This window comes from Pristis pectinata, chromosome 10 (assembly GCF_009764475.1).
Source record: "Pristis pectinata isolate sPriPec2 chromosome 10, sPriPec2.1.pri, whole genome shotgun sequence".
NCBI lineage: Eukaryota > Metazoa > Chordata > Chondrichthyes > Rhinopristiformes > Pristidae > Pristis > Pristis pectinata.
The window spans coordinates 18,226,478-18,298,566 of NC_067414.1; positions in this window are offsets into that span (position 1 = coordinate 18,226,478).

A 72,089-nucleotide genomic window follows, 5' to 3' on the forward strand; every position below is an offset into this window, starting at 1 on the left:
CATCAGGGGAAAAAAGAAGAAAGAGAAGTTTGAGTTAATTAAGTAGAATCAGCAGCCAAATTTTTAAAAGGCATATTGAGTTTAATAAAACCGAATTCAATTTTTCGATGAGGCAGCAGAGAAAGTTGATAGAAGGAATGGAGTGGATGTTGTTGATGTAGAGTTAAATAAAGGTTGGTTAACAAAACTGCTTCTCATGGAACAGGAGGGTCAAAATTAGTTTGTGTAAAAATTGTTTAAGGACAAAAAAGACAAAGTAGTGATAAATACAGGTCCTCAAAGTGGAGGACAGAGTCTCCTCGAGGCTCGGCACTGGGACCACTGCACTTGAAAGAGGTAACTTGAACATTAAAACACAGAATAAAGTTCCCTGAAGATACAAAGCCTGGAGGTGTGGCAAAGAGTGAGATGATACTATAGCCATAGATGGACCAACTGAGTGGGCAGGCAAATGGTAGTTGGAATTCAATACAGAGAAGTGTGCAGTGATGCAGAAGGTTTGGGGAGATGCAGTGTAGAGAATGCCATTTATAAAACTGTGGTTAGGCCACATCTGGAGGATTGCATTCAGTTCTGGAGTATTGCATTGCAGTCACCCCATTATAGGAAAGATGTGGAGGTTTTTGAGAGGGTGCAGAAGAAGTTTACCAGGATGCTGCCTGGATTAGAAAGCATGTGTTCTAAGGAGAAGTTGGACAAACTAGAGTTGTTTTCTCTAGAATGGCAAAAGCTGAGGGGAGACCTGATAGAAGTTCATAAGTTTATGAGAGGCATGGATAGCGTAGACAGCTGGTATCTTTATCCCAGGGCTGAAATGTCTAATACTAGAGGGCTTTCATTTAAGGTGAGAGGGGGTAAGTTCAACGGAGATGTGCAGGGCAAGTTTTTTATGCAGAGAATAGTGGGTGCCTGGAATGTGCTGCCAGGAGCATAAGTGGAGGTAAATATAATAGAGGCATTTAGGAGGCTCTTAGATAGACACATGAATGTGCAGAGAATGGAGGGATATGGACGTTGTGTGGGCAGAAGGGATTTGTTTAGTTAGGCATTTAATTAATTCGGCACAACATCTTGGGCCAAAGGGCCTGTTCCTGTGCTGTACTGTTCTATGTTCTCATGTGCAGGGTCAGAGGGACCTAATGGTTTATGTCATATTTCATATTTCCTTATGACACAGAAGAAGATCATTCAGCCCATACAGTCTATGCAATCTCTCAACCAACATTGCCATTCTCCCACTTATCTTGCTCCAACCTATTTTCTCTCCCATGGACAAACCATGGATCATGTGCAGAGACCTGTAAATAGAGCCCAGACAGATTGAGAGAGCAGTTAGCAAAGTATATGGGATCTTGGGCTTCATAGATAAAGATATTGTTCAACAAAAGCAGGGAAGTTAGGCTGAACCCTTGTAAAGGTCCGGCTAGAGCTGGAGTACTGCATCAGTTCTGGTCACCACACTTTCAAAAAGGTATGAAAGTCCTTGAGGGGGTGCAGAGGAGATTAACTAAAATGTCCAAGGATGAGGGATTTTAATGACAAGATTAGGATGGAGAAAATGGGTTTGTTCTCCTTGCAACAAAGGAGATTGAGGGGAGACTTTACAGAGGTGTACAAGATAATGGCAGATTCAGGTTAAGTAAACAAAAAAAAGCTGCTCCTGTTGTGTACACTGATTTAAAGTTTTGGGCAGGAGATATAGAAGGATGTGAGAAAAGACTTTTTTTTACATAGCAAGTGGCAATGACCTGGAACACTGCTTACAAGGCTGATAGAGGTGAAAACATAGTCATTTCAAAAGGAAATCAGATCAGCGTTTGAGGAAATAAGCATGCAGGGCCACAGGGACAGAGCATGGGAATAAGTGCTGGAATGGACTCAATGGGCAGAATGGCCTCCTATTATGTTGTCATGACTATGTAATAATGATTCTATAATATTGAAACTATCTTGACTTTGAAAACTAATTCTACACCCCAATGAAAACAATCCTAATCTCCTGGCTTTCTCCTCATTAAAAACTGTATTCCATTCTTGACCTTAACCTGGTGAACCTACACAGTGCATCGTCCTTGGCTTTCCTGACCATTCCATAGTGGAGTTTTAAAGTCCATGCACTGTATAATCAATACATATTTACAGATGTGTCATTACTTTATTACTCTTACAGTCCACCTTGATATTTGTCAAACTCAATTACTATTGGAGACCTTTATATGTTCCTCAATGTGTGTTTTTAAGCTGAGGTTTGCTGGAAACACTCTCTGCTCTGAATTGAAAGCATGTGGGTTTAGGACCCACTCCGGAGACTTGAGGTCAAAATATGAGCTGACATTTTGGTAATTCTCATTGAGTCATAGAGAGATAGAGCACAGAAATAGGCCCTTTGGCCCACTTGAGTCCAGACCAACCGTCAAGCACTCATTTTTTTACAAATCCGATCCCAACTGATTTTATTCTCCCCACATTCTCATCAACTTCCACCTAAATTCTAACATTCATCTACACACTAAGGGCAATTTACTCCTGTCAATTTACGTACTGACCAGATGACAATAATTGCTCTGCTTTATCCCAGCCTACAAGGCTCACATTTTGGTGAAACATAATTCTCTGTTATTGGCAGTGTATACTACCTCCTGCATCGCAAATTTTGAGCTGTCAGATCTATTCTGCATCCATTGTATTTAGCACGTTGATAATGTATAACAGAGAATGTCATGAGTGTCGTTGCCTCTCTAAGGACTGTGCAGCATTCATTCTGACGACGCAATGGACAAATGACTCTGAGACAGAATTTCTGGACACATATCTTTCCGACTGATTCCATCCTATTTCACTGGCCAATCGGAATCAGGCAAAGTGAATCAGGTTATGTGCAAGCTCACCATCCTGACTTAATTGATAGCTGGCCATCTTTTGTCTACATCTGCTGCTAAACCTTCCATCCAGGCTGTTGTTGCCTTCCTAAAACCATAGAACCATAGAACAATACAACACAATACAGGCCCTTCGGTCCACCATGTTGTGCCGACCTTTAAACCACACCTAAGACTATCTAACCCCTTCCTCCCACATATCCCCCTATTTTAAATTCCTCCATATGCTTATCTAACAATCTCTTGAACTTGATCAATGTATCTGCCTCCACCACCACCCCAGGCAGCGCATTCGATGCACCAACCACTCTCTGGGTGAAAAACATCCCTCTGATATCTCCCTTGAACTTCCCACCCATTACTTTAAAGCTATGCCCTCTTGTATTGAGCATTGGTGCCCTGGGAAAGAGGAGCTGGCTGTCTGCTCTATCTATTCCTCTTAATATTTTGTATACCTCTATTATCTCTCCCCTCATCCTCCTTTTCTCCAAAGTGTAAAGCACTAGCTCCCTTAGTATCTCCTCATAATCCATACCCTCCAATCCAGGCAGCATCCTGGTAAATCTCCTCTGCACCCTTTCCAACACTTCCATTTCCTTCCTATAATGAGGGACCAGAACTGGACACAGTACTCCAAATGTGGTCTAACCAGAGTCTTGTAGAGCTGCATCATTACCTCGCGGCTCTTAAATTCAATCCCACAATTTATGAAAGCTAACATCCCATTAGCTTTCTTAACTACCCTATCTACCTGTGAGGTAACTTTCATTCATCTGTGGATATGAACCCCCAGATCCCTCTGCTCCTCCACACTTCCCAGAATCCTGCCATTAACCTTGTACTCTGCCTTGGAGTTTGTCCTTCCAAAGCGTACCACCTCACACTTCACCGGATTGAACTCCATCTGCCACTTCTCAGCCCAGGTCTGCATCCTATCAATATCCCTCGGCAAGCTTCGACAGTCCTCCACACTATCCACAACACACTGACCTTTGTGTCATCTGCAAACTTGCTAACCCGCCCTTCTACCCCCTCATCTAAGTCATTAATAAATATCACGAAAAGTAGAGGTCCCAGGACTGATCCCTGTGGGACACCACTAGTCACAGCCTTCCAATCTGAATGCACTCCTTCCACCACAACCCTCTGCTTTCTACAGGCAAGCCAGTTCTGAATCCACACGGCCAAGCCTCCTGCATCCCATGTCCTCTGACCTTCAGAAGAAGCCTACCATGTGGAAGCTTGTCAAACGCCTTACTAAAATCCATGTAGACCACATCTACTGCACTACCGTCATCAATCTTCCTGGTCACCTCCTCAAAGAACCCTATCAGGCTTGTGAGACAAGATCTTCCCTTCACAAAGCCATGCTGACTGTCCCGAATCAGTGCATGATTCTCTAAATGCTCATAGACCCTACCTCTTAGAATCCTTTCCAGCAGCTTGCCCACCACAGATGTAAGGATCACTGGTTTGTAATTCCCTGGACTCCCCCAGTACCTTGTTTGAATAAGAGGACAACATTTGCCACTCTCCAATCCTCCGGTACCTTTCCCATGGACAACGAGGACTCAAAGATCTTAGTCAATGGTTCAGCAATCTCCTCCCTCGCCTCGCGGAGCAGTCTGGGGAATATTCTGTCAGCCTCCGGAGATTTATCTGTCCTAATATTTTCTAAGAGCTCCAATACATCCTCTCTCTTGATATCTACCTGCTCTAGAGCATAAACCTTACCAACACTGTCCTCAGCATCATCAAGGCCCCTCTCTTTGGTGAATACTGAAGAGAAGTAGTTGTTGAGAACCTCACCCACTTCCACAGCTTCCAGGCACAGCTTCCCACCTTTGTCTCTAATCTGTCCTACCTTTACTCTCGTCATCCTTCTGCTCTTCGCGTACGTGAAAAAAACCTTGGGATTCTCCTTAACCCTACTTGCAAAAGCCTTTTCATGTCCCCTTCTTGCTCTCCTCAGCTTGTTCTTAAGTTCCCTCCTTGCTACTCCATATTCCTCACGAGCCTTGTCTGATCCTTGCTGCTTACACCTTATGTATGCTGCCTTCTTCTTCCTAAATAGTTTTTCCACCTCCCTTGTCACCCATGGTTCCTTCACCCTGCCGTTCCTTCTCTGCCTCACTGGGACAAATTTATCCCTAACATCCTGCAAGAAATCCCTGAACAATGACCACATCTCCATAGTACATTTCCCTTCAAAAATGTCATCCCAATTTACACTCTCAAGTTCTTGCCTTATAGCCTCATAATTTGCCTTTCCCCAATTAAATATCTTCCAGTCCTCTTTTCTCCTATCCTTGTCCATGACAATGCTAAAGGTTATGGAGCGGTGGTCACTTTCCCCCAAATGCTCACCCACCGAGAGATCTGTCACCTGACCCAGTTCATTACCTAATACTAGATCTAATATGGCATTCCCTCTCGTCGGCCTGTCAACATACTGTGACAGGAATCCATCCTGGACACACTTAACAAACTCTGCCCCATCAAAACCTTTGGCACTAAGCAGGTGCCAATCAATATTTGGTTCCTTTGCTTCCCATCCTCTATATTCCATAAGCATCAGTTCACTTAAAACTTTGCTGCCTTTGACCTTCCCCACATCAATTCCTACTCAGCCCTTACATCGCTCTAAGGTCTCAGTGTCCCAATCATTTTTTTTAAAAATGTATATCCACGCACATGGTCCTTACTGGCATGTCCTTTATTTATTGTACTTCACTAACTGTCCTTGAAAAGTGGTTCTGAGTGGCCTTGTTGAACTGCAGCAGTCGGCAATTAATTTCAAGTCAGGATGGTGTGTGACGCGGAGTGGACTTATGGTGGTGGTGTTCCCTTGCACAAGCTACTCTTATCCTTCTTAGCAGTGGGGTTTGGGAGTTTCTGATCAAGAATCTATTGAATCATAGAAGGAGGCCATTTGGTTCTTGTGCCATGTCAATCAAAAAAGAGATACCCAACATAATCCCACCTTCCAGCGTTGGGTCCACAGCCCAGGAAGTCACAGCTCTTCACGTACACATGTAGGTATTGTTTACATGTAATGACAGTTTCTGCCTCTCCCACCCTCTCAGTTATGAGTTCCTGACCCCCACCATTTCCTCATCTCCCCTTAGTCCTTCTACCCATTCCTTTAAATCTGTCGCTCCTGATTTTTGATCCCTCTGTCAGGGGAAAGAGGTCCTTTCTATTTGCTCTGTTTAGGGTCCTCATAATTTCACACACTTCAGTGAGTGTCCCCTCAGCCTCCTCTGTTTCAGAGGTGAGGGTGAGCTGGGATGGTGCATTGGTAAGAAAGTGACTGATGCAATCAGTACAAATGGGTTAACTCACCAATGTGACCTTTCCGGTAAGAAATTTAAGTTAAATAGCTAATCTAATCAAAGAACCTTGCTGACTTGCTGCAGTGCACTTTGTAGACATACAGTATATAATACAGCCACAGAGCATCAACATTTTCTAAAAAAATTATATATTACAATATGTCAGGGCCTGGAGCATGCACATAGGAATTACCTGAAAATCTTGTAAGAGAAGTTGGAAAAAATCTTGCTTACTACCTTCACATGGAAGTGCAGATACAGTACAATTTCCATGAATAAAGCAATATGGGGAAGATGAATGTGGATTTTACAACACATACAAATAGCTCTGTGCTGTGTTATTACTGCACTTGCAGCAAAGTGGAAGTAGTAAAGTGAATTTGTTCCCATAAACTTGAATCTGGTGACTGAAGATGACAGACAATAAAAAGTGAGACGACTAACACATTCAGTAATAGACTGACAGAGCAAACATTCAGACTTCTGACGCCAAAGGAAACCAGAAGAATAAAGTCCATGGTGGGCAGATGAAGATGGTAGGCATGATGCCATGATTTGCTGATCCACATCATCGAATGGAGGCTGTTGCAAAGTAAGTGGCAACAACAACAGTCACAGCTCCTGTAAGATCTCAGAACCATTGCTTGCTCATTTTGTATGTCACGTTTCCCAGTTGCTTACATTCCACAAAAGTTAGCTGCAGTCACCTTTGCTAAGTTATCTTTCATGACAGATTTCCCAAACAAGATTCTATCAGGATCTTCAGCCTCTAACAATATTATTTTTGTTTTGAACTATTTACCATTCAGCTACGCTGTTGGCAAATTTCTCTTTAGGAAGGGTCAGCTGCCCCTCTTCAGATAAATATTCACTGAAGTACAAGAAGTGAGAAATAAAATGTTACTGCAAAGTTATGTAGACTGCTTCCATGTAAAGAAATAACTGGAATAAAAGGATGTCCGAAAAAACTTTGCAGTTAATGAAGCACTTGTAAAATGTTGTCACTTTTGGAAAATGGGAAACACAGGAGCTAAGGTCACAGAAACAGCAACAAAAAAACATTGGCCAACACAACTTGCTTAACTGATGTAACTGAGATGTGACCTTTCTGGTAAGAAATTTAAGCTAAATAATTTATCCAATCAAAGAACCTTGCTGAGTTCCTGCAGTGCATCTTGTAGACGTAAACAACATAGCCACGGTATAGCAACATCCCATGCAACTTCATGCAAACACTGTATTGACCAGAAGGAATTAAAATCTGCAAATCAGTGAACTGGAATGATCCAAGGACAGTGGAAGCAGACAAACCAAACGTCTTTGTTCTTGCCATGTGGTTGAAGGAATGAAGGCTGCCATTTTGTGAGACTGCTCTCGCAGCCACCATTTTGTGAACTGTTTTGTGAACTGGTCCTTGCTCAGGGATGGTTTGATCAGAGCAATTGAAAGTGGCACAGTGAGGTCCCGGCCGATGATCTGCCAAACCTGAGATCACTTCCAAATGAGAAGCTGTTTATTTGGTTAGATAGAAACAGCAGGATTGTGGAAAGAACAGACTGTGACCTGCAGTACCTGAGCCCAGGGTTTGGCTGACCTGGCTAAACTGGTTTGAACTGGTCTGAATCAGAAAGAACAAAGCAAGTCACCGGAGGCACAAGTCTGGGGGAAGAATAATAAAGAAATATAGTTTGTAGCCTTGGGCTAACACAAGGCTGGTCAGATCAGCTTGAGCCAATGACGCAGGTTGGAGGAACAACATCTCATATTCCGCCTTGGGACTCTCCAACCTGATGGTCTCAACATCGATTTCTATAACTTCCGGTAACCCCTCCCCTTCTTTTTCTTCCCCCCCACCCCCGCTCCTTTGTCTTCCCTTATTCCCGTGAATCCCTTCCCCTGCCTTGATGACCTGCCCATCTCCCCACCCCCATCCTTTATTCCATGGTCCACTGTCCTCTCCTACCAAATTCCTTCCTCTTCAGCCCTTTGCCTCTTCTACCTATCACCTCTCAGCTTATTACATCTTCTCCCCCAACCTCCACCCACTACCTTCCTGCTCTCACTTGAACTCACCTATCACCTGCCTGCGTGTGCTCCTCCCCTCCCCCCACCTTCTTATTCAGGCTTCTGCCTCTTCCCTTCCAGTCCTGATGAAGGGTCTCGGTCCGAAATGTCGACTGTCTGTTTCCCTCCATAGATGCTGCCTGTCCTGATGAGTTCCTCCAGCACTTTTTGTGTATTGCTCCAGATTCCAGCATCTACAGAATTTCTTGTGCCTCTGAAATCAAAACACAGCAGTTCAATCTGATAAGGAAGAGGATAAGAATGGAGGATTTCAGGAGTAGAAGCAGCAAAAACTCTGGAGGCCAACCATCGCGGAAGGGGATGACCCCACATCGGAAACATGGAGATTATATCGGGATCAAGAGGAACGCCTGGCTGGCATAAACTCCTATTCCCGGGCTATGACCTTTTCTATTCTTTGACTGTTCAGGGAAGGCCAGAGAAACCCAGTGGGTATGTACACAGATATTTAATTTGCATGACATGTTGTTAACTGAACCAATGAAGGTATTTGCCAGTTAATACAGATCCTCTCTGTGCCTAACCGATCATTATTGTTGAGGGTAGTTACAAACAACAACTGACAGAACAGACTTATCCAAGGGATGTGAAGCCATTATTCAATAATGCACAGCATTGTGCTGCCTGTCTGGTTTTTATAGTGTAGGGGCAGGCACAGTAGTATAGCAGTTAGCATAACGCTATTACAGCACCAGCGACCCAGGTTCAATTCCTGCCACTGTCTGTAAGGAGCTTGTACATTCTCCTCGTGTCTGCGTGGGTTTCCTCCAGGTGCTCCGGTTTCCTCCCACATTCCAAGACATATGGGTTAGGAAGTTGTGGGCATGCTATGTTGGTGCTGGAAGAGTGGCAACACTTGCGGGCTGCCCTCAGGACATTCTACGCAAAAGATGCATTTCACTGTGTGTTTCGATGTACATGTGACTAATAAAGAAATCTTATCTTATACCCAAACACTGGAGTAGGGTTTGAACTGTTTATCTTCAGATATTATACAAAATAAGTGCTCTCAAGGTTGGGGGTAAGAGATGGTAGCTTAAAGGCCAGGGAACAGAGAAGAAACAAAACATAAAATGGAAAGGAAATATCTGTGATAGAGTAAGGCCAGGGTTGCCATAGAGATAAATTGTAGAAGTCCTCCAGTCAAATAAGTAAATCGGGGCAGTTGGAGAGTAAAGTGTCAGGTCTTACAAAGAGCAGGGTTTTAGGTCATGTGCAGCATGTCAGGCTGTGCAAATGAAAAGAGAAAAACTGAGAGGATGTGTGTCTCTGGTGGGCAGGCTGGTGGGATGCCACAGGGATCAGTCCTTGGCTGTCAGCTGCTCACCATTTATAATCATGAGTTCAGTGGCAAAACAGAATTTAATGTCTTTAAATTTGTTGCTGATACAAAACTCTGGATAAGTAGACAGTGAAGAGAATGCAGAGAGTATGTGAAGGGATTCAGTTAAGTTGACTGGGTCGACAAGAAATGTGGCAATGGAGTGTAATGTGGGGCAGGGTGAGGCAAGAGCAGCAGACAAAGCCAAACTCCTTTGAGGGTGAAAAATGATGGTGACCTTAGAGGCTAGCTCAGGAGATTCAAGAAGTAACCATATAAGCTCAGCAAGCAATGATGAATTCAAATGGCTTGTTGGCCTTCATGGCATGAGGGTTGGTGTACAAAAGTAAAGAAGCCACTGCCATGGTAAAAGGATTTAATGATACCACATTTGGGTAGGGATTACCCATAGATCCCTGTACATTTGCCACAAAGGCCAACATGTTAAGTGCCGTTTTGGAGCTAGAAATTCTTTGACTTTCTTTTAATTCCACTCAAACAATACTGACATCATTGGTGAGTGGAGATTTGCAAACACAGGTTCACAAAACAAGTTTGCTGGGTTTCCTGGGTAAAATGCCACACCGAAACTTAAACTGTGCAGTGCAGTGCTCCATACTGAGGTGTTGCAAGTTGTTGAAGCCCCAGTCTTTGTTGTCGTTTCTCAAGGTGATACAAGCAACACTCTTGTAGCTTTAGAGTCTTGTTATTGAGTTGCATTGGTGGGAGTGTGAGGAACGGGAGAGAATTCCCCATGTGTTCAGAAGGGTCTGGACAAACTGATGAAGAGCAGTGCTCACAGGCATTATGTTCCTTGTGCAAGGGGACCATGAAGACCCCCAAGGTTCATAGCCAGATACTCCTGGCAGGAGTGTGAAATCTCTGACTGATTGCACTTTGGGGCAGCCTGCAGTACAGGTAAACTGCCTGTTCATGTGGGCTAAAGGCAAAGTAAGTGAAGGCTCTTGTCCTTGTTGGTTATCTGAATTGTTCAATTCATTGTTGAGCCTGGAAATCCGTAATGTGCCCCTCCGGAAGATGAAGTGCTGGTCCATGAGCTTATGCTGAGCGTCATTACTTCAATGGAGGAGCTGATGAAGTTCAACATTTGAGGATCAGCACTTTACCTTCTGACTGGGCAGGTTACCTAGCAACAGTAGCCAGGTGTCTGGCACTGGGACCGGTCCTGCTGCTCAGAAGGGAAGGGAGGAGAAGAGAAAGGCAGCAGTGATAGGGGACTCGATAGTCAGGGAAACAGATATGATGTTCTGTGGCAGTGAGCATGAATCTCGGATGGTATGTTGCCTCCCAGGTGCCAGGGTCCGGGATGTCTCTAATTGGGCCCACAGTATTCTTGAGAGGGAGGGAGAACAGCCAGAAGTCGTGGTTCATGTTGGTAGCAATGACATAGGTAGGAAGAGGGATGAGGTCCTGAAAAGTGAGTTCAGGGAGCTAGGCAGAAGGCTGAAGAACAGGACCTCAAGGGTAGCAATCTTGGCATTGCTGCCAGTGCCACGTGATAGTGAAGATAAGAATAGGAGGAGATGGCAAATAAATGCGTGGCAGAGAAGTCGGTGCAGGAGGGAAGGTTTTAGATTTTTGGATCATTGGGATCTCTTCAGGGGAAGATGGGACCTGGGCAGAGAGGACGGGTTACACCTGAACCTGAGGGGGGCCAATATCCTTGCAGCCAGGTTTGCTAGGGTGGTTCAGGAAGGTTTAAACTAGTTTGCGAGGGGGATGGGAACCGGAGGAGTAGGTCAGAGGAAGAAGGGGATGGGGAAAGGTCAGATCTAACGGGTAGAGAGGTTTTGAGGAAGGAGAAGCAGAGTACAGGCTATAAAAGTAGTAAGGCGGATGGGCTAAAGTACATTTACTTAAATGCAAGAAGCATCAGGAATGAGAGAGATGAACTGAGAGCTTGGATAAGTATATGGGACTACAATATTGAGGCTATCACAGAGACATGGCCGACATCAGGGCAGGAATGGATATTGAATATTCCTGGTTTTCAGTGTTTTAGAAGGGATAGGGAGGGGGGGAGAAGAGGAGGAGGGGTGGCGATACTGGTCAGGGACAATATTACAGCTGCAGAAAGGGTGGATAATGCAGAAGGATTCTCTTCAGAGTCAATATGGGTGGAAGTTAGAAATAAGAAAGGAGCAGTTACTCTACTGGGAGTATTCTATAGGCCCCCCGGTAGCAGCAGGGATACTGAGGAGCAGATTGGGAGGCAGATTTTGAAAAGATGCAAAAATAACCAGGTTATTATAGTGGGAGACTTCAACTTCCCAAATATTGATTGGCACCTTCTTAATGCCAAAGGTTTAGACGGCGCGGAGTTTGTTAAGTGTGCCCAGGATGGATTCCTGTCACAGTATGTTGACAGGCTGACTAGATGGGATGCCATATTAGATCTAGTTTTAGGTAATGAACTGGGTCAGGTGACAGATCTATCGGTGGATGAGCATTTGGGGGACAGTGACCACTGCTCCACAACCTTTAGAATTGTCATGGACAGGGATAGGAGCAAAGAGGAGGGGAAGATATTTAATTGGGGAAAGGTGAATTATGAGACTGGGATGACATTTTTGAAGGGAAATGTACTATAGAGGTGTGGTCGATGTTCAGGGATCTCTTGCAGGATGTTAAGGATAAATTTGTCCCTGTGAGGCAGAGAAGGAATGGCAGGGTGAAGGAACCATGGGTGACAAGAGAGGTGGAAAAACTAGTTAGGAAGAAGAAGGCAGCATACATAAGGTGTAAGCAGCAAGGATCAGACAGGGCTTGTGAGGAATATAGAGTAGCAAGGAGGAAACTTAAGAAGAGGCTGAGGAGAGTGAGAAGGGGACATGAGGGGCTTTGGCGAGTACGGTTAAGGAGAATCCCAAGGCTTTTTACTCATATACGTGAAGAGCAGAAGGATGGGTAGAGTAAAGGTAGGTCCGATTAAAGACAAAGGTGGGAAGCTGTGCCTGGAAGCTGTGGAAGTGGGTGAGGTTCTCAATGAATACTTCTCTTCAGTATTCACCAAGGAGAGGGGTCTTGATGATGCTGAGGACAGTGTTGGTAAGGGTAATGTTCTAGAGTATGTAGATATCAAGAGAGAGGATGTGTTGGAGCTGTTAGAAAATATTAGGACGGATAAGTCCCCGGGGCCTGACGGAATATTCCCCAGGCTGCTTCGTGTAGCGAGGGAGCAGATTGCTGAACCATTGGCTAGGATCTTTGAACCCTCATTGGCCACGGGAATGGTACCGGAGGATTGGAGGGTGGCGAATGTTGTGCCCTTATTCAAGAAAGGTAGTAGGGATAGTCCAGGGAATTACAGAGATAGGATCTATGAGCATTTAGAGAATCATGGACTGATTAGGGACAGCCAGCATGGATTTGTGAAGGGAAGATCTTGCCTCACAAGCCTGATAGGGTTCTTTGAGGAGGTGACCAGGAAAATTGATGAAGGTAGTGCAGTAGATGTGGTCTACATGGATTTTAGTAAGGCGTTTGACAAGGTTCCTCATGGTAGGCTTCTTCAGAAGGTCAGAGGCCAAGGGATCCAGGGAAGCTTGGCCGTGTGGATTCAGAATTGGCTTGCCTGTAGAAAGCAGAGGCTTGTGGTGGAGGGATTGCATTCGGATTGGAGGGCTGTGACTAGTGGTGTCCCACAAGGATCGGTTCTGGGACCGCTACTTTTTGTGATATTTATTAATGACTTAGATGAGGGGGTGGAAGGGTGGGTTAGCAAGGTTGCAGATGACACAAAGATTGGTGGTGTTGTGGATAGTGTGGAGGGCTGTCGAAGCTTACAGTAGGATATTGATAGGATGCAGAGCTGGGCTGACAAGTGGCAGATGGAGTTCAAGCCAGAGAAGTGTGAAGTGGTACACTTTGGGAGGACAAACTCCAAGGCGGAATACAAGGTAAATGGCAGGAGTTTGGGCAGTGTGGAGGAGCAGAGGGATCTGGGGATTCATATCCACAGATCACTGAAAGTCACCTCACAGGTGGATAGGGTAGTCAAGAAAGCTTATGGGGTGTTAGCTTTCATAAGTCGTGGGATCGAGTTTAAGAGCCACGAAGTAATGATACAGCTTTACAAAACTCTGGTTAGACCACACTTAGAGTACTGTGTCCAGTTCTGGTCACCTCATTATAGGAAGGATGTGGAGGCGTTGGAGAGGGTGCAGAGGAGATTTACCAGGATGCTGCCTGGATTAGAGAGTATGGATTATGAGTAGAGACTAAAGGAGCTAGGACTTTACTCGTTGGAGAGAAGGAGGATGAGGGGAGACATGATAGAGGTATACAAAATATTAAGAGGATTCATTACAGTGGACAGCCAGCACCTCTTTCCCAGGGCACCAATGCTCAGTACAAGAGGGCATGGCTTTAAGGTAATGGGTGGGAAGTTCAAGGGAGATGTCAGAGGGAGGTTTTTCACCCAGAGAGTGGTTTGTGCATCGAATGCGCTGCCAGGGGTGGTGGTGGAGGCTGATACGTTGGTCAAGTTCAAGAGATTGTTAGATAAGCATATGGAGGAATTTAAGATAGAAGGATACGTGGGAGGAAGGAGTTAGTTAGTCTTAGGAGTGTTTTGAAGGTCGGCACAACATGGTGGGCCGAAGGGCCTGTATTGTGCTGTATTGTTCTATGGTTTTATGGCTACAGCCTTCCAGGATCAACATTAAAACAATAATTCAGATGAGGAAACAGTTTCAACATCTTCTGCTTTTATTTCAAACTTCCAACTGTCAGTACTTTTATTTGATGATTTCAGACAATGATTCAATGATTCACACCTTCTCTGATTCACACCTGCTCCAGGCCAACCTTTAATTTCTTTACCCATTACCACCCTCTTTCTCCTTGCACTGCCATCCCTTTTGCTGTTTAATCTCTCTTGTTTACCACCCCATCACAGACCTACCCTTATGTTGGCTTCTCCCATCATCCTTACCATCATAATATCTGCTTAACTGCCTTTCTCAAGTTCTGATGAAAAACTACCATCCTGATGTCTTAAATATTTTTCTCTCTGCAGATGTTGCCACCGTGTTGATTATTTCCAGCACTTTATGTGTTATTGCAAGGTATATGGTGATCAGTTAAGAACATGGATCCCAGATACAGGTTTAGCCAGCACATCACGGAAACCAGCCTCCCCTCCATGGACTCTGTCTGTACTTCTTGCTGCCTTGGTGAAGCAGCCAGCATAATCAAAGACCCCACCCACCCAGTACATTCTCTCTTCTCTCCTCTCCCATCAGGCAGAAGATACAGGAGCCTGAGGGCACATACAACCAGGCTCAAGGACAGCTTCTATCCCACTGTGTTAAGACTATTGAACGGTTCCCTTATACAATGAGATGGACTCTTGACCTCACAATCTACCTGGTTATGACCTTGCACCTTACTTTCTACCTGCAATGCACTTCCCTGTAGCCATGACACTTTACTATGTACTCTGTTATTGTTTTTACCCTGTATTCCCTCAGTGAACTGTGTAATGAATTGTTCTGAACGAACGGTTTGCAAGACAAGTTTTTCACTGTACCTCTGTACAAGTGACAATAATAAACCAATACCAATACCAATCTCATGGAATAGCAGATTAGGCTTGAGGGGCTGAATGTCCTTCCCATGGTTCTATTTGTTAATCTGTTTTGTTCTTCTTACTCAGGTAAAGTTGCTACAACTGAGCTAGAACTGCCACCTAATGACAAGAAAATCCCACATATAAGTGAACCCAATTTTCTATTTTACATCAGTGAGATGAATACTTGGTAATGAGTTAGACATCAGACTGTTATTGAGTTTTTGTGGCTTCTGGTACATTCATTTCAATGGAGCTAAATCTTGTGAGATGAAGGTAATATTATTTTGGGCAAGAGCCTTATAATACATTGTTGAGTTAAACACTGAACATGCTACTGACAAGGGCAATGTTCCAGCCTGGGTCTAATAATGGCTCTCAGCATGACCAGTTTTCTACTTTCAAAGAACCCAGTGGCATTTGTGTTGCACATATGGTGAAAATCCAAAATAATTTCAGCACATTAGTGCAAAGGTTTTGGATTTACATATATTTGAACTTGAAACAAAGGATCCCAAGTGTACCTAATTCATTAAGGACCAATTATCTGAGCAATGGAAATTAAACTTAAAAAATGATTAAAACCCATGGAAGCTTTGTTACAAGTCACCGAGGGGAGAAGAACATTTTCACTGGGCGGGGGGCCAGGCAAACAAACAGATGGGGGGAAGTAAAACTTGAATTATCCTGCACCAGGCACTAAATGTTACAGCTGATCATTTAAATGTCATTAAAGTATAACCATAGTATTGCATTCACAAATGGTTAGGGCCTGGAACATAGTCTCATGGGCTAAATGAAAGTCACATTTGTCCCTAAATCAGAAGTCAAAAATCCATGCCATGTAGTCACAGCGTACTTAAGTATACTGAGTGCTCCATCTATTCCCTGCATATGATTCCTGTCTACCCAGGGTAAAATAAAATCAATGCCAGCATGAGCTAAATGAAGAAAATAATTTTAAAAGTCTTTATTCTATACTAGTCCCCATTATGTTTAATGTGCTACAATTACCATGGCTTTATAACCTTATTTATTAGTGAATGCAAAGGTAGCAATGTTATATCTTAGTCCAGGACAGAATGTTAAGAAACATCATTTTCTGTGGGCCCTCATTATTGTAAGTTGAAAAATAACGGCCCGTAGACATTAACCTTTTTAAGATTCTCCAACAAAGGTCCCCATCAGATGAAGGTCCACAAAGGAAGTGAAATCTCCTGGTGGATCTGCTCTCCCCTCCTCCCCCGCACTTGCCTTCACTTTCCCTTACCTGCATCTACCTATCATCACCTTGTGCCCACCCCACCTCCCCCCTTTTGTCCACCTAACACTGCTCTGTTTTTCCATCCTATATATTGGGCTTCCCCTTTTCCTATCTTCAGTCCTGAAGAAGGGCCCTGTCCTGAAACGTTGACCGCCTGCTTTGCTCCATGGATGCTTCCTGGCCTGCTGAGTTCCTCCAGCATCATTGTGTTTCTCATCTAGATTCTGCAGTCCTTTGTTTCTCTGAAATCTCCCAACATGCACCCAAGACGTTTTCATTTAAGAACATATTTGTTTCCAAAAATAGACAATGATCATCTCATTCATGGAGCCATGGTTCAGTTGGCAAAACTGTTACCTTGAGAATGAGTTCAAATTACACCCAAAAACTTGAGGGCATATTCTTGGCCAATTCTGTTGTAGTGGTAAAGTGTACTGTCAGAGTTGCTGTCTATACAAGACATTGATGAGGCTGCACTTGGAGTATCGTGTACAGTTTTGGTCGCCCTGTTATAGGAAAGTCATCACTAATCTGGAAAGAGTGCAAAGAAGATTTACAAGAGTATTGCCAGGACACTAGGGCCTGAGTTATAGGGAGAGGTTGGGCAAGCTCGGACTTTATTCTTTGGAACATAGGAAGCTGAGGGGTGACCTTATAGAGATGTATAAAACCATGACGGTCATAGAGAGGGTGAATGCACTCTGTCTTATTCCCAGGGAAAGGGAACCAAAAACTAGAGGGCATAGGTTTAAGGTGAGAGGGGAAGGATTTAAAGGGGACCTGAGAAGCAACTTCTTCATGCAGCAGGTAGTGCGTTTTCTGGAACAAGCTGACAGAGAAAGTTCCTGAGGCATTTAAAGGACATTTGTTTAAGTATATGGATAGAAATGGTTTAGAGGGTTACTGGCCAAATGCAGGGAAATGGGACGAGCTTAGGTGGACACCTTGGCTGGCCTGGAGTAGTTGGGCCGAAGGGCCTGTTTCCATGCTGTATGACTCGATGACTGTGTGGACAATGTTAACCCTTGGCCCAACAGTCCTCTCAAATATTATTTCATGGAAGAGCAGGGGAGTTCTTAGTGGATCACAAGGCAGAGAGAGGAAAAGATTCAAGGATGTGCTCAAAGCCTTCATGAAGAAATTCAAAATCAGAATCAAGTTCATTACTACTGGCGTATGTCATGAAAGTTCTTGTTTTGCCGCAGCAGTACAGTGCAATACATAAAAATCACTATAAGTCACAAAAATAAATAAATAGTGTAAAAGAGGAATAACAAGGCAGTGTTCATGGGTTCATGGACTGTTCAGAAATCTGATGGCAGAGGGGAAGAAACTGTTTCTGAAACATTGAGTGTGGGTCTTCAGGCTCCTGTACCTCCTGAAGTGGGCATGTCCCAGCTGCTGAGTGTCCATAATGATGAATACCACCTCTTGAAGATGTCCTCAATGGCGGGGAGGTTTGTGCCCATGATGGAGCTACTGCTGGGAATCCCTGGAAAAAGTGGGATGTTCAGTTTCTTCATGGAGGCTATGACCACATCCTTGAGCAGTATTCAGGATGGTATTGAGAAACTTGAGTCCATGCATCAGGAGCACACAGAGGCCCTGCATAAGCAACAGAAGTGCACCATCTCACAAACTTCATGTACATTTGCCTATCTTAAACTTAGTGGTGGACTGAAGAGAGTTTGCCAAAGCTCTGATCTGTGGAAGTGGACAATGCGTGCCCGTTCTGTGATGAGAAGGTCAATGGCCAATGACACACATCCTGGAAAAGGCATACAAGAATGTGGAGGTCAACTACACAGCTGATTTGGATGTTTTGACACTTGAACCAACCAACTGGTCCTCAGCTAGCACCTGCAAGTCAATGTCCTAGTGGACAGCAAGTGCAAGTTAAAGCTTCACTAGTTCATGTTGAAAATAATAACTTTACTAATAGGCACATCCAAACATTTACCATCTCTCACTGATATCTGTAACCAGGCCAATTGATGTGCCTGTTGTAGAGGTATATTATTTTCCAGTTATGTCAATTCCGAGATTTTTAAATTACATTTTTCTCCATCCAGTTTTGAATTGTCCTGTCCTGGAGGCATTAAATCACAGCAGATGCAGTTTCAATGGAACCAACCCAACTTGTAATATCAATCCTGAAGAGTGAAGCTGATGAATAAAAGATATTTCAGCCCAGCCTAATTCTCTCCACATCAAATGCCACAAACACCCTCTTGTCTGTTTTATTTCCTTCCTATTTCCACCCCAACAAATTAAGCACAACCTACAGAGCTCGAAGACCTTTCTGTTCTGTTAAGCTCAGTTCTGTTTCTGGAATTACATTTGTGTAATCCTTCTTTGGTTTCACACTATTGTATTTGGAGGGTTTATAGAGGATACTTGACGTTGCTATTGCAAACCGTGGGAAAATAAGTTAAAATGGGCAAAATAGCAATGAGACAAGAAGATTTTACATCCCATAGATTGAACGATCCAAACCAACACCACCATCATCTTGAGACACTATAGACTGCAGATGCTGGAATGTGGAGCAAATAATAACTGCTGGAGGAACTCAGCAGATCAAGTGCCATTTGTGGAGGCAAAGGGATAGTTAATGTTTCAGGTTGAGACCCTACATCAGTCCTGATGCAGGGTCTTGACCTTAAACATTAACTATCCCTTGGTCTCCATAGTTGCTGCTTGACCCGCTGAGTTCCTCCAGCCATTGGTTTATCTGCACCATCATCATCTCTCTTCTTCCTCCCTTCCTCTTTTGGCCCACTTCCTATTCTCATTCCCCTCTTTCTTCCTTGCTTCTTGCTGTCTTCACAGGTATGTGTGAAAAGAAAAACGTGGAGACTTAATTTGTTAAATAAAGAAGATGAGATGATGTCTTTGTTTCAATGTTCAATTTATTTGACCCAAGAATTGCCATGAGATCGTCATATAAAAATATACCAGCACAATGGCAAATATTTCATTTCATTAATTATTGAGGTTTAAATGAATCTATGAGCTTAAAATTCCAAATGCCTATGAGTGAAGCAAATGAATATGCCTTGAAGTACCAATGTAAGCTCAAAAAAGTTTATTAATATTAAATGCTATTTAATGCAGCTTTATTTCAATAAATGCCAACTGCAATTATTGAGGATTGGTAACTCAAAATCCTTCAAAGCTTCAATTTAAACATTAAACCAGACTCTAATGCCACATGGTCTGACAATAACTTTATATTCTACCGTTGGAGGACTCAGTATATCCTTTGGAGGCAATTAATGATTCATTCTGTAAAATGTCTTTACCCCTTCCCCAGGCTATCTCACTGCAATCCCACTGAGGTTTGGACTCAAACTCATTTATCGCCAAGTACAAAATCTACCATGAACTGGCATAAGCAGTGTATGAAAAAACATGTTTTTTTTAAAGAATGAAAATTATATTGCTTTTAAATTTTTCCTTGATATAGTTAATTAAGGTAAATGACAGAAGATTTACTTTATTACACCTGAAAATTGGCTACCACAAACGATTGCTTTAAGCAAATTGCTATTCCACCAGCTGTGCCTAATCCAATTTCAAATGGCTCCAACAAAACACATAAGTAATTTCTCATTATATCAAACTATAGATGGGAGAGTGGCCAAAGATATCCTGGTGAATTTATGTGTCAGTAGAAAAAGCAGTAAGGCAGTATATTTAAAAGGCGTTGGATTGGGAATTGTTGATGTGAAAGGAAACACAGATGTTCTTGTACACCCATCAGTGAAAGCAAACAAGTCAAATGTCATGGTTACATTTTTTTAATGACATTTCCTATGGCCCTGTTAATTGATCAAATGAGGGGGGCATAATTTTAAGGTGATTGGGGGAAGGTATGGGGGGATGTCAGAGGTAAGCTTTTTTACACAGTGAGTGGTGGGTGTGTGAAACGCACTGCCGGCAGAGGTTGTGGAGGAAGATACATCAGGGACACTTAAAATGTCAGCACAACTTCGTGGGCCAAAGAGTCAGTACTGTGCTGTAATGTCATATCAGCGATAGTGTGGGAGGGGGAGTTGAAGTGACTGGCAACAGGGAGATGCAGGTCATGGTTACAGACAGAGTGCAGGTGTTCTGCAAAACGGTCATCTAGTCTGCATGTGGTCTCACCAATGTAGAGGAGGCCACACTTGGAGCACCTAATGCAGTAGATGATATTAAGGGAGGTGCAGGTGAATCTCTGTCTCACCTGAAAGGACTGTGCAGTTCTTTGTTTCTCTGTGCTGTAATGTTCTATGTTCTGTGTTATACTCTGCACGATGTTTAATCACCAATGTCCACACATCTCTTAATAATCAAGAATCCCATACACAACCCAAACTCTTTTCAACAAGGTAATTTTCACACCAATCCACCACTATGTGGAAGGAAATATAGGGGGGATGTCTTCTAATTTTCCATCTCTCTTAAAGTTTATTAATTTTGCCCCTTGTACATCACTGTGGTTGGCACTGCTGTCTCACAAATCCAAAGACTCAGTCCTGACCTTGGGTGATGTCTGCATGGAGTTTGCACATTCTGCCTGTGACGACATGGGTTTTCCTGGATGCTCCAGTTCCCACCCCCCAACTGGCTACTGTAAGTTACCTCTACTGTGTAAGTGAGTGATGGGAGAACTGGGAGGAGTTGATGTGATTGTGAGAGAGGATATGTAGCCCCTGACTGCTCATATCGCCACAGTACTCATGTTGCTGGTCCTGTATGGTTAGTGCTGACCTACAGCTTGTTGATGTTGGGGAATTCAGAGATAGTAATGTCACTGATTGTCAAGGAAGGTAAATTTCCCACGTTCGAGGTTCCTAGCTATTTGCTCTTCATCAGTCCAAGTTTGAATATTTTCCAGGTCTTTTTCCAGGAATATTTTCCAGCTCCACTGGGCGGCACAGTGGTACAGCTAGCAGAGCCATTGCCTCGCAGTGCCAGAGATCCAGATTCAATCCTGAGCTCGGGTGCCCTCTGTGTGGAGTTTATACATTCTCCCTGTGACCACATGGATTTCCTCCAGGTGCTCCGGTTTCTTCCCACATCCCAAAGATCTGCGGGTTGGTAAGTTAATTGGCTGCTGTAGATTGCTGCTTGTGTGTAGGTAAGTGGTAGAATCTGTGGGAGTTGATGGGGATGTGGGAAGAACAAAAAAAAATGGGATTAATGTAGGATCAGTGTAAATGGGTGATTGATGGTTGGCACAGACTCAATGGGCCAAAAGGCCTGTGTCCATTCGGTATTTTTAAATGAATCTATGACTCTTGGTCTTTGGAAGCACAAGTTACTCCAAGATTGAAAGAGTTGCAGTGGGACTGTGCAAACAGCACCACTTCTCACCCAGTGATGGAGCAAAGGTCATTGCAGAAGCAGCTGGAAATGGCTGAACCTGGGAAATCGCTCTGAGTGACTCCCGTAAGTGTTGTCCTTGGGCTGAAACAATTGTCACAAAATAACCACAATTATCTTTTCCTTTATTCTAAATTGGACCCAAATAGTGGGACGTTTTTCTCCTGATTCCAGTTCAGTTTTACTAGGGGTCTGTGCTGTCACATTGAAGGAAATATGACCTTGAGGTCAAGGGAAGTCATTCACACATTTCTGGTCATTTTCCATGTTTGGACTAAGACTGCAATGAGCTCTGGAACAGAGTGATCTTGCCAAAACTCAAACAGAGCATAAATGAGGAAATTACTGGCGAGTTACTGCGTTAAATAGTAACGTTGATGACACCTTCTATTACTTTGCTGATGATTGAGAGAAGATTAATGGTGAAAATGCCAGAAAGAATTTGTCCTACCTTTTGTGTGCAAGATATACCTGGACATTTTCCCAGCCTGACAGACTGGTGCCAATACTACAGCTGTGCTGTAATCTACAACTACTTGGCTAGAGGTGTCAGTAGTTCTGAAAATGACTTCAGAATGTAGCTGGGAGGTTTTCAGTGTGACTATTGCACTCAGCTATTCCTTTACATTATGTAGAATGAATCAAGTTAACTGAAAACTGGTTTCTTTACTGGTGAGGTGTTCAGGAGGAGGAAAATTTGGATCAATCACTCAGTACCTCTGGCTGAAGATAGTTTGAAGTATTATCCTTACCTTTAGCAAAAAATGAGCTGCTGGAGGAACTCAGCAGGTCAGGCTGCATCTGTGGAAGGAAATGGATAGTCCACGTTTCAGGTCGAGACCCTTCATCTGAGTCCATTCACATCTTCTGCAAGATTGTTTCTGATATCTCTGTTACATTATATTGCATTTTACAACAACCACCTTTCCACAATCTACCACCACACAACCAACTTGTAACCTTCACCTTCAACCAAACTCCCTGGGAATGCTGAAGTTTCACAACTGTACACTGCATCAAGCACCAGTACTTGCTCAGAAGTTATTATCTTTGTGTGAAGCATGATAATGAGAGGCAGCTACAGGATGCACAATAGCTAAGTCCAGTCCTGCCCATTACAGATATCCTCATAAATTAGGGCTACTGTATAATGATCAAAAGTAACTAACTTGGCAAATGTGATGGCATCAAATTTCTGCCTTTAACTAACCCTGACTCTTCCAGTGCGAGAAGCTTTTTGAGTTTCCTCTCTCTCTATCCCTTCTTGTTTCTTCATCCCCATCCCTCAGTGCTTCTTGTGCATCTACTGCCGTAACAACTCAGTGAACTGTCTCCCTTCTCCTGACGTGTTGTCTTATGCTGTCTCTTTGTGCACTTTCAGCATTATCTTTTCTGTCACACTTCAGCCTCAATCTTCTTCAGGACTTCACTGTGAGATGGAAGGATTGCTGCAAGAGATGCCTCACATGCATCAGCCTGCTGATCCAAGTTGCTTCAGTTAAGGCGATTTTTACAGATCAATAATAAGATGCAGGACAGGGTCCTGTGTAACAGCCTCTCAAATACTTCAAGGGTACATTGTTTAAGGTGGAACCATCAGTGGCAATGACAAATTATAAGAAAAAAATTGAATTGATAGAAAAATAAATCTAGAGGAAGATGTGCCCTGACTGGATTTACTGTCTATATTATGAATAAGTATATTTTTGGAAAAAATGCAACAAAATAAACCCATCTGGAATAGTGACTAATTCCCAGCTGATTCACAAAAGAGCTTCCTTCCTCAAATCATGCATATGCATTCAAGCCTTTTAGCAGTAAATACAAATTAAAACATTCAATTGATTTCAGTTCTTGCTGCACACTGGAAGAAAGAGAAGAATTTAAATTTCCATTGTGCCCCCATAACCTCAAGGTGTCTCAAAACAGTAATTGAAGTAACCTTGAAACGTCGTCACTTTTGTAATGCGGGAAATACAGTCGCTAATTTCTGCTGGAAGGTCATCAACTCGGTGAAAGACGCTCTTTGGTCTGCCCGAAACTTTTTGGTCTTCCAGCACTGCGAGATGTCCGTAGGGGAATGCTGCCGGCTGGCACATTCCAGGCTGCAGGAGTACGTGCTGAAGGATGCACTGAGGCTGGGCGCAGCCAACACAAAGGCTTGTTGGGGAAGAGCTATGGTTTAGGGTTCTTCTGCCACTGGAGAGGGAGGGGTGGGGGCAGGGAGAAAGCCCCTAAATATTGTAAATACGGGACCGGGTAGCTTCCAGGGAGCCACACGTGTGGCATCGGTGCTGTTTTCTATATAAAAAGTTAACACTAATGAATGATCTGTACAAGAATGTAAAGGTTTGCACTGTTTTGTAATTGTATATAGTTTGTCTTTTATTATGAATAAAGTTTATTTTGTAAAAAAAAAGACAAGATGCTACTAACCACACGGAAGTAACACGAAAAGCTCTGGAGGAACTCAGCGGGTTAGGCAGCATCTGTGGAGGGAAATGGACAGTCGATGTTTCAGGTTGAGACCCTTCTCCTGGACTGGAAAGAAAGAGGGGAGATGGCCAGTATAAAAAGGTGGAGGGAAGGGTGTAGCAAGAGCTGGTGGGTGATTGGTGAGGGGGTGATAGGCAGATGAGGGGTGGGAGTGGGAATGATGTCGGAAGTTGGGAAGTGATGGGTGGAAGTGACAGGGCTGAAGACGATGGAATCTGACAGGAGGGGATGGTGGAGCGTGGAATAAAGGGAGGGAGGTGGGGAGGGGAACTGGTGGGAGGAGTGTGTGGGTGATGGGCAGATGGACAGGGAGATGAAGAGGGGGAGGGAGACGGAAAGGGAGGGAGAGGATGAGGGAGGTGATGGGGGCCAGTTGGATCAAGAGGAGAGAGAAAAAAGAACAAATAGGGGAAAAGGGACAGTGGGGGAACAGTTAACGGATGTTTGAGATTTCGATGTTCATGCCTCCAGTTTGGAGACTGCCCAGGCTGAATATGAGGTGCTGTTCCTCTAATTTTCGTTTGGCCTCGACCTGGCAGTGGAGGAGGCTGAGCACAGACATGTTGGTGTGGGAATGGGAAGTGGAGTCGAAATGCCTGGCCACTCGGAAGTCCTGTCTGGCACGGTGGATGGAGTGGAGGTGCTGAAGTAACGACCAGATAACTTATTTCAGTGCTACTTCTTGCCTTTGAGAATATCGTGGGTATCTACCTTCATCAGTTGCTCCAGCTCAGTTTGCCTACCGTCACAACAGGGTCAACAGCAGATGCAATATCTCTGGCTCTTCACTCTGCTCTGGATAATCTGGACAACAGTAACTCATACGTCAGGCTGCTGTTCATCCACTACAGCTCAGTGTTCAATACAATCATCCCATCATCAAGCTTCTGTACCTCCCTCTGCGACTGGATCCTCGACTTTCTCATCAGCAGACGTCAATCAGTGAGGATTGGTAACAACATCTCCTCCTTGCTGACCACCAACACAGGTGTACCTCAAGGCTGCGTGCTTAGCGCCCCCCCCCCCCCCCCATCCACTCTACTCTCTATACACACATGACTGTGTGGCTAAGCACAGCTCCAATGCCATCTTCAAATTCGCCAATGACACTACTGTTGTTGGTCGAATCGCAGATGGTGATGAGTGTACAGGAACAAGATGGGACACTTGGTTGAGTGGTGCCACAACAACAACCTCTCGCTCAATATCAGAACAGATTATTGACTTCAGGAAGGGGAACGAGGGCGAACATTCACCAGTCTACATTGATGGATCAGTGGTGGAGAGAGCCAGCAGCTTTAAATTCCTGGGTATTAACATATCGGAAGACCTGTCCTGGACCCAGCACATAGATACAATCATAAGAAAAGCATGCCAGGGTCTTTACTTTCTTGGAAGGTTAAGGAGGTTCAGCATGTCACTGAACACACTAACAAACTTCTATAGATGCACTGTTGTAAGTATCCTGACTGGTTGCATCATGGTCTGGTACGGCAATCTGAATGCACAGGAATGCAAGAAGCTGCAGAGAGTAGTGGACTCTGCCCAATGCATCACAGGCACATCCCTCCCCACCATCAGTAGTGTCTACAGGAGGCGCTACCACAAGAAGGCAACATCTATCAACAAAGATTCCCACCATCCGGTTCATGCCATTTTTTCACAGCCCCCATGGGGCAGGAGGTACAGAAGCCTGAAGTCCAGCACCACCAGGTTCAAGAACAGTTACTTCCCTTCAACCATTCAGTTCTTGAACCAACCTGCACAACCCTAATCACTACCTCAGTATAGCAACACTATGACCACTTGGCACTGCAATGGACTTTTTTTTTTGTTCTGGTTGTGTTCTTTCTTGTAAAAATTGTGATAATTTATGTTTAATTTATGTTTTTCTTGTGAATATTGTGTATCTGATGCTAAGTGCCTGTGATGCTGCTGCAAGTAAGTTTTTCATTGCATCTGTGCATAGGTGTACTTGTGCATATGGCTATAAACTCAACTTTGACTTTTTGACTTTTGACTCACATGGTGGGAGTGCTGTTCGATATATTTCCAAATGTTCTGCTCAAATTATTGAACGCAGTAGTCCATTTCTACAACCTGTCTCCTTGATCACTGACATGCAAGTAATCAATATGCCGAGAAGAAGAATCCAGTAAGGGGTACGCCAATGCATTAAATTCCTAGCTGGGCAAGAAGACCTGCCTGCATTGAATTAGCTTGTTTGTAATTGGCATCAATTTCATAATTGGGGGATTGAAGTCATATGTGGGCCACACTGGCTATGAATGTCTTTGGTGAAATAGTTGGATCACAGTAATGATCCAACAGTTTTAATGGCTGTTTACCAATGCAAACTGGTGAATGACCTGGATTTCAAAGAAAAAATATACATGTTTGCAAAGTTAGTTTTGAATTTAAGACTACTGAGTTTTAGTTCCAGTATCTTAGCCACTTAACCACTCTTTAACATTTTACTGGTCATCTTCAAAGGACAAATTAACTTACATTAATTCAGCACCTTTCACTTAGTTCACATATCCTAAAGTACTTTTGGATTGTAATCATTGCTGTAATAAATACATGAGTCGGTTTGTATACAGCAAGATTGCACAAACTTCTTTTAGGCAGTTGCTTGGGATTGAGGATGATTTGCTGCACGACCAAATTTATAGGTTCTGAAGTGGCTGGGAACCATAAGTTCTTGGTGTAGTTTGTGAGGTAATCTGCTCCTTCCTCCACTTACATTGGGATCTTATGTGCTCTTGTGCATGGATTTGAGGTTCTTAATACCATCCCAAAGGCTTCTTCCCCAGTATGAGTGGTCACAGGCTAGGGATCCCCAGGAATCAGTAGGGATGTTACATTTCTTCAAGGAGGCTTTGAGAAAATCCTTGAATCATTTCCTCTATATCCTTGGTAATCTCTTTCCATAACAGAACTTGGAATAGAAGGTCTGTTTTGGGAGACTGGTGTCAGGCATGCAAATATCATGGGGGTAACTAGAGCCCAAAACTGGATTTGAGCAAAGATACCACAGGTTAAAGGCCTTTTCTTAGTTTCCTATCTCTCCACAATACATCATAAAAACATTGTAGAATTTGTTCCCATTCTGCTGTCAACAGAATCTGCTAAAGTCCATTCCCTGAGGTGAAACTACTGCCTCCTTCACTCTGCATCGTCTGTTGATTTTTCCTGGCTTTCACAATTTATATAGCAGTTGAACATGGGTCCCTCGATGGAAGTTGAATGATGCCCAGATGTAGAGAAATTGTTTCTTTTGCAGGGACTTGGTGATTCCTTGAATGGTGGCATTACTCACAAACACATTGGTCAGAGAGTCACACAGCACAGAAACAGGACCTTTGACTCACCAAGTTTATGCTGGCCATCAAACATTTATTTGCACTAATCCCATTTTATTTTCCCCAAATTCCCATCAACTCCCCCACACTCCACCATTCACCCACACTCTGGGGGCAATTTATGATGGTCAATTAACCCATCAACCTACACATGTTTGGATACTGCAGGGACTCCATTGATTTGAGCTGCAGTTTGTGTGGCAAAATGATTAAGATTGTAGCAATGGCATGCTACTTATGTACAGAAAACACCAAAACAATTCTATCCTACCCTTGGGGGCAACATTAAAATCCACACCCATCTTTGGTGCAGAGGCAAAGACTATTGGATGAAGGATGGCGGGATGTTTACATGCTGTGGAGCTACCTTTTGATGGGCTCAGTTTGCACTGGATGTTCTGGAGAACAATATGCTCCTTCGTGGGAAGATCTGACACAAGCACAACGAGTAAAGATTGTCAGTCAGTTGCTAGAAGGACATCAGATCCAATGTTGGTGGACTGGTTGACCAAACTCAGCCAAGCACTTCTCATGCTGCACCTTGAACCCAGTGCTGCAGGCATTCTTAGTGGATCACTGCAAGATCACAGTCTGAAGAGATCCTCTGGTGGATCACAGTCTGGAAAGATCCTTCAGCTGGTCACAGCAGGATCATGGTCTGTAGAGATTTTCCAGTAGATCACTGCAGGATCAGAGTTTGGAGAGATCCTTCAGATGATCACTGCAGGAATGCTGTCTGGAGAGATACTTTCACTGCATGAACCATAGGCACAGTGGCACCATCAGTGTGTTGGAAATTCCCCACCAGTCTTCCAGGATCAGTGCCATGGTTTTGAGCTTCCATGCATTGTTTATGAGCACCTGTCAGGAGATTCCACTGAAACAGATGATCTAACCATTAGCACATTGTTGTCAGTGGGATCCTACAGTAGAGAAATTAGCTGCTGTATTTCAATTGCATTACAACAGGAAGCGCATTTGAAAAGAATTTGACAACAAAGCCCTCAGGGATATCCTGAGGTCACACAGAAGGCACAGTAGAATTGAAAGTTCTTTCTTAGTTTCAGAGTATATACTTGCTCGATCTCAAGTGCTCAAGTACAGAAAATAATCACAAACACTTCGGCAACCCACGTTAAGAGTTAAAGAAATTGCTTGGTACATTTGAGTGTTTGAAAAATATTATGATTGATTGACCATTGTGTTCTCATTGAACATCTAAGTTTTGATAAAACAGAACAAGTAATTGTTAAAATCTCCTTCATATCACTGGGATTACTTGAGGTGAAGCTCCACCAACAGTAATTGATTTTGAGAGTCGTGTTATGAAAGGACAACCGCCAGCAATCTGCCAAAATGGGCTGTCAAGAATTAGTTCCAACAACTCACTGTTTCTCCCGATAATCAGGGCTAACAAACTGAAATGTGGAGGAATTTAAAATAGAGGGATATGTGGGAGGAAGGGGTTAGATAGTCTTAGGCGAGGTTATAACATTGTGGGCCAAAGGGCCTGTATTGTGTTGTACTGTTCTATGATTCTATGATTCTATGGTTAATTCCTTAGCAAAATCTGTCCCAGAGTATCGGAAGGTGGTAAATTAAGGAAAAACAAAACTTCAAGGAAAAAGCTGTATGATGTAGGAAGCACAAAAAAAATCCTACGAAGTTCAAGTTCATCATTGTGTGGAGATTGCGACACCCAACTTCCTGCTGGTTCTGGAAAATCACCTGAACAGACCTCAAAGGCAATTCCATTTCTCCACTAACTGGCAGCTGGGCTGTCTGCCATCTGGGGCTCAACCTCATCTGCACTGAGCAACACACAAAGCGTGGAGGAACTCAGCAGGTCAGGCAGCAGCTATGGAGGGAAATGAACAGTTGACTTTCATCAGACCCTTCATCAGGACTGTAAAGAAAGAGGGGAGGTAGCCAGTATAAAAGGGTGGGGGGAGGGGGTGGAGCAAGAACTAGAGGTGAACCTAGGTGGATCTGGTGAAGGGGGGTGATAGGCAGATGAGGGAGTGTGGAGAGTGGGAATGACGTCAGGAGCTGGGTGGTGATCGGTGGAAGTGACAAAGGGCTGAAGATGATGGAATCTGATAGGAGAGGAAGCTGAAGCATGAAATAAAGGGAGGGAGGTGGGGAGGGGAACCAGTGGGAGGTGTGTGTGGGTGATGGGCAGAGGGAGAGGGTGGGGCAGCGTGCCACCAGGTTAGAGACCGCCCAGGCAGAATATGAGATGCTGTTCCTCTAGTTTGCATTTAGCCTCGATTTGGTGGTGGGAGAGGCCAAGGACAGACACGTCAGTGTGGGAATGGGAAGTAGAATTAAAATGCCTGGCCACTGGGAGATCCAGGCTGGCACAGTGGATGGAGCGAAGACGCTCAGTGACGCAGTCACCCAATCTGCATCCGGTCTCACCAATGTAGAGGAGGCCCCAACAGGAACACTGGATGCAAAAAAGTAACACCGGGTGATTTGCATGTGAAAGACTGCCTCACCTGGGAGGGCTGTTTAGGGCCCTGGATGGTGGTGAGTGGGGAGGTGTAGGGGCAGATGTTACACCTCTTGCGGTTATAAGGGAGAGTGCCTGGGGATGGAGGGGGATGGGTGGGGAGGGATGAGTGACAAGGGAGTCACGGAGAGAGTGATTCCTGTGGAAAGCAGAGAGGAAAGGGGAGGGGAAGATATGGCTGTTGGTGGGATATAGTTGCAGTGGGCAAAAGTTGCAAAGAATGATATATTAGATGCACAGGCTGGTGGGGTAGTAGGTAAGGACCAGGGGAAATCTCTCCCTCTTCTAGAGAAACAAAGGACTGTAGATACTGCAATCAAGAAACGTGACTACCTGCTTTTCTCCACGGATGCTGCCTGGCCTGCTGAGTTCCTCCAGCATCATAGTGTTTTTCATCTCTCCCTCTTCTGCCTGTGGGGGGGAGGGGGTAATGGGGTAATGACAGAAGTGTGGGAAGTGCAGGAAGGAGAAGCAGGTGAGGGCTCCATCAATAGCAGTGGGGGGGGGGAATGCCATTTTCTGAAGAAGTAGGGCATCTCGGATGTCCTGGAGTGGAAGGGCTCACCACAAGAATGGATACGACAGAGGCAGAGGAACTGAGAAGAGAGAATGGCATCCTTGCAAGTGACAGGGAGGGAGGAGGTGTAGTCAAGGTAGCTGTGGGAGTCAGTGGGTTTGTAGTAGTCGCCAGTGGATAACCTGTCTCCTGAAATGGAGATGGAGAGATCAAGAAAGGGGAGAGAGGTGTCGGAGATGGACCAAGTGAACTCGAGGGCAGGGTGGAAGTCGGTGGCGAAGTTGATGAAATTGACAAGCTCTGCACGGGTGCAGGAAGCTGCACCAGTGCAGTCGTCAATGTCGCAGAGAAAGAGTTGAGGAGTAGTGCCAGGGTAGGTTTAGAACATGGATTGTTCCATGTAGCCAACAAAAAGGCGGCAATCCTGAACCCTTCTACTCCACACTCCTTCTTTAGAATGCCCATTATAATGTTTTTATTCCTCAAAGCTTTCCTCACCTGTCCTATGAGCTCAGAAGTTCACCAGTTCTGATGAATCACCATTGAGCTGAAACATTAACTCTGTTCCTCTCTTTGCAGATGCTGCCTGGCCTGCTGTGTGTTTCCAGCACTCTGTTTTGTTTCCCTTCACTCAGAACTAAAGATAAATGCCCACAAGTTTGGGAATTTGATGTGCATACATCAGAAGGTGGAAGTCCTGAAGTTGTTGTAAGATTCCAGTTGGTGAGTCTGTCACGGGGATCCATGTGGAACACAGGCCTGTTGGAATTCCCCAGCACTGATACTGGGACACTCTGCTCACAGACCCAGCGCCCAGTTAGACTTGATGCAGCATTCACCACCCGATTATTTCAGCTGTGTGGAAGAAGGGCAAGGATAAGGTAGGTGACACTTCTTTAATTATTTGCATTTGCTGCAATATTTTTAATTATTTAAAAGTATCTTTTAATGTTTTTAATAAATTTTCAATGTTTTTAATTGTTTATTTGATTTTTAACGGTTGTTGAATTCATTGTAATGCCTCAGGGGACACTTGTGTCATTAAAAATACATGACACCTATGATATCCAGCAAAGCAGAAAGCAAGACTTTTCCATCTGTTGAAGGCTTTCTCAACTGTTTTGAGGGTGGGGCTTGTTCTTGCCCACATGACTGCAGTTTCACACACAAGGCTCTCTGCCTTTTCTTTACTTTTACAATATTTTTATTAAATCCACGAAAAAAAATACAGAGTACATGCATCAAAAAAGAGAGTAAAAATACTACTGAATACATTGTATTATATCATACTTATGATCACAATACTCTAAATTAATAATCACATGTAATAGTTAATAAAGGAAAAATTGGAATATTTTATTATAAAAAAATCTACTCCCACTACCAAAAACTGAAGCTGTTTAATAAAAAAACACAAGGAAAAACCCTTGAAACGTAACAATGTCAGCCAATGTCCGTATTTTAGTGACCAAATCAAAGGTTTTGAAAATAATTCAAAAAAGGTCCCCACAGGGTTTGAAAGTCTAAGTTAGATACAAGAATTGAGCAACGGATCTTCTCTAGATTCAGGAATGACATATCATCCCATAACCATTGAGCATGAGTAGGTGGAGTGACTTCCTTCCATTTAAGCAACACAGCTCTCCTGGCTATAAGAGAAATAAAAGCCAGAATGTGTAGATCAGAAGCCTTCAAAGTTATATCTTTTTCTCCAACGATCCCCAAATAATGCAGTCAAAGGATTAAGTTTAAAATTTATTTTAAAAAGTACAGAAAAAGTTTGAAACACCTCTGTCCAATATTTTTTTAAGACTCTGACACATCCAGAACATGTGAATTAAAGAAGCCTCTCTGTTATTGCATTTGTCACAGTAAGGAGGTTTATCGGAATAAAAACGGAATAGTTTATCTTTAGACAAATGAGCTCTATGGAACACGTTAAATTGAAGGAGAGAATGACGGGCGCATAATGACGAAGTATTAACCAATTTAAAAATTTCTTTCCAGTTTCCTTAGAAATTGACATCCACAAATCTTGTTCCCGAGTGTTTTTAATTTTATCTAGTGGCATCTTACTCATTCCTAGTAACCTGTCATAAATATTAGGTATTGAGCCATCGTGAAAAAGTTTCAAATTAAAGATTACATCTAATAAATTTTTATCAGGACTCATAGGAAAATAATGTAATTGAGATCGAAGAAAATCTCTAATTTGTAAGTATCGGAAAAAATGAGTTTTTGGTAAATTATACTTGATAGACAATTGTTCAAATGAAAAAAGGTTTCCTCCAACAAACAGATCTTGAAAACAAGTAATACCTAACTTGCCCCACTCTTTAAAAACTACATCAGTCATAGAAGGTTTAAAAAAACAATTAGAGAAAATGGGACTGGTCTCAAGGCTCTCTGCCTGTGCAGGGCAGAGAAATTTAGGGTCTCAGCATTTCAGTAGGTTCACTCTTTGAGGTATAAATCAGGTTAGTGCACAATGAATGGCAAAACCAAAATCTAGGCCAACATCTCTTCACATGGCTTGGTGGAAGGTAACCTTTCTGTGAATGTTAACCAGTTGAAAGTTGCCCTATATATGAAAGTTGTTGTCGGAATGATGCAGGAGACTACAGATAGGGATAGAAACCATTTGAATTTTGTCCATTTCATTGAGAGAGCAACATTCTCTTATATACTTTCTTATGGCTTATATGGGTGGAAACTTTGAGATTATTCAATTTCAGAAGACAATTTGCTTAGAATAGTACATACTTATGTACTGCAGCCTGTCTGACTGCAGCCAGGAATAAACAACAAAATCTTAAGGCTGTTCATTGAGTTGAATGATTTCCCCCTGAGTGAACAAACAGAATTCCATAAAGCTGGATGTAAAAGAAATGGCAGAATAGTAATTCTTTGGATATATCATTGCTGAACACTGTATGGGCCTCAACACGTTTATGATCACCTCAGTGATTAAATGGAATACTTTACATTTATGTATGAAAAAAAACTGAGGCAGATGACTTGTTGAAGGTCTTCATGATTATGAATGGGGTTGATAAAGTGGAAATAGATAAATCTCCATTTAATGGAAAATTCAAAACTATGTCATAAATATAAGATAGTCCTGAATAAATCTCAAGAGTTCAGAAGAAGCCTCCATATATAGACAGTAGTGAAAGCATAAGGTTTGCTATTACATGGAACAACTGTGGTAAATAGCACAGATATATTTAACAAGGAGTCAGATGACGCTAGAAGGAAGAAGGGACAGAAGCAAGTGGTGATAGGAGGAGGATCATGTGGAGATAATCCCTGAAGTAGATCATTGGGCCGAATGCCCTATTTCTGTGCTGTACAGTTGATGTGACTACATCAGGATACATTCTATATGAGGATTGGGAAATTCTTTTTCTTATTCAGCCAATAAGCAACTCAGGATGTAGGATTAAAGAACAGGCAGGGTAATCTTCCAAAAATCCTTAGATTCTGGAATAGTCTCAGCAGATTAGAAAGTAGTAAATGCAGCACCATTACTTATGAAAGGAAGGAGAACAATACACCAGTTTTCCCAGCATCAGTGCTCAGAAAGATATTGGAATCCATCCATCATACGGTAACTGGGCACTCAGAAAATTATAAGATGATTAGACAGTATCAGCATGCTTTATGAGTGGCAAAGTTAATGAGCCAGATCTTGTAGATCTGGTCTTCTATACAATGCTATTTTCCAGCACTGTCCCATGCCGATTGATTCCCTTCATGTTCAGAAATATTTCCATCTGTATTTTAAATGAAAACAACTACTGAGCCTCCTCAGTTCTCCAGGCTAGAGAATTCCAAAGCTTCACCAACCTTTGAATGAAGAAATTTCTCATCTTTGTCCTAAATGGTCCACCCCTACTCCTGAAATCTTCAGCTGAGGGAACACACTGCCTGCATTTGCCTTGCCAAGTCCTTTAAGAATTTTGTAAATTTCGATGAGATCACCTTTCATTCTTCTAAACTCGGAGAATAAAGTACCAGTCCACTCAACCTTAATGAAGCAAACTCACCATCCCTGGAACTAGTCAAGGGAACCTACACTGCACTTCCTGTCATGGTAAGTAAAGCCAAGATGCCCCATCCAAGCTAGTCCCATTTGCCAGCGTTTGGGCCATAACCTTCTAAATCTTTCCAATCCATGTACCTGTGCAACTGTCTGATAAAACTTGTCATTGTACCTGCCTTACCCACTTCCTCTGGCAGTTTATTCCACATACATACCACCCTTTGTGTAAAAAAGTTGCCTCTCAAGTTCCTATTAAATCTTTCCCCTCTCACCTTGAACCTATGCCCTCTAGTTCTTGATTCCCCAACTCTGGGGAAAAAGACTGTGTGCATTCACCCTCTCAATGCCTCTCATGATTTTATACAGCTCTGTAAGATCACCTCTCAGTTTCTTACACTCTAAGGAATAAAGTCCCTGTCTGTTCAACCTCTCCCTAGAACTCATTCCCTCAAGTCCTGGCAACATCCTTGTAGATCCTTTCTGCACTCTTTCCTGTTTAATAACATCTTTCCTATAGCAGGGCGACCAAAACTGAACACAATACTCCAAGTGCAGCCTCACCAGCGTCCTGTACAACCACATCATGACATCCTAACTTTTATACTCAATGGCCTAACTTATGAAGGCCAGCATGCCAAAAGCCTTCTTCACCACCCTGTCTACCTGGATTTAACTTTCCAAAGTGCAACACCTCGTACTTATCCACATTAAACTCCATTTTCCTTACCTCAGCCCACTTACTCAGCTGATCAAGATCCCCCGATAAATTTTGATAACATTCTTCATTGTCCACCATGCCACCTATTTTAGTGTCATGTGCAAATTTACTATCCATGCCTTGTACATTCTTATCCAAGTTGTTAATATAGATAACAAATAACAATGGGTCTAGCACTGAGCTCTGAGGCACACCACTAGTCACGGACCTCCAGTCTGAGAAACAACCTTCCGCCATCACCCTCTTCTTTCTACCATTTAAGCCAATTGTGTATCCAATTAGCTAGCACTCCCTGGATTCCATGTGATCCAACCTTCCAGAGCAGCCTACAATGTGGAACCTTATCAAAGGCCTTACTGAAGTCCAAATATCCACATCTACTGCCCAGTCCTCATCGATTTTCTTGGTCACATCATCAAAAAACTCAATCAAGTTCATAAGATGTGATTTTCCATGCACAAAGCCATGCTGACTGCCCCTAATCGATCCCTATCTTTCCAGATGTATGTATACCTTATCCCTCAGAATCCTCTCCAGTAACTTACCTACCTACAGATGTTAGACTTACGGATCTGCTGTTCCTAGGGTTTTCTTTGCCGCACTTCTTAAATTAAGGCACAACATTTGCTACCCTCCTGTCTACTGGCACCTCACCCGTGGTCAACGATGATGCAAATATCTCATCTAGGAGTCCTACAATTTCTTCTCTAGCCTCCCACAGTGTCCTTGGATAAACCTGGCCAGGCCCTGGAGATATGTCTACTTTCATACCTTTTAAGGTATCCAGCACCTCCTCTACTGTAATGCATATTATCTCTAAGACCTTCCCATTTACTTTTCCTACTTCCAAAGTCTTCATGTATTTCTCCACGGTAAAAACAGAAGAGAAATATTCATTAAGGACCTTGCCCATTTCCTGCTGCTCCACACTCCTCTTTGGCCTTTGAGGGGCCCTATTCTCTCTCTGGTTATTCTTTTCTCCTTAATATACTTATAAAATCCCTTTAGACTTTCCTTAATCTTCTCTGCCAAAGTTATCCCATGTCCCCTTTTGGCCCTCTTGATTTCCTTCTTGACTACACTCCTGCATCCCCTATACTCCTCCAGGGATTCACTTGATCCCTGCTGCCTGTACCTGACCCATGCCTCCTTTTTCCTTGCTAGAGCCTCAATAACCCTCGTCATCCAGGGTTCCCTACTCCTATCAGCCTTGCCCTTCACTCTAACAGGAGCATGCAGATCTTGAGCTCTCACTAACTCAACTTTAAAAGCTTCCCCCTTACCTGTGATCTTTTTGCCCACAAACAACCTACTTCAATCAACCTTTGCAAGCTCTCGTCTCACACCGTCAAAATTTGCTTTGCCCCAATACAGAACCTGAACACGTGGACCAGTTCTGTCCCTTTCCATAACTAGTTTAAAACTGGTAGAACTATGGTCACTGGTCCCAAAGTGCTCACCCACTGTCACTTCAGTCAACTGCCCCGCCCTATTACCCAAGAGTAGGTTGAACATGTCCCTAGTAAGGCCATCTATATATTGCCCAAGGAAACTTTCCTGAAAGCACTTAACAAATTCCACCCCATCTAAGCCCTTAACAGTATGGCAGTCCCAGTCTATGTTAGGAAAGTTAAAATTATTCTTACAACCCTGTACAATCTCCCTGCATATTTGTTCTTCTAATTCCTGTTAACTATTTGGGGACCTATGTGATCATCCCCTTCTTATTTCTCAGCTCCACTCATAAAGCTTCACTGGATGATCCTTCAGTAATTCCATCTGTGACCACTGCTGTGATACTCCCCTTAATCAAAAATGCAACTCGCCCTCCTCTCTTTTCTCCACCTCTATCCTGCCTAAAACACCTGTACCCCGGAACATTAAGCTGCCAGTCCTGTCCCTCAATTAGCCAACCAATAATGGCTATATGTCCCAGTCCCATGTAGCTATCCAAGTCCTTAGTTCATCCGCCTTACCTGTCAGACCTCTTGCATTGAAATAAACGCAACTTGATCCAATAGGCTTTCCCTGTCATTCTCCTACCTGTCATTGCCTATTCAACTCGCTGTCACTGACTTCTGCATCACTTTCCAGCCTCTCATTTGCCTCCCTGATGCTTGGGATCCCGCCCCCCTACCAGTCCAGTTTAAACTCACTATCAAATCAGCCTGCTAGATATTGGTCCCCCTCCAGTTCAGGTGTAATCCATCCCTCTTGTACAAATCATCTCTGCCCCAGAATAGATCCCAATAATCCAAAATTCTGAATCCCTGCCCCCGACACCAACTTTTCAGCCACGCAGCATGTCAGAGGTAGTCCTGTCAAAGGTAATCTGAACAATTACGTGAAAGAATTCAAAAGTTCAGATGTGAGCTTCAATCTCAAGCTCAGTGTACATTGCTTCTCTCTCATTTCATCTAACATGGATTTATTCATTCCCTTTTCAATATCCCAATATATACCAAGATACCAAAAATGAAAGGAAATATCTTTGAAAATTCTTCTGGGACTTTACAGGCTGAATGCGAGGAAGATGACTCCACTGGCTGTGGTGTCTGGAACCTGAGTCACAGTGTCAAAATAAGGGGTCAGCCCCTCAGGGCAGAGATAAAAGAAACCTTTTCATCCAGAGGACAGTGAATCTTTGGAATTGTCTACCGAACAGAATGTGGAGATTCAGTCACTGAGTAGATGCAAGATGTTCGTCTCTGTCATCCTGATCTCACAGGCATTTTGGAGTAAGTGGGTGACCTTCTCTCCTGCTCATTTTACCCTCTCCCCTGCTCGTGATGGTGGTATCAGATGCTTCATACTGTTCATTCATTACATTACAGAGTACACCATTCACACACAAACCCAACATTATGGCTGGTTAGTGTGCACAAGCTTGGCAAAGATTCCAGGTTGTGTCACTGACATATGTTAAGCCTTGCAAGAAAGTGTGCTGATGAAAAGGTTTTAGTGATCACATCAGGTGATCCCTCACCTTCACATATGTTTTCAGGCTCAGTTGAATCTCTATACAACAATATTGGCTATATCTCTTGCTGATCCTGAAGACGGTGTCACTGGATCTTTTGCATTCACCTGATGGAGCTTCAGATTAACAACATAGGAACAGACCCTTCAGCCCACGATGTTGTGCTGAACCAATTAAATTAGTAATTAAATGACTAACTAAACTAATCCTTTCTGCCTACACAAGGTCCATATTCCTCCATTCTTTGCACATTCATGTGCCTCTCTAAGGGCCTCTTAAGTGCCTCTATCATCAATGCCTCCACCACCTCCCTTGGCAGCGCATTCCAGGCACCCACCACTCTCTGTGTAAAAAAACTTGCCCTGCAAATCTTCTTTAAATTTACCCCCTCTCACCTTAAATGCATGCCCTCTAATATTAGAATTTTCGACCCTGGGAAAAACATACCAGCTGTCCGCTCTATCCATGCCTCTCATAATTTTATAAACTTCTATCGGGTCTCCCTTCAGCATCCACCGCTCTAGCAAAAACAACCTAAGTTTGTCCAACCTCTCCTTATAGCACATGCCCTCTGATCCAGGCAGCCTCCTGGTAAACTTCTTCTGCACCCTCTCCAAAGCCTCCACATCCTTCTTATAATGAATTGAATGCAATACTCCAGATGAGGCCTAACCAGAGTTTTATAAAGCTGCAACATAACTTCCTGAGTCTTGAGCTCAATGCCTTGACTAATAAAGGCAAGCAAGCCATATGCCTTCTTCACCACCCTATCAACCTGTGTAGCCACTTTCAGGGAGCTATGGACTTGGACCCCCAGATCCCTCTGTACATCAACACTGTTAATAGAAAGATGCTTAACGGTGTACTGTCCTTTTACATCTGATCTCCCAAAGTGCAACACCTCACACTTGGCCGGATTAAACTCCATCTGCCATTTCTCTGCCCATAGCTGCAACTGATCTATATCCCCTTGTATCATTTGGCAATCTTCTACACCATCCACAGTGCAACTAACCTCTGTATTGTTGAACTTACTAACCCACTCATCCACATTTTCATCTAGGTCATTTACGTATATGTATCACAAACAGCAGAGAGCCCAGTACGGATCCCTGCGGAACACCACTGGCCACAGACCTCCAGCCAGAATAAGTCCCATCGACCACTACCCTTTGTCTTCTATGGACAAGCCAATTCTAAATCCAAAGGGCCAATTCACCATGGACTCCATGCATCTTAATCTTCTGGATGAGCCTCCCATGATGGACCTTGTCAAAAGCTTCACTAAAATCCTTGTGGACAACATCCACACCTTTACCTTCATCAATCATCGGCTCCTTGAAAAACTCAATCAAGTTAGTAAGACACGACTTGCCCTGCACAAAGCCATGCTCACTGTCCCTATTAAGGCCATGGTTTTCCAAATGCTCATAAATCCTATCCCTAAAAATCCTCTCTAATAGCTTCCCTACCACTGACGTGAGACTCACTGGTCTATAGTTTCCAGGATTACCCCTATTTCCCTTCTTCAATAATGGAACAACATTAGCTACTCACCAGTCCTCCCAGACCTCACCTGTGGCTAGAGAGGACCTGAAGATCTTAGTCAAGGCCCCAGCAATCTCATCTCTTGCCTCTCTCAATAACTTGGGGTATATTCCATCAGGCCCTGGGGACTTATCTGCCTTAACGTTCCTCAAGAGACCCAACACTACTGCTTTCTTTATCTCAAAATGCCCTTGGGTATTAGCACACGCCACACTGATCTCACGATCCTCCAAGTCCTTCTCCTTGTTAAATACCACGCAAAATACTCATTTAAGATTGAGGTAGATTAAGATATCTTTATTAGTCACATGTACATCGAAACACACAGTGAAATGCATCTTTGCGTAGAGTGTTCCGGGAGCAGCCTGCAAGGGTTGCCACACTTCCAGCGCCAACATAGCATGCCCACAACATCCTAACTTGTACATCTTTGGAATGTGAGAGGAAATAGGAGCACCTGGATGAAACCCATGCAGTCACAGGGAGAACGTACAAACTCCTTACAGACAGCAGCCGGAATTGAACCTGGGTCGCTAGCGCTGTAATAGCGTTACGCTAACTACTACACTACTGTGCGGACCTTGCCCACAACCTCCACCTCCAAGCACACGTTTCCTCCTTTATCCTTGAGTGGTCCTACCCTCTCCCCAGTTATCCTCTTGCTTAATATATGTAGAAAACGCCTTGGGATTCTCTTTAATCCTACTTGTCAATGACTTTTCATGACCCCTCCTGGCTCTCCTAAAGTGTCATCCAATGGACTTCAGTTATACAAGTGGGAGTGAAATCTCGTTGTTGGAATTCCAGTGCAAGCTTTGTCTTGAATGTAATTGCAAAGAGTGGCAGAGAAGATTCATTCAAACTAACAGCACAGTAGGAAGCCACCTGAGACTACTTAGAAGAGCCATTTAGTTACCCCTACTCCTCCTGCTCTTTCCCAATGGCCCTTTAAAGGTTTTGTTTACAACTGATCAACCATTTCATTACTTTTAAAAGCAGTGAATGCTAGATTATGAACTCACTTCATTCTGCTCATCTCCTTCCCCTCCCTGGGTTCTTCTGCCAAGCACTTTAAAACTGCCTCAAAACCGAAATGCTCTGGGAGCTGGAAATCTAAATAAAAGCTGAAATACTCAGAAGTTTTGGCTGCTTCAGTAGACAGAGTAGTTTTGGTCCCATTTTACAAATTAAAGATCTCCTTTTGGAATATGGTGATCAGAAAAGAGAACCTTAGTTTTACCGAGATCCTACCCCAATTTACTGACTTTCATTTGAATCCAAAGCCTGTATGAATGAATCTCAGTGGCTTTTTTTTGGTCCTGTTGACAAATGTAGTTATTCAGCTTTGGGGCATCACCTGCTTCCAGCTCACTCATCAACAGACGAATGAGCTGGAACTCATCTATGCTTTTGTAATTGGTAGACAACAATCAAAGTAACTCCTTGACCTGCTTCTGACTTCATACCCCCAAGGCCTTCTAAAGTCTGCTGCCCGTGTTCAAATTTGGATCAATTCAGGGTTTTCTAATGCCCACCTGCACTGATAATACCTTGATTTTAAACCCCTTTGTAACACTGTCCTACCCGATCACTGTACTTTCCTCCAGCCCTGCAAACTTTCTCCAATTTGGACCTCTTGTGCAACCCCAGTCTTATTCATGGTGACCACACTTTTAGCTGCCCATTGATAAGATCTGGAATCCCAAGCCAAAAGACTCCTGCTTCTCTTTTCTTTCAGACACTCCTTAAGACCCACTTCTTTTTAACAATTCTTTAATTATGTGTCTGAATATTTTTTGTATGAGGCCTAGTGCCATTTTTGGTCTGAATTGAGATGAATTGGAATGACTTTCTGCATTAAACTGTAGAGAGCTGTGAACATAGCCAAGTCTATCACAAAAATCAGCCTCCCCTCTGTCTACACTTCCCGCTGCCTTGGGAAGGCAGCCAACATCATCAAAGGCCCCTCTTATCCAAAACGTTCCCTCTTCTCCCTCCTTCCATCGGGCAGAAGATACAAAAGCTTGAGAACATGTACCACCAGGCTCCGTCCCACAGTTATAAGACTCTTGAATGGACCTCTTGCATGATAACGATGAACTCTTGATCTCTCAACCAACCTCATCATGGCCCTTGCACCTTATTGTCTACCTGCACTGTGCTTTCTCTGTAAGTGTAACACTATCTTCTGCAATCTGTTATTGTTTTCCTTTTGTACTACCTCGATGTACTTATGTGTGGAATGATCTGTTTGGATGGCATGTAAACAAAGCTTTTCACTGTATCTCAGTGCATGTGACAATAATAAACCACTTTCCAACTAAAAGTTACCAATTAAAGACACTGTATGAACAAGAATTATTTTTGATGCAGTTTGTGATCCCATGTGAGCATACACCCATGATCTGCTCCTTCTCCATAAACTACAAAAATACATAAGAAATTCTAACATCACCGTAAGCTAATTGGGACTGCAGTACAAGCCTGGAAAAAACAACTCTGCAGAACAGGAAGATATTAAACAAAATTAATTTTTCATAATTATTTATCTTTCTGAAGGCAAAATAGTTGAAAAGGTAGAATTCCTGCTGAATATGTAATTTAAATGCCTTAAGGCACAGGTTTGATGTAAATGTTTGTTATTGCATCCCCAAAGCAAAATTCTAGTCAGGAGTTAGCCATATCACATTGAAGTACGTGAAACCGACAAAGGTAGATTTAGAAAAGTCAACGCCACTTACAATCAAGCAGTAAATAGCTACAAAAATTCCTCGTTATAACATATTTCCTCAAGATCAAAGATGTCCATTTATACTATTTTATAATGTATTCTCTAAATACAAGGGCAACCTACATCATTTGAAGCAAATAACTGCAGATGTTGGAAATCTGAAATAAAAACAGAAGATGTTGGAAATACTCAGCAGATCAGGCAGCATCTGTGGAAAGAGAAACATTACTAATATTTCAGGATTTTGGAGTGGAGATTTGAGATCGCTATATATAATTCCACAGTAGAGATTGCTTTTCTTTTAACCAAAAACATTGTCGTTATGTCAACTTACTTTGGCAGAAGAGCTGGCATCTTATATTGGACAGAAGGGTTATGGGGAGGTGGAATTTTACCAGGGGGCCCACTGTCACAGTAGCATCGTTATAACTCTGCTGTCTATGCACTTGCTTGGATTGTCATGTTCATCCATCAGTCACCTAGATTGGCTCCCAATTAAGCAATGCCTTAAGTTTAAAATTCCCACCCTCTGTGGCCTCATCCCATCCCATCACCCTACTCTCTCCAGTCCTTCAAACCTTCTCCAAACCTCTTGTACACCCCCAATATTACTATTCCCTTCACCATGGTGGCTGTGCCTTCACCTGCTTAGGGATATATTCTGGAATCCTGACTCAAATGTAATCTAAGCTAGGGTGCATGCGGCTAAATTACAAGGTTACCATTAGGATAGTGGTGCCCTACAGTAAGAAACCCTGCCCTCCAACCCTCACCCCTGGCATGGGGATACGCGACTTTGGACAATTGAACAGCGTCCACCAAACTTAATATTGGGGCCCAGATGTGGGAGGATGAGAGCTGCCAACCTGCTCATCCCCAACACTATCTGGGCTTTTGCCTTACTTATGTGAAGACTCCCTGGGATGTTTTTATTGAATTGTTGGCCTTATCTGGAACTATCGCTTACTGTGTGTCAATTTCACCCTGGCACCAAGGATCCCCGATAGAAAAATAATAAGGAAGGTTGGAAATACTCAGCAGGTCAGACAGCATCTGGAGAGAGAGAGAGAGAAACAGTGTTGGTCAATGAACTGTAACCACAACTAGGGCATCAACCTGAAACATGAACTCAGTGTTTCCATACATAGATGCTTCCTGACCTGCTGATTACTTTTAGCATTTTATGTTTTTGTTTTAGATTTGGTGCATGGGCTTATTTGGTTCTTTCCCTAATGAAGGGGATGTTAAATGTTAGCACATTCAATTATGTACAGCACTCTCCTTTCCATGTGACAGCAACGGGTCTGTTTATATGACATCTTTACAGCAATAAAGGTGGCAAGGCACCTCCCTGGATTGCTAGCAAGGAAAATTTGATAAAAAGGCTTATCACGAAGGCAGTTCCCCACCAGCTGGGTTAAAGAGGTGGATTTAGAGCAGCATTTTAAAGGAAGAGAGGAGAGAACATGGAAGTGAGGACCAGAACAAACTACCACTGATGGAACAAATAAAACCAAGGATGTGCAGGAAGCCAGATTTGAGGAAGACAGCAAAGCTGGGAGAGGCTAACAGGGAAAGGAACAATCAGCTCATGGGGTATGTGAAAATGAGAATTGACAACTGAGATATTGACCTCTTCCTGCCTCTGCAAACAAAGACTGATTTCACCTTATTAGTGAAAATAAATTATGAAGGTTCAGCCCACCAATACAGTTCTTAAGAAGGAAAAATTAATCTGTATTTTCCTCATTTAATGAGACAATTTATCTATATGTGATATAGCAATAGTTAGCCATGTTTCTCCCCTTTTCATTTTGGGCAAAGTACATTGCTTAGTTTTACAGACGTAATCAAGAAATTAAATATTTATTTTTAGAGGATCCTGTTTTCCTTCATATTCAACAAATGCTGGCAAGCAATCGTCTCACAACTTACTTCGGACATTACAATTTGATATGTGGTTGTGGGGAGACAGGGATATACTGTATATTCACTTGACGAGTGTAGAAGGAATTACTCGAGAGGACTGCTTTTGTTGGGAGTTACTTTAATTTAGTGGAGACATTGTTTTTTACACAAATTCGATAGCAAAATATGCATTTTCATTCAGGCTCTCAGTCCACATGGGGCAGAACCTGATGGTGTTGGGCTTGCCAGCAATTCACTGCAGAGTTCGTCCCTCCATCCTACGCCAGTCAGGCCTGCTGATGGATCAGAATGGGGATTCCCACACTGTGGGATAACTGAGTAATAAAGAATCAATTAAATTAGATTAAATTAATAAATGGAACAAATTAAATAAACAAACAAATAAACAAATAAATAAATGAATTGAGCTAAGTTCAGTTGTTTAATTTTACTGTTTATCTTCAGGTTTTTAATTAGTTCTTAGAATTTTCATCAGATTTTAATTATTTAAGATAAGATTTTACTTATTATTTAATAGTTTGCATTTTCTTAATTGTTTAAAGCCATTTTAATTATTTTAATAGTTCTCTGATTGCACATTTCAAAATTATTACAAAGTCTTGTCAGCTTTGACAAGAAGGCAAGGCCCTATCTCCACCCTCATCTCCAGGGTGTGCTGGTTGCAGGGCTGCAGTGACATGTCACCTGAGGGCCATTGTAGCTGAGGCATCCTGGCTGTAAAGAGATAGCAGAACTGGCCTTCTGCATCCAGCCAGGTATGTGTAGGCAGGCAGGTGAGATCGATGTGGCCCAATGACAAAACAGCCTTAAAATTCACTTACCTCAAAATGCACCATCTCTAGCCTTCCCGGACATACATTGTGGTTAACTGGGCAATAACTTAATGCCTTTACATGGATTTTAACATTGTTTCTTGGGGAAATATTGGTTGAGGGCAGCCTGCAAAGGAGCAAGCAACTTGGACAGCAATTCGTAACAAAAGTAAACACTTTTAGCCCCACACAGCTTCATGCAACAAGTTCCAGACCATTATGAATACATAAACAGAGTCTTGGGGTAAAATATTCAGGTACTTATAACCAGATCTTCCACACTATTGCCATGCCTGGTAATCTCTTTGTAAATTGTGAACAGTGCTCCCTAATGTGCTGTGTCAACAATAACAATATTTCCAATTGCTATTCAGCTAGGTTCACCAAACTTTGCAAAGGACCCCCTTGAAATCTGACTCATGGGTTAATTCCAGTCTGTTAATGGAGACACAAGAGACTGCAGATGCTGGAATCTAGAGCAAGAAACAAACTGCTGGAGGAACTCAGCGGGTCAGGCAACATCTGTGGAGGGAAAGGAATTGACAACAATTTGGGCCAGGGCACTGCATCAGGACTGAGAGTGGAGAGGGAAGATAGTCGGTACAAAGAGGAGAGGGGGACAGGTGAGGAAGGGGCCAGTAGGTGATAGGTGGAATGTGATTGAAGAGCAGGAGAGCAGTACAGCAGTAGAAACCACAAGAGGAGCAGAGCAGTGAGAGAGGGAATCGCAGAATTCACCAACACGTTGAATAACTGAGCAATAAAGAATAAATTAAATTAAATTAATAAGAAATAAAAATAGATAGATAGATAGATAGATAGATAGATAGATAGATAGATAGATAGATAGATAGATAGATAGATAGGTAAATAAATAAATAAATGAATGAATGAATGAATGAATGAATGAATGAATGAATGAATGAATAGCTAGATAAATAAATAAATGGACACAACATGGTAAGTTCTGTTATTTAATTTTACTGTTTATTTTCAGGTTTTTAATTATTTCTTCAAATTTTCACCAGATTTCAATTATTTGACTTACTGTGTAATAGTTTACATTTTCTTAATTGTTTAAAGCCATTTTAATTATTTTAAAACTTCTCTGATTGCACATTTCAAAATTATTACAAAGCCTTGTCAGCTCTGACTTTGAGAAGAGGAAATCCTCCACTCGTCGCCAGGAATTCTGTGATTCCCTCTCTCTCTGCTTCTACCACCTCCCCACCCCTGTCCCTGTTGTTTCTACTGCTCTCCTGCTTTTTGACCACATTCCACCTGCCACCACCAACTCCTATCTTATCCCACCCCTCCTCTCCTCTATACACTGGCTATCTTCCCTGTCCACTCAGCCCCGACCCAAAACGTCGTCAATTCCTCTCCCCCCACAGATGCTGCTCAACCAGCTCAACCCAGCAGTATATTTTTTGTTAATGGATCATTATTATAGGTTTGCAGTGATTTCATTGCTGTCATTAAATCACTGGTGAATTATGCAAATTCTCCAGACACGAAAACAGGTGTGGGGGGGGTCAGGGAGTGCAGACAAGCTGACCCACTGACTGGACTGCAGGCGCCCTGCCAGCATTGTGCTGCCTGCTAATTACAACAATTGTCGCATTAGGCCAGTGCTAATGATACTGTTTGTTGGATGACTGCTTCAGGAGATTGGCTAACATTAGTCAAATCCAGCCTGCACCTTTCAAAACATGCTCAGTAATGCGCTATCTGATTGGGTAAGAGGAGGGACCATGTTAAATGTTGTTTTGGGCACTGCACTGAAGGTTGTTGTTAAGGAGGTGGAGAGGTGGGCAGATGTCCTGTATCTGCAGGGCACCTGAAGGTTCTCTGCACATGCTGCCAGAAGGCAAGAAATCAGACAGCTCTGGAGTGCAATGCCAAGAAGCAAGTCTCGAGTGGTTGAAAGAATCTCAATGACTTCACAGGTGCAGACAAGGTCAGTGAATGCTTCTTCAATTATCACATCCCATCCTGTTCTCCACTACCTCTAGCACTGATCAGTGGACCATGACTCCATTGCCCATCCACCAACAACCTCTCCACTGGAAATTGTACCTAATGTCACTGTACCTTCACAGACTAACTGCAAGCTTCACACCTTCATCTCACAGCTTGTGCACACTGTCAACTATTCCACCGCAACAGGCACCCTATCCAGACAGATTGCCTGACTCACACTGACACTGCCCTCTCCCTTGTGGGACAAGATGGCTCGCAACAGGCATTAATCAGAGGGGTGCAGGAGCACCCACATGTCCTAACCCCATGGAGGGCTCCCTGCTGCCATTACTGGGACACTGATTGTTGTGGCAGGGCTGAAACCAGTAAAGGTTGTAATGTCCTCATACCTAATCCTCCTCACATCCCAGCTCCCCCTCAAATGACTCTGATTTGCAAGCTGCAGACAGCCTATGTATGTGTGTGCATATGCAGATAGCTTTTAGCACCCCATTAACAGTTGCTGCTAAATCCAATCCCACACCCCATATTTTACAGTCATTCCTACCTGAAAATGTTGGTGTTTTTTTAATTAACATAGAGGACGTATATTTCTCTTGTTTTCAAATAAAAAAAACATAAGGCCTGGAGTGCCCCAGGGCAAGTTCAGATGAATTATTAGATTCATATTTGGTCTATCATTAGTCTTTTGGATTGGGTCAATCTAATTAGCAATCAGAGATGAACATCTCAAATCTCTGCTTCACTGAGATGGACCACTTAATGATCTGGGAAATCCACATTGAATGTGGCCATTGCTGTAAATCAAAGTCCTTCTTGCCGCTATCATGGCCAGGTTTGATTAACTCTTATCCTTACTTTTAGGGGTGCCACTCAAGGGGGAGTAAAGAACTGTTTGGTTTTCTTGTACTCAGTTGCCACATATTGCTCTTAAAAGACAGTGTATTAAAACAATATTAGCCTAGACTTTGCTATGAGAATGATGGGCAGCTTAATGGCCCTTGCTGTTACTGGTATGTAGATAACCTTGCAATTTCTGGCGAGGAAGTGATGGTCTTCAAACTGTGAGCTGACACAAATTGTGGAATGATTTGCACATCTTCACCATTAGCCTTCTGAAAGCAAGAGTTTGGCTCTGACCTCCATGTGAGTTTAAAGAAATCACTGCGGTTGCACTGTTAAAATGAATTAGACCTACCGCAGAAATTTAGCTTGGGTATTAAACTACAGGAGGGCCCTTAGAATGAGGAGGATTGCCACTCAGTCTCTGTAGTCCAGAAAAGGAGCAACTGAGCCAACAATATCTCCTTCCTACAGATTGTATATTATTGTTAGAGTTTCAAAATCATTAAAACTTAAATACATTCTTTTTACCCTTTTGTCTATTTGGTTCTTTCTTAATATATTTTTTCTTTTCCTCTCTTTACTGTTTATTTCTATTTTCTGATAAGACTCCAATCCATTTTATATCTGTTTGTTGTACAACTCTTTGCCTTAGAATCCTAAAGTCTCACTGGTTGAGGAGATAAATAATGGTTCGCATCCTTCCCTAGCATCCCTGAATAACTGCTGTGTCCGTCAAGCTCTTAGTAGCTCACACTTCCATCAGGATACAGCACAAACACTTTGTGAAGTGAAGGATGAGGAGAACAGTCTCCTAACAGGGCTTGACATGACTGGCAACTACTCAGGAAAATATAGGCCATTTGTTGTTAGCTATTCACTCATTGCTGTCCAATTCATTCCAGTCAGCAAATCTCACAAATATAAGGATTATGTCTGTCTGGCAAACTTGATCGCTAATCAATTTGCTGTTCCTGTGAAGTGAGAATTTTTTTTCAGTGGAGTAAGTAACATTATGCTGTTACATTAGTAATGTAGGCTATGCCAGCTTTTTATTGACTATTTTATTTGCAGCTCTACTTTTGTTATTTCTACATTTGTCTATTCCAATACTGCCTTGGCCAGCTTCAGTTTTGCATCCTTCACGATCACTCTCACCCAAATCTCAATATGGACTCTCCCATTTACCTATTATTCCTATGCTCGTTGCCTTACATTAGATTTTATCTGTTTCAAGATCCCCTCCCATATTTTAAAACTTCATTGCCTTGCTTTTCCCAGCATCAGCAACCTTCTCCACTTCTGAAAACTTCCGAGATATCTTTGTTCATCCAAGTCTGACCTTTTGGTTATCCTTAATTTCCATCACCCTATCCCTGGACATGCTTCAGTTGGCTAGGTTCCAAGTTTTTGCATTCACTCCCTGAATCTTTCCACCTCTCTCCTCCTCTCTACAACTTAAGGCACTTCATAAAATCTACCTTACTTTAAGCTTCAGCGGCTGAGTAAGAAACATTTGTTTGAAGACATTGCTGCAAAACATTCTGTTTTTGCAGTATAAATGCAATTGTTATTTCTGATATGCAACGTGGCGGTGAAAACATTTCACTGATGTATTTGAAAAGGCTGATTTATGGGGTCAACTTCAAGCTCCAAGTCCAGGAATGGGGTTTAAACATACAATATTGTGACACAGAGACAAGAGTGCTAACTACTGAGACACAACCGACTAGTATTAACCTATGCGAGGCATGGATGTCAGACATAGGTGGCGTTCCTCAATGTTAACTTGAGTTAACTTATTGCATAGAATTGTTAAATAAGTAGGCTAATATCTAGCAAATGGAGTATAATGCAGGAAAATGTGAAATTGTCCATCTTGTCAGGTAAAATTAATAAAAGTATATTATCTGCATGGTGAGAGATTGCAGAGCTCTGAGAGGCAGAGGGATCTAAGTGTCCTAGTGCATGATCCACAAAATGCAGGGAATCAAGTAATCTGGAGAACTAACAGAACGTTATAGTTTATTGCGAGGGAAATTAAATCAGAAGTATGGAGGTAATGCTACAGGTGTGCAGGATGTTGGTGAGACCACATCTGAGTACTGTGTACTGTATTGGTCCATCGACATTAATGCAGTTCAGACAAGGTTTATGAAACTATTCTGTGGAATGGGTGGGTTGTCTTCAGGGAAGAGGTTGGACCAGGTAGGCTTGTATCTGCTGGAGTTTAGAAGAGAGAAGAGGCTTGATTGAAACATATAGTTTTGTGAGGGCCTTAACAGCGTGAGCGTGGATGTGGAGGGGATTTTCCTCTTCTGAATCTAGATAGGGATCACTGTTTAAAACTAAGAAGGAGTCCATAGAACCATAGAACCATACAGCACAAAACAGGCCCTTCGGCCCACCGTGTCGTGCCGTCCATCAGACCACCCTCACACTACCTAACCCCTTCCTCCCGCATATCCCTCTATCTCACGTTCCTCCATATGCCTATCCAACAAGCTCTTGAACCTGTTCAATGCATCTGCCTCCACCACGACCCCAGGCAGTGCATTCCATGCACCAACCACTCTTTGGGTGAAAAACCTCCTCTGACATCTCCCCTGAACCTCCCACCCATAACCTTAAAGCCATGACCTCTCGTCTTGAGCATTGGTGCCCTGGGAAGGAGGCGCTGACTGTCTACTCTATCTATTCCTCTCAATATTTTATATACCTCTATCATGTCTCCTCTCATCCTCCTCCTTTCCAGTGAATAAAGCCCTAGCACCTTAAGCCTCTCCTCATATTCAATACCCTCCAATCCAGGCAGCGTCCTGGTAAATCTCCTCTGCACCCTCTCCAACGCCTCCACATCCTTCCTATAATGAGGCGACCAGAACTGAACACAGTTCTCTAAATGTGGCCTAACTAGAGTTTTGTAAAGCTGCATCATAACCTCGCGGCTCTTAAACTCAATCCCGCGACTTATGAAAGCCAACATCCCATTGGCCTTCTTAACTGCTCTTTCCACCTGTGAGGCAACTTTCAATGAACTGTGAATATGAACCCCCAGATCCCTCTGCTCCTCCACACTGCCAAGTACCTTGGCGTTTACCCTGTACTCTGCCCTGGAGTTTGTTCTTCCAAACTGTACCACCTCACACTTCTCCGGATTGAACTCCATCTGCCACTTGTCACTCCATTGAAGATAGAGAAATTTTCTCTCTCAGAGGGTTGAGAGTCTTTGGAACTCCCTTCCTCAAATAGTGGTGAAAGTAGAGTCTTTGAGACGGTGAAGCAATTAGATTTCACGTGTTATATTTTCTTATGACACAGAAAGAGGTCATTTGGCCCATTGAGACCCCATCATCTCTCAGAGCAATCCCATCAATCCCATCTCCCAACTCCACTGTACAGGTCTGCTCCAGCTTAAGAACACTTAACTTATGTACAGCCCATACATATGAATGCGCGTTTGGGAGACCGGCGGGATGGATTTGCAGGCTGCAGTGGGGCTGCAGGCATCTTCTGCTGCCTGGAAACTCAGTTCATGACTGACAGGCACTGTAGTGTAGCCATTAACCTAAAGCTATTGCAGCGCCAGTGACCCGGGTTCAATTTTGGCCACTGCCTGTAAGGAGATTGTACTTTCTCCCCGTGTCTGCCTGGGTTTCCGTCGGGTGCTCCGGTTTCCTCCCACATTCCAAAAGACGTATGGGTTAGGAAGTTGCGGGCATGCTATGTTGGTGCCAGAAGTGTGGCAACACTTGTGGGCTGCCCCCAGAACACTCTACGCAAAAGATATATTTCACTGTGTGTTTCGATGTACATGTGACTAATAAAGAAATCTTATCTTATTTCCGACTTGTGAACTGATTGGATTTTGAACAGTTCACAGGAACAGACCCCTGCTGTAATCTGGGCACAGCCCGTGACACATTCTCTCTCACAATCTCATCAGCTCCACCCAGTTAACCTATCATCCACTTACACACTAGGGGTAACTTACAGTAGCCAATTACATACATACTCTTGGTGTGTCTTTGGGATATTGGGGGTGGGAACTGGAGCATTTAGGAGAAACTCATGTAAGTGCAAACTCCACAGACAGCATCCGAGGTCAGGGTTGAACTCTGGTCATGAGAGTTGTGAGATAGCAGCAGAACCTGCTGTACCACATTTCTGTCCTCGAAAAGCAAGGGCAGGGGAAGTGAGAGGTCACCAAAGGTAGGCAAGAATAGGGAGTTGAGGTTACAATCAGATCAATCACGATCTTCTGAAATGGTGGAGAAGGCTCAAAGGGCCGAATTGCCTAATCCTGTTCCTAACTTGCATGTAATAGAGGCCCCTGTATTCAAACTGATAGATGGTACATAGATTGGTGGTGTGGTAAGTGCTGCAGATAGGAGCATAAAATGATAGAAGCAGTGATTAAGGAAGTGGACTAAAATTGGAGCAGATGGATTCCAACACAAAGGCAAGAGAAAGGCCTTTGTAACCAAGCATACAAGGCCTCTTCCATTATACCTGCACAATAGAACATTACTGTGCCTACCATTGACACCTCTCCCATATGAAGAGGGTTTCTGAGCCAGAGTTGTAAAGGTTGCCAAGATCTGTAATGCCCTGCAAGAAGTATTAACGGAAACAAAAAGCTTTCAAGCTTTCAGACGATATTGAATAAATATTTGAAAAAGCGAAATGTAAAAAGGCTTGAGGAGCAGGGCAAGGGAATTAGGACTATGTGCACAGTGGCTTTTAGAGAGACAGTATGTTTGAGCAGCAATGTTATGATTTTCCAGCTAACCTGAACTGGCCATGTTTCCACCATATTAGTGTATCCGAAGAAAAGATTTCCAATGAGCAAAGCTTTATTAAGAATTTCTCAATTCCAAGCAAAAAGGAATGAAAGTTTCAGCAAATAACCATAATACTTAAAGTAATCTGATTAAACATGCTGAAGACAAGGTACTCGAGACTGTTCCATGCCTTAGAAAGGAAATTCAATTAGTGTTGTGATAGGGGGCCTATTCATGTGTGGTCGTAGGCTGCCCACCCACTGTGAATAGTCCATTGACCAAGGGACCCAAAGCATTGCTTACAATAGAACAGTACTTGCAAGTTCTATGCATACAAGGGTCCATCCTCCATCACCTTTCCCATTGTGGAGTTAGTGGATGAACTGGGTTAGGGTTACATGCTGCGGAGGGTGGTCTAGGGTTATGACTGGTCAAGGTGGGGGTGGGAGGTTAAGGGGTTAGTTGGGAGAATGAGAAGGGACTGGGACCTGAAGGAGTGCAGGATTGGTGAAACTGGATTGAGGGATGGTTTTGGGGTTTTGGGCCATGTTGTCTGGTGGACACCTGTAACAATTGGTGGGAGATGGAGGCTGTGGATGTAGGTGGGAGCAAGTGATAAGTGGAATACTGGAAATGGACCAACATGCTGGAAGTTCCATACACTGGACCCTGCAGGAGGATTCATGCACTGGACCTCATAGGAGGATCCATGCACTGGACCCCACTGGAGGATCCATATATTGGACCCCACAGGAGGATCCATACACTGGACCCCACGGCAGGGTTCATGCACTGGACCCCACAGGAAGATCCATTCATTGGACCCCACAGGAGGATCCATACACTGGACCCCACAGGAGGATCCATACACTGGACCCCACAGCAGGGTTCATGCACTGGACCCCACAGGAGGATCCATGCATTGGACCCACAGTCATGAACTGGGCCAATTTAAGTTGCATTAAAACAAGCCTCATCCACCTTGTGAAGTCTGGCTACTGCTCGAGTACATAAAGGCATAGCAATCCAACAAGGAAGTCTCCAGACCAGGTTCTTCCACTTTTCAAGTGATCACCTTTCTGTTAACGTGGACTTGCACCAAGACTGAGAAGCAACCTCCAGCCTTAGGCCACTGCCAATAACATCCCACCTAGTCACAACAAGGTGCAGAGGAAACAACCTTCCAGACAGACTGGGTTGTACCCAGCCGATTTTGAGGTCAGGAAAACCAGTTATGTGGGAAGTCACAATGCTCACCCATTTTTAAAGAAATGAAGAGATAATCAGAACAGGGCTGGTCTTTGCTGGATGACAAGCATAAACTTAAATTGAAAATATTTTGCAGTTGCCTACTCATCCATAAAATATAGCAAACTGTACACAAAGGTTGATAAATACTCTTGCAGCTCTAATATGATGTCACTCACCTTGGAGCAGTCTACTCTGGATGGACATATTCCTCGAGACATCATCACATGAAATCCTCCTGTACCAGTTCCACCCAGAAACTCCTGCCATTGATGGCCTGACTTTTCTGTCGATACACTACACTCCCAGTCCAGTCAGTTGGAAGATGGACATTGTCAGCACTTGATTGGTCAATTCCCAGTTGTCAGTAACACAGTCGTTTTCTCTGTGTCTTGCAGGTTCATAACCAGTAAGAAAAAGTGTTCAAGGAAAATTTCTCGAGAGTTACTTATAGAAGTAGAACTGGAGATTAATCTTTCATTCTTGCAGGCTCCAGGGCAGTGCTATGGAGTTGGCAATCCCAGGTCAACTGCATGAAAATAAATATTAAAATAATAGCATATCAATCTGAACTAAATATAACATTAAATCAGGGGAAACACTGTATGGGAAGACAGTGAAATGCAAGTTAAGTATGGAAAAGACAAAAAAATGTGGAAAATTTAAGACATATATCACCAATATGAGCCATATTTTATGAAGACCTTCAGCAATTATAGCTGAGTGATATGTCACATCTCACTGAACAGAGACTCTAGGAGACCAATACAACAGGCAGAGTCAGGGCATTAGTTTAATTGTCTCATCTAAAAGACAGGATTTCTCAGAAGCACTGGCTCCCCAGAGTCCCTTGGGGAGTAAGTATTTGAAGCATGAACCTTGACAACTTTCTGATCCGAAAGAAAAAGTGTAATTTTGGGACATATCATAAAACAATTCATTGGAGTCTCATTCTAGGGAGTCAAATCCATTTAACTTGTGGCAAAATCACAGATATATTTAAGCATTCACATACATCTTTGATCTGTTGCAAACCTAACATAACTGAATAACGGTTTGCTTTTTACAGATTTGTACTGCAGTCATGTATTTATAGAAGTAGCATTATCAGAAATACCCAGAAATATTAAAGAATTACTGAGAAATGAACAAAGGTTAATTTAATAACTTGCATTTATATCATTCCTTTAACCTGCTGAAATGTTTCAAGGCAGTTTGCAGGAACATTATCCTCATAATGTGAGGCCAAGCTATTTCAGGAGATATTAGCACAAGTTACACCAAAACCTGGTCAAGAAATAACAAGAGTTGAGGAGTACATCCTGCTGAATACCAGGGGAGAATAAAGATTGGGAACATTGGGATTGGATTCGAACTTCCTGTGCTGTCAGCCAGAGAAACTCACCAACAGTGATTGCCCAAAGCCACCGTGAGGCCCAGGTCATAAATCAAACTGATGACAGACTGGATTGAACAGGTACACTGGAGGCCACTCTGCAGGAGGCAAGGTATCATTGGTTGGTGTGGAGGGAATATTAGGGTTGAGATTGGAGCATGGCCTGGGGTATCGATGTTCAAATTCTTTTGGTGGAGGCCCCAGAAAATCTGATCCTTCTGGGTTCCTCAAAATTTAATGGAACATGGCCTGTCAGAGCCTCTTCAGCATTGGCACCTGTGAAGCTGGCTGCAGGAAAAGAGGAGCCTGCTTAACTCCCTGGAACAGGCCACGACTTTGGCCGGCCAGTGGGAACTACTACTTGTGCGAGAGGCTGATCATCAGGTTTAATAGGGCACTGAGCCATTTTGAGCTCCTTGCAGCCCAGAAACACTGATGTCAGCCACCCCACCAAGCTTTCAAGAAGACAATCACATTCTATTGGAGATCGTAAGGCCAATTTTGACTTCTTGCTGCTGTGTGAAAAGGGTAAGAGTATGTCACAGGTCAATTTATTTCTCTTCCCATTTTCACTTCCACAATGGGCTGCCAGTTCCACTGACTTATTCTCACTCTGTTCTACAGGAACACAGTAATATGTGGTTAAGCTGCTGGTCCAGTAATCCAAGGGGCTTGGCTGTAAGATCCAGAGACATGAGTTCAAATCCCACCATGCAGCAGGGAATTTAAATTTCAGTTAATTAAATAAATGTGGAATAATTAAAAAGAGCTACTCTCATTTATGGGATCATTAAGCTACTGGAGTTGTTAAAAACCCATCTGCTTCTTTGAGGGAAGGAAACTGCTGTCCTTGTCTGGTCTGACCTAAACATGCAATTCAGTTGATTCTTAACTATCCACTGAGTGGCCCATCAAACAAAGCAGTTGCCAAGATATTGACTCATCCTCACTTACCGGAGGGGAATTAGGAATGGGCAGTAAATGCTGGTAGTGATGTCCAAATCCAACAAATGAATATTAAAAAATCAGCTGCAGGAAGTAAAAAGCTGCCCTGCAGACTCAGGAGTCAGGCTTTTCATATCCATGCCTGTCCAGAGAAAACAGGTACCATAATCTCCTCTGCACTGCCTCTTGATTCATTTTAAAGGATGATAGTTGTTATTCCATTGTTGTTTTGATTAAATGGACTTGGAAACTCCCCCCCAACCCCCAAACCCAATCACCCAACCCTATCAGAAACTAGCTAAGTAAGTAATGGGAATGAAACAAGGAAGAATTTTATTCACAGAACTTTGGAATTCTCTTTGCTGAGAGGCTGTGTATGTTAGGGAACAACTGGGGCCGTGATCAAAAACCATGGAGCTAACCATGGGTAAAATAAGCCGAGCTACAGATCAGCCAAGATCTAATGGAATGCAGGGATGGGCTTGAGAGGCTGAATAGCCTATGCCTGTTTGTTTGCTTCTATGTTTCGATCATTGAGTTGGTGTCCTTGACTACAAGTAGTCAAGGAAACAGTTATTAAAATATTTCAATATTGCAATAATGCACCAACAGATTGGATAGAAAGAAATAGTTTTTAGAATTCATGAATTCTATTTCCTAATATAGTTGCAGCTCTTCTGCTAACCTTGACTTCTGACATACTTGCCAATCAATATCATCTTATCGCTGACATTAATGGCAAGTGAAATATACCCAACCAAACTAAAATGTACATTTTCATTATACAGTCTGCCGTGCCAAATTATGCTTAGAATTGACGTAATTTTACCCCTGAAATAACCTCAAGCAGTTTGAAATATATTTTCATTAAGTATTGCAGCAAATGAAATCATTACTCAGTTTTGTTGGGTTTGCATTTCCAGAGCAAAAATTGGCAAATGGGTTTTATACTTCTTTTTATGAAATACTGAATTTGAAAGTTAATGCATGCACCGTGGGACTCAAAAGAAAAAAGACAAGAGTTCTTATAAATAGTGTACGACTGCTTCACAATGTCACTATTCAGGGTTTTCTCTTTATTGTGATCTCCCTTTATCTGCTTTTGCAATCAAAGGGCTTCAGCTGTTGCCTGCTTCGGGTAGAATATTTCTCCATCACATGGTGCGGAATCCCAACTAACACCGCAGGGATAAATTAAACGTTTGCATGAATGAGATTTGAAGTTATAAAGATTGCATCTGGCCCATGATAATCAAATGGTAAGTGAACCATACTGGTTCCTGGGCAATTGCCTTTGTGAAAATGTCACGTCAAATAAGTCAACTGGCCAGACATCAATAATGCAGATGTAAGAGTGAAAGCATGTTCATAAGCTAAGAAGAGCCTTATATGAGCTTAAGAGCAAGGTAAACAACAGGACCCTTAGAACTCTTTTCATTCCCTTCATGCTGACAAGAAGAAATGTTTAGAGAAGGAGTAGGCATCAATGTGAAAACTTTCGATGTATAGTGTTGCTTGCAGTAATGTTCTATTCAATCATAAACTCCCTTATTTGCCCATAACCTAAATAAGAGACTTTAACAAGGGCTGTTGCTCATAGTCCAAATGAAGAAGTCACTCAGAGGTAACTTACATAAAGCCCATTCACCATCACCCCTCTGCTAGCTGACCTCCCAGCTCTTGAACCAGCAGGGGCTTGATTTTAAAGTCTTAGCCTTATTCACAAATCCCTCTGTACTTCACCCCTCCCTACCTCCCTATAACATTCCTCAGCCATTCAGCCAAGCTGCCCCAAATGTGTCATCTTGCACATTATTAATTTTTACTCAGCAGGTCAGGCAGCATCTGTAGAACAAGAAACAGGGTTCTGATGAAGGGTCTTCAACCTGAAACATTAATTGTGATTCTCTGTCCACAGGCGTTACTTACTGTAATGAGTGTTTCCAGCATTTTCTGTTTTGATTTCAGATTTCCACCAGCTGCAGTTTTTTTGATTTTCATTGTTTTGCCAATAGTAGCCATTCATTCAACTGACTGTGCACCTAGATCTGAAATCTCCTCTCACATTTCCCTTTATATACTCCCAGAAATTTTACAAAAATTTCCAGGTGAGTGGATAGGAAATGTGGGAACTGGAACCATGATGAACAGGAAGGAAGTTTGTGAACTGGGACCCCAGCTAGTGGATGGGGAGCTTGGCAAACATCACCTGGAAGATCACGGATAATCAGAGGTGTCTTTTAAAAAGCATCAGTTTGGGAAGCTGCACCTGTCCATTTGCCTCATTCCCTCCTTTCACCAGAGCCAGATTGTGAACCATCGGGATTTCAGATGGTGACCCAGATGCCGAACCATTGGAATTTCTGAATAGCCAGATAGCAGGTTATCGGAGTTTGACATTTCACCTTACCCGATTTAGTTCCAAATGTTGTTTGACTGGAAGAGGCTGTCAGCAGGTAAAGGAACATTTGGCAAGTGGGAGGCTTTTAAAAATGAGATAGGGAGAGTTCAGGACCAGTATGTTCCTGTTAGATTGAAGGGCAAGGCTGGCAGGATTGGGGAACTCTGGCTGACAAGGGATATTGAGGTGCTGGTGAGGAAAAAGAAGGGGGTTTATATCAGGTACAGGCAACTGGGATCAAGCAAGTCCCTTAAGGGGTATAAGGGATGTAAGAGTAGGCTTAAGAAGGAAATTAGGAGGGCAAAAAGCAGACATGAGATATCCCTGACAGATAAGGGAAAGGAGAATCCTAAAAGATTTTATAAGTGTTTTAAGAGCAAATTGGTAACTGGGGATAGAGAAGGTCCCCTTAAGGATCAGTGTGGTCATCTATGTGTGGAGCCATGGGTGACAGGCAAGGTCTTAATGAATATTTCTTGTCTGTATTTACCATGGGGAAGGATATGCAAGTTAATTAGTTCAGGCAAGAGAATAGTACTATCCTGAAACATCTCGACATTATGAAAGAGGACGTGTTGGCAGTTTTGTAGCAAGTAAAAGTGGGTAAATCCTCAGGGCCTGAGTAGATGTATCCTAAGATGTTGTGGGAAGCAAGGGAAGAAACTGCTGGGACCCTGGCAGAGATTTCTGTATCTTTGTTAGCTACGGCTGAGGTACCAGAAGTCTGGAGGATGGCTGATGTTGCACCTTTATTTAAGAAGGGCTGCAAGGACAAGGCAAGGCACTACAGGCCAGTGAGCCTTACATCAATGGTGCGAAGGTTACTGGAGGGGATTCTGAGAGACAGGATTTATTTGTATTTGGAAAAGCAAGGATTATTTAGGGATGGCCAGCGTGGCTCTGTGCTTGGGAAATCATATCTCGTGAATTTTAATTTTTTTTTTGAAGAGGTGACCAAGAGGATTGATGAGGGCAGGGTGGTAGATGTTGTCCACATGGACTTTTGCAAGACCTTGTCAGGGTCGCACATGGTAGGCTGGCCCAGAAGATTAGAACACATGGGATCCAGGGTAAGCCGGCCAAATGGATACAAAGCTGGTTTGGTGGAAGGAGTCAGAGGGTGTAGTGGAGGGTTGCTTTCCACAGGGATGGTGTTGGGTCCCCCATTGTTTGTCATATATATTATCGACTTGGATGAGAACGTAAGTGGCATGATGACACCAAAATTGGTGGTATAGTGGACAGTGAAGAAGGTTGTCTAAGGTTACGATGAGATATTGAACAACTGGTAAGGTGGACAAAGGGATGACAGTAGGAATTTAACTTAGACAAGTGCAAAGTCATGCATTTTGGGAAATTAAAGCAGGCCAGGAGATAGCATAGTGAAGTACAAGAGTTGGGATGTAATGCTACAATTGCACAAAATGTTGGTTAGATTACACTTGGCCTATTGTGGGCAATTCTGGTCACCACACTCTTGGAAGGATGTAACTAAGCTAGAGTGGGTGCCGAAAAGATTCACAAGCATGTTGCCTGGACTGGAGGGCTTGAGTTACAAGCAGAGACAGGATAGGCTGGGACTGTTTTCCCTGGGGTGAAGGAGGCTGAGGTGTGACCTTGTAGAGGTTTATAAAATGGTGAGGGGCAAAGATAGGGTAGATAGTCACAGTTTTTTTCCCAGCATAGGGGAGTCTAAAACTCGAGGGCATAGATTTACGGTGAGAGGGGAAAGATTTAAAGGGTATCTGAGGGATAAGATTTTCACACGGGGGTGGTGGGTACATGGAATGAGCTACCAGAGACATTTGGGCAGGTACATGGATAGGAAAGGTTTAGAGGAATATGAATCAAACGAAGGCGAATAGCATGGACAGGCATCTTGGTCGGCATGGAAAGGCTGAAGGGCCTGTTTCTGTGCTGTATAACTCGATGACTCTATAACAATCCTGAGTCAGAAAATTATGTGACCCCAAAAGTGTCAGCACTGATCTCGGCCGATGCTCCTGTGAGAAAGTGCAAGAATTATGTCACAGGATCGTGGACAAATTACACTAAGGATAGCTGATGAAAAATTGTCAACCTGAAACATCGTGCTGCCTCACCCACTCTGTCCAGTCTTCTATTTTTCTTGTTTTAGAAAACACACTATTTTTGCAAAGCAGCCAGTGTTAAGATAGAATTTAAAGGAAAGAAATGGCTAACTGTTCACTAATGCCTTTACACAGAGAGTTATTTCATTATGTTCTTCCTACAAATTTGGGAGTTCATTGTTCAACAATGACCTTACTACCATCTCACTTTTCTTTTGTTTACTCATCATTTGTACTGAGTTATCCCAGGGCACTTTGATTGAGCACTATTAAAGACATTTCATCAAGAGAACAAGAACCTGGGCAAAGGCGTAGCGTTTGAAGAGTGACTTAATGATGATGGAGGGGGCTTAGCGTAAGGTTTGGGACTTAACTGTTGAAGCCACTGCTGCCTCTGATGGAGCAACTAAAATCAGGGGTGAGCAAGGGGTTGAGATTACAGGAATGCAGAGATCCTGAGCATTAGAGGGCTGGTGGGGGCCGGAGAAATCAGGAGAGTGAAGCTATAGACAGAATTGAAAATATCAATGTCCTGGTGAGCAGAAAGACACTGTGGGGTAATGAGTACTGGAGCCATGAGTGAAAGGGCTTTGTCCAGCCTCAGATTTATACAGACTGCAGGACAAGAGACCAGGATGGATGAGGGTTTCGTCAAAGATGAGCTGAGGTAGAGACATGAGAGGGTGGAAACAGTACATAGTGATCGGATTTTGTGTCAGAGATGAAAGACGTTAGCTTTGGTCCTGACAATGTTTAAGAGGATGAAATTTATGCTTATTCAGTACAGACAGGTCAGATGATAAATTGGAGACCCTGAAGGGGGTGAGAATGGTGGTGGTGACCTTGAACCAGGTGTTCAAGAGTGCATGTGGAACCTGACATGATTTTGCATGGGTAAATGTGGAGTTGATATTTCCATTGGCTGTGATTTATCTTAATCAGAGGTTGGTCTCTCAGGACTGAGACAAGAAGATACTTCTTCACTTGGAGGGCGGTAAGTCACTGACATTCTCTATCCCGGAGGGCTGTGGAAACTCAGTCACTGAGTACAGGTCCTCCCCAGGTTATGGCAGGGTTCAGTTCTAATGAACTGTTTGTAACCCAAACAGTTCTCAAGTGGGAAATGTGGTTCCCACATGACAGAAGATACCTGGAGCCCTGCAGCAGCTGGCAAATCCATCCTGGCAGTCTCCCAAACACTCGATTGTATGTACAGTCTGTACATAAGTTGGGCACTCATAAACTGGGGAGGACCTGTATATTCACAACAGAGATCAGTAAGGGTATTAAGGAATTGAGAGGTATGAGATTAGTGCAGGAAAATGGCAGTGAGGTAACTTGATTTTATTGAATGTTGAAAGTGGCATGAGATGGCTTGTCTGTTATGTCTGAGAACCAGAGGGGTCCAAGGATAGTCCTTTGGTTATCACCAGAGTTAGCAGTGTGGGATGGCTAAGAATGGAACCAGATGAAGGTAGTCCAACCCAGCCAGAGGACAGAGGAGAGACATTGGTGAGGCAAATGCAGACAAAGACTGCAGATAGATTGGGAAGGCTGAGGAAGAACAGATTACCCTCATCACAATTAAATATTTCTTTTTTGAATTTGTAAAAGGTATTTCTGTCACAGAGTGGAAATAAGACTGGGGACTCCTCCATTTTTATGAATTGACACATAATTGGAATATTTTCAAAAGTAAATAATTTCTTATTCTCTGACGAATAGAATGGGCAACTGTCTAGTGATGATGATGCGATAGTTCAGGGAGGATCTTATTTGGGGAGGGTCATTGTAGATAATAATGCTCAAGTTCTTTATTGAGATTTCTGATTTGTACTTCATTATTGTGAGGTTGATTGCATGACAGACATTAAACTCGTCATGTAGCACATTGCAAATAAATACTGAAGAGATTAAGTAGAAATCTCTAGTATTTAGTCAGCATATAAGCAATGCAGTTATAAATTCAGAAAAATGTGCAAAATATTTAAGGCTGAATTTGTTTTTACCAATTAACTGTCTGCATAGTGTTAACTTCTGAAAAAGAAATTATGTTAAAATACAGAACAAAAGACATGTAAATGGAGTTCTATGTTTGCATCTTCAACGTAGAGAGCAGTTCAAAGCAGCCACTTGTCTTTGTGGTCTGATCTAGCAAGCTCATCATCATTTTCTAAGTGTTGTGATCAGTGGATATGTTACTTCATGTAACCTGGGAACCAGATTCAACAACATAACACTTGGACTCTGGCTCCCCATTCAATACAATCGCGGCTGATCTGTGTTTTAGCCCTTGATAACAACTTTGGTTCCACACCCATACTACCCTTCATCTCAACATCATTGCAGGAGACAGGGCTTTGAATGAATAAATGGTTTTATCAGGACTCTGAAGTGGTTTACCACAAATTTTAAGGGTTTGCCTTAAGGGTGCACCTCTGCTTCCTTGGAGGCTAAAGAAATTTGGCATGTCCCCATGAACCCTTAACAATTTTTATCAATGCACCATAGAGAGCATCGTATCCAAATGCATCACCACTTGGTATGGCAACTACTCTGCTCATGACCACAAGAAACTGCAGAGAGTTGTGGACACAGTTCAACACATCACGGAAACCAGCCTCCTCTCCGTGGAGTCTGTCTATATTTCTCACTGCCTCGGTAAAGCAACTGGCATAATCAAAGACCCTACCCACCCCAGACATTCTCTCTTCTCCCCTCTCCCATTAGGCAGAAGATACAAAAGCCTGAAAGCACATACCACCAGGCTCAAGGACAGCTTCTACTCTGCAGCTATAAGACTATTGAACCATCCCCTAGTATGATAAGATAGACTCCTAACTTCACAATCTATCTTATTATGATCTTGCACCTTATTATCTACCTGCACTGCACTTTCTCTGTAGCTGTTACACTTTATTCTGCACTCTGTTATTGTTTTACCTTGTACTATCTCAATGCACTGCTGTAATGAATTGATCTGTATGAACGGTAGGCAAGACAAGCTTTTCACTGTCCTCCGGTACATGTGACAATAATAAACCAATTCCAATTCAATTCCAATTCTCCACATGGGTCTAAGCACCGAGGAATAACTTCACTTCCTGTATATTCCTGCTCCCTTGAAATTAAGACTAGCTTTACATTCACCATCTAATATCCTGTTTGTTGTCCTGACATCAGGTATTTTGATCGCATTAATCTGAAACAACTTGAATCTGCTTTTCATGTGAAAAATTGCTGGTGTTCAGTGGTTATGTGACTGATACACTTTTGCCATGCTTTATAGTCAGAGGAAAAGAATGCTTCAGAAGAAACCTTCTGGTAGGGAAGGAGACACAGTAAGTGTATATCCAGTTGGAAAGTAGTTGGTCAAATGTTGGTGCAGAGAAATAATCCCAGGAATGAAGCTTAATGTGTGATGAAGTAATGTGAAAGGAAATGAATCCCTTCTCAACAGGAGAACCAGGACAGAAGAGGTCATGATCAAAGGGCTGAAGCAAAATATGACATTAGAATGAAATGCTTTGCCATGAATTACGGGCTTATGAAATAGGCTTCCACTTTGTACAGTGAATGATTAATCATTTGATGCATTGAGAGGAAATGAAAAGCATATCAAGAGAGGTTTGTTGTCAAACACCAGGGGGTTTGCATGCCAGAATTTAAATCTGCCATCCATTGGAGGGGCTGATAATGTGAACTTGGCGCTTGGGGCTGAACATGCACGTACACCCATGGATTCACTTTAAATGGTTTACTGATTAGATGACCGCTGAGCCGCGGCCTGTGCTCCCACTCACTCCTTCCTGTGCTCTACCACAGGTGAGCTCACTAGGACTGAAGAGCCGTGGTGGTCAGCTTCAGTTGTCTATGTGCCCTTGTAGTCAACCAGTGGGAATCGCTGATCATAAAGAGAGAAGACTGCAGATGCTGGAATCTGGAACAAAAGACAGAATGTTGGAAAAACTCAGTGGATTGAGCAGCATCTGTGGAGACAAATGGTATAAGTTGACATTGCAGGGTCTCAAACTGGAATGTTAACTCCCGGCTGTTCCCTCCACAGATGCTGCTTGACCTGCTGAGTGCTTTCAGCGTTCTGTTTTCTTTGTCCGTGGCATTCTTAACCTGATTAAAACAGGTGGAAATCATAACTACATTTCCACAGAACCATTCCTGCACTGCTGCAGTGTTGGTGAGAGGGGAATCTGTGGTGAAAGAGCACGGGGAGGTAAATGTGGCTCCTACAAAATTCTTGGCATAGGTTGCGGCTTTGAGTTTTGGACAGTTCTGTGTGTGAAGTTCTCATGCAACTTTCTCGAAGGTGGGAATTTGAGTACAGTTCTCAAATCCAGCACTCCTTAACACTCACCCACTACTGCCACAATCTGATTAAATTCCTTCACATCAATCTCAGGACATGCCCTCACTACTCTGACCGATCTGCACTCTCACTCCCCATGCCCATTCCCTGTCCCCACCCTCACTCCATCCTCCCATCCCTGCCCAATCTCCACATGTCTGCTCATCCACTCATCCCCACTCCTGCTCCATCTCCCTTTTTTTTTTGTCCCCACCCTGTTCCATCCCTTATTGTCTTTGTTGATAGGTATTCCAACCCTCAGGGTCAGTGGTTCTAAAAGCTGCCACCAGGTCTCTCCGATTGCTGGTTAATGGATATTTAGATCGTGAAGCCAGCACAAATGACATGGATCAAATTTGCTTTCAAGGTGCCACCCTTTCTTCTGAAGGTCAGACACGTAATCATGTTGCTGGCAGGGCAGTCAGGTCACTCATTCTGCAGCTTGCTAAGGTTTACAGAAACAGATTCCAGTCAAAGGCCATCCTTATCTCAAGAAGCTCATGTTACCACACTGCAGTCAAGCCACAGTAACATCCATGGCCTTCAAGAAATGCTCCAGAACAGCCACAGAATAAGTTCAAGAGTTGCACAGGACATCAGCATGCATACACTCACCCCACACTTTGACCTTTATGCTCAAATTTCCATCCAGAAAAGAATTCAATACATTGAAGTCTTTTGCATTGGTTCATGAAACATGGTGCTGGAAGGTCTGACCCTTCCACAAAACTAACCAGGCCCAGATGGAATAAATCTCCATGCGGATTTTCTGCTAATTGTGCTCACTTGTGGGCCTTGAGTTTACAGGAGAAATTAAAAGCCTCAATGTAATACTCAGCTTCACATCCCACACATGCCTGCTTCAAACCCTCAGCTGCCTTGGCCTCAAGTTCCTGGAACGTCCTCTCGATACAATCCTCTCTTTCTGTCTCTTTCCTTCTTTTGTGAGCAGAGCTGGAAAACAAAAAGCGTTTGTGTGTGTTTATGTTTATGCCTCATTTTTGTGTGATAAAATCAGAAAATGCTGGAAGCACTCAGCAGGTCAGGCAGCATCTATAGAGAGAGAAACAGAGTTAAAGTTGAAGATCCTTCATCACAGTTGATTGTTCATCAGAAGCAACTTTTCGACCTGAAACTTCAACTCAGAATCAGAATCAGGTTTATTATCACTGACATATGTCATAAAATTTGTTGTTTTGCAGCAGCAGTATAGTGCAAGACATAAAAATTACGATAAGTTACAAAAATAAATAAATAGTGCCAAAGAGGAATAATGAGGTAGTGTTCATGGTTTCATGGACTGTTCAGAAATCTGATGGCCAAGGGGAAGAAGCTTGTCCTGAAATGTTAAGTGTGGGTTTTCAGGCTACTGTACCTCCTCCTCAATGGTAGTAATGTGAAGAGGGCATGTCCTGGATGGTGAGAGTCCTTCATGATAGATGCCACCTTCTTGAGGCACTGTCTCTTGAAGATGTTCTCGATGGTGGGGAGGGTTGTGTCCGTGGTGGAGCTGAGCCTACAACCCTCTGCAGCCTCTTTCTATCCTGCACATTGGAGACTCCATACCAGGTGGTGATGCAACCAGTCAGAATGCTCTCCACCGTACATCTGTAGAAATTTGCAAGAGACTTTGGTGACACACCAAATCTCCTCAAACTCCTTATGAAGTAGAGACCCTGGTGTGCCTTCATCATCATTGCCTCAATGTGTTAGACCCAAGATAGATCTTCTGAGATGTTGACACCCAGAAAATTGAAGCTGCTCACCCTTTCCACCATTGACCCCACAATGAAGACTGGTGTGTGTTCTCACAACCTCCCCTTCCTGAAGTCCACAATCAATTCCTTGGTCTTGCTGATGTTGACTGTGAGGTTGTTGTTGCAACACCACTCAACCAGCCGATCTATTTCACTCCTGTACGCTCCCTCATCACCATCTGAGATTCTGCCAACAACAGTGGTGTCATCGACGAATTTATAGATGGTGTTTGAACTGTGCCTGGCCACACAGTCATGAGTGTAGAGAGAATAGAGCAGTGGGCTAAGCACGCATCCTTGAGGTGCACCTGTGTTGATTGTCAGCGAGGAGAAGATGTTACCACCGATCCGCACTGACTGTGGCTTCCTGATAAGGAAGCTGAGGATCCAGTTGCAGAGGGAGGTATAGAGGCCCAGGTTTTGGAGCTTGGCTACTAGTACCGAGTGAGTGATGGTGTTGAATGCTGAGCTGTAATCAATACTGTTTCATGTATGCTGTCTGACCCATTTTCTGTTTCGACTTCACTCTTTCAGCATCTGCAGTTTCGATTTTCATTGATTCTGTGTCACGAGGCCAATCCATGATCCAGAAGAACAGCTGTGGCTCCTGGACTGACCAACCTTGGGCAGACCTTGTGCTGACTCCTCCCTTCCATGAAGACTCCCGCCCAACATCAGGAAGTGCAAATACATGACTTGTGTTCCACATTGGCTCCTGCCAGCCTATTGTTAGATTCAACTTTTCATCACCTTTCCCAGCAACTGATACGTTTTAGTGTCAAATTTTATTTAATAACACTCGTGTGAAGAGCATCGAAATGCTACAGAGTATTATTAGCGCCACATAAATACAACTTGCCATTCTTCACATCAGCCAGTAATTTGCCTCTTGGCTACCTCAAACTGTTCCCCCTAGAACTACTCTCTTGACCTAAATAGCAATTAGACTTCATACTCTATTGAAAATATTAAGCCCATTTGGTTAACATTTCAATTTATTGAAAGACAGGAGGTTAATAAACCAGGCAATTGCTAACAGGCAATGTTAACTTATCCCTTTGTTGCTGATTCAGGTTAGTGGTTCCATTACCGATGTACCCAGGCCCTTTCTATCAGTCCTTTCAGACATGCAATTACTATCACACATGGAACTAATTTAACCATTACAGAATATCTTTAGGAGGATTAAAGCACAATAACAACTTCTGTACCACTTAAGATACAAACTATTAATTTCATTATAATTTCACACTTCAGTTGACATATTACCAAGCAACATTATTCTATTAGTTTAGGATTAAAATTCCCCCAGTTGCCACCTCCGATTAGTGATATTTCCTTTGCTGAATAATAATGCTTATCTAAGACAATTAACTCAACTAATTAACTTCTGTTCCATAGAGAGGATCACCTATCCAATATACTCCTCTGCCACATAACCTCGATGATTTACAGTTGACTTGTAATGCTGCACATGAATCAGGGGGCACATTAGGAGTCTATTCTTATGTTGGACCTTTGAAAGGGATATCTAGTTATCTCCATGCTGCCTGGCTCATAGGTCATAGACCTGCAGCACCCACCTGCTCAAGTATTTGGGCAATTCCCTCTGAAAAATGCTACCTTCTTCCAGCACACTTTCAGGAAATAGGTTCCAGATCAAAATAACTTGCTGACAAAAATAAAATCTCCTTGCCCTGAATTTTTGCACACATATATAATCGATGTCTTGGAGTCAGGATAGGTGGCAAAACTTGGAACCACTCTGAGAGGTGAATTTCCATTTGAATCCTACTGTGAAGCCTTTATATCTGATTGTTTCCAACCAAGGCTCCTGATCCCCACCTGTGAACACAATCCAAGCCTCTCATCTGGGGCACTCATCTCCCGGAGGAGAACTCTTTATTGTAATAAGCACTTCAGGATAGAAATCCATCGACAGCAGCTTGTGGTAAAAGAACAAAGGAGCAATCTGGAAGCTACTGCAGGTTGCACCGTTTCTGAATGCCAGTTCTATTGACTTCAATGGAAGTGAATTTCTGAACCCTAGTATAACAGACATATCCTGCTATGTAGGCATGTTTTGTGATAAAATGCCTATTCTGCCTTTAAAGGGTGAAGTTTTATCTAATTTGCCAGGTAGTAAGTTGAAAGGTTCAGCCTGTTGTCCAATTTTACCCTCACTCATTGGTTTACTTCCTACAGACTTGGCAAAATCTACTTGGTTTGCTATTCATTTTCCTGCATTATACAGGAACATGATAAACTGAATGACTTAGATAAGATATGATACGTATCTTTATTAGTCACATGTACATCGAAACACACAGTGAAATACATCTTTTGCGTAGAGTGTTCTGGGGGCAGCCCGCAAGTGTCGCCACGTTTCTGGCGCCAACATAGCATGCCCACAACTTCCTAATCCGTACGTCTTTTGGAATGTGGGAGGAAACCGAAGCACCCAGAGGAAACCCACCCAGACATGGGGAGAACATACAAACTCCATACAGACAGCGGCCAGAATTGAACCAGGGACGCTGGCGCTGTAATAGCGTTACGCTAACCGCTACACTACCCTGCCTGCCTCTATCCAATATAAAAATATTTATTTGTAAGTTTGGTGTCCACATTACAGTTGGAAACTATTACATGGAATGTACATTTGTAAATTCCAGCATCACTTAAACCAAATCATTGCAGTCTTTTTGAAGATACTTTCCAAAACTAAACTGTGAACAAACAACGGTTACTGGTTGTATCAATTTTAATTCAGGCAGGTGATCCGATTTTGTGACTCCCTGCCAGATGGAATTAGGTAATAAGGTCATTAACCTCTTCTCACACCACCTCCTGCCCCACTCTCACACTTTGCCCTGGTGTGTTTAAGTTTTGTGCTGGGACTTAAGACCCCTTTTTCTAAAATGGGATTATTAGTGCCAGCACAGAAGCAAGCTAAGATCTGAGAGTGTTTTTGCAAAGAAAGAAAACTAAGTGAATCTGCCAGCACAAAGCATATCAAATTAAAAAGTGAAGAGTTTCTAAATTGAGTGTGACATTGGAATAAGGTGAAAATGTCTTGTATTTATGAGAGTAAATGCATTATGAATGTTGAGAATGTTGTGTGGCTTATTGGCAATTATGAATGTGAAAAATGTAAATGAAAAATGTTATAATTCCCTGAAACAAAGAAAAACACATGGGAGAGATAAATAGAAGAGTAAACAAAGGCGGAGATGAGAAGAGGAGTCTTGAGTGGAGCATTAACGGTGGTGTGGGTCAAATGGGCCCAAAGATCCTTCTTGTGTCATTGACTCAGTGTAATTCCATGTTGTAGCAACCATTTAACTCATTATGGTCCAAGTGTAATGTACTCATTATAACATAGCATAAGTTGTCTTCTTGGAATTCTGTTTGATCCAGGCGTAGGAGGTACCTAATGCCTGCTGATTGACTTAATGCATAAGTTGAGTGATATTTCTACAGACCTGAGAAATACTGAATCATCCACGTGTGCAATTGTGACGCACAATCCATGATGACTGGACAACTCTTGCTGCCCTGAACATCATGCAAAGCAGGCTCAAGGGACCTTGTGGCCGACTCCTTCTCCCAACTCATATGTATATTTGCATGCATCTATTAAATTGAACTATGATTCTGTCACTTTTTAATATGTGATGTTGGCTGAAAGATAATTGTCTAAAATGGTGATATGTGATCTTCTACAACTAGTTTGCATCCCATCCAATAACAAAACCTCCAGCCATATGGCTCACCATCCATGGTGCACTGAAATATCAGTGAAGAATTTGGGACCAATTGATTTTCTTGGACAGATAACCACATCACTTAGCATCTGCCTTGAGGTCTATTAATGTATGGAAAGTCATTGGATTTGTGACATTCCATAAGAGTGGCACAAATAATTATTTTCCAGTCCATTGTCCAGCATTATTTGGACTTTTTTGACCTCTGAAATGGGCCAAGAGACTTTGGCACTTCTGCAGGTTGTTATTCAAATTCATTACCACCACATCAATCGAGGGTATTCTCTCTAGTGTCCTGGCCAGCAAATATATTTGACCCCACATCACTAAAGAGTAGAGTATTTGGTTATTATCATGCAGCTTTTTGTGGGAGCTGGCTACGTGCAGATTGGCTGATTGTTGCACCTATATTGTGTTAGGGATTGAATGTCAATTTTAATCAGGGATTTTGTGGATAAGCAGCCATTGATACCAACAAGAACCAGTCTTCAAAACAAAACTGTTCACTTCAAAAAAACTGTCCTTTACAGGACTTGGGACTTGGAGTGAGAGCGGGAGAGTTTAAAAGAGGAAGGTCTCGGGCTTGTTCATAAATTTTACTTTGCAGGAATTTAAAAGAGGCAAGTTTGCTAATTGTGAGTTAATTGTAAGTTGATTGGCTAATTTGCTCATTAACAGCAGCCAATAAAAAGAAGGCAGGGTCAAGCAGAGTGGGCATTGTGAGAGTCTGAAACTAGGGGGCCTAAATTGAGGGTGAGAGGAGAAAGATTTAAAAGGGACCCGAGGGGCAACTTTGTCACACAGAGGGTGGTGAGTATATGGAATGAGCTGCCAGAGGAAGTGGTTGAGGCAGGTACAATAATATCATTTAAGAAGCACTTGGATAGGTACATGAAGGGGTGGGACTTAAAGGGATATGGGCAGAAATGCAGGAAATTGGGACTAGCTGGCTGGGCACTGTGCTTGGTGTGGACTTGTTGGGCTGAAGGGCCTGTATCTGTGCTGT